This window comes from Arachis hypogaea, chromosome 11 (genome assembly GCF_003086295.3).
Source record: "Arachis hypogaea cultivar Tifrunner chromosome 11, arahy.Tifrunner.gnm2.J5K5, whole genome shotgun sequence".
Lineage (NCBI taxonomy): Eukaryota > Viridiplantae > Streptophyta > Magnoliopsida > Fabales > Fabaceae > Arachis > Arachis hypogaea.
Genome location: NC_092046.1, coordinates 64,458,997 through 64,531,085, shown reverse-complemented (window position 1 = coordinate 64,531,085; position 72,089 = coordinate 64,458,997). Strand labels below are relative to the sequence as shown.

The following is a 72,089-nucleotide window of genomic DNA, read 5'->3' as shown; positions in this document are numbered from 1 at the left end:
TCTGGAGTATTTGCCTACAGAAGGATGCCTTTTGGTCTGTGCAATGCACCTGCAACCTTTCAGAGGTGCATGCTTTCTATTTTCTCTGATATGGTGAAAAAATTTCTGGAAGTCTTCATGGATGACTTCTCAGTATTTGGAGACTCATTCAGCTCCTATCTTGACCATTTAACACTTGTTCTGAAAAGATGCCAAGAGACCAACCTAGTTTTAAACTAGGAAAAATGTCACTTTATGGTGACTGAAGAAATTGTCCTGGGCATAAAATTTCAAACAAGGGAATAGAGGTGGATCAAGCTAAGGTAGAGGTAATTGAAAAATTACCACCACCTGCCAATGTAAAAGCAATCAGAAGCTTTTTGGGACATGCAGGATTCTACAGGAGGTTTATAAAGGATTTTTCGAAAATAGCAAAACCTCTGAGCAATCTGCTAGCTACTGACACACCATTTGTGTTTGACACAGAGTGTCTGCAGGCGTTTGAGACCCTGAAAGCTAAGCTGGTCACAGCACCAGTCATCTCTGCACCAAACTGGACATTACCATTTGAACTAATGTGTGATGCCAGTGACCATGCCATTGGTGCAGTGTTGGGACAGAGGCATAACAAGCTTCTGCACGTCATTTACTATGCTAGCTGTATTTTAAATGATGCACAGAAGAATTACACAACCACAGAAAAAGAGTTACTTGCAGTGGTTTATGCCATTTATAAGTTTAGTTCCTATTTAGTAGGTTCCAAAGTGATTGTGTATACTGACCATGCATCTCTTAAATACCTACTCACAAAGCAGGATTAAAAACCCAGGCTCATAAGATGGGTATTGCTTCTGCAAGAGTTTGATATAGAAATAAGAGACAGAAAAGGGACAGAGAACCAGGTAGCTGATCACCTGTCCCGGATAGAACCAGTAGCAGGGGCGTCCCTCCTCCTATTGAGATCTTTGAAACCTTTCCAGATGAGCAACTCTTCACCATTCAGGAAGCATCATGGTTTGCAGACATTGCGAATTATAAAGATGTGAGGTTCATACCCAAAGAGTACAGCAGGGTGCAAACAAAAAAACTAATTTCAGATGCAAAGTACTACTTATAGGATGAACCATATCTTCTTAAGAGATGTGCAGACGAGATGATCCGTAGGTGCGTACCCAGAGAAGAGGCACAGAAGATCCTATGGCACTGCCATGGATCACAGTATGGAGGACATTTCGGAGGTGAGCGAACAGCCACTAAGGTCCTCCAATGTGGCTTCTACTGGCCTACTCTCTATAGAGATGCCCGAGAATTTGTGCGTAACTGTGACAGTTGCCAAAGAGCTGGCAACTTGCCTCATGGTTATGCCATGCCTCAACAAGGGATCTTAGAGATTGAGTTGTTTGATGTATGGGGTATTGACTTCATGGGTCCCTTCCCACCATCATACTCAAATAATTACATTCTGGTGGCAGTAGACTATGTATCTAAATGGGTAGAAGCAATTGCCACACCCACTAATGATACTAAGACCGTACTGAAATTCCTCCAGAAACATATCTTCAACAGATTTGGCGTCCCCAGAGTACTAATCAGTGACGAGGGCACTCATTTCTGCAATAAACAGCTATACTCTGCTATGGTATGATATGGAATTAGCCACAAAGTAGCAACTCCATATCATCCACAGACAAATGGGCAGACTGAAGTCTCTAATAGAGAACTAAAAAGAATCCTGGAACGGACTGTAATTGCCCGTAGAAAGGATTGGGCAAAAAGCTTGGATGATGCTCTGTGGGCATACAGAACAACATTCAAGACTCCTATAGGAATCTCTCCATACCAGCTTGTGTATGGCAAGGCCTGTCATTTGCCCGTGGAACTGGAACATAAGGCCTACTGGGCAACCAGATTCCTAAATCTGGATGCTAAGTTAGCTGGAGAGAAAAGATTGCTCCAACTGAATGAGCTAGAGGAATTCAGACTCAATGCTTTTGAAAATGCAAAAATTTATAAGGAAAAAGCAAAAAGGTGGCATGACAAGAAACTGTCATCTAGAGTTTTTGAGCCAGGACAGAAGGTTCTGCTGTTTAACTCTAGACTTAGATTATTCCCTGGGAAATTGAAATCCCGGTGGAGAGGACCATATATGATTACAAGTGTGTCACCATATGGATATGTTGAGCTTCAGGATATTGATTCTGACAAAAAGTTTATTGTTAATGGACAGAGAATCAAACACTATCTTGAAAGCAAATTTGAGCAAGAATGCTCAAAACTGAGACTAGAATAAAACTCAGTCAAGGTCCAGCTAAAGACAATAAAGAAGCGCTTGTTGGGAGGCAACCCAATTTTATATCTATTTATTTTCTATTGTTATTTTATATTTTCTGTAGGTTGATGATCATGTGAAGTCACAAAAACAACTGAAAAAGCAAAAACAGAATGAAAAATAATATTAAAAACAGCACACCCTGGAGGAGAAGCTTACTGGTGTTTAAACGCCAGTAAGGGTAGCAGAATGGGCGTTAAACGCCCAGTCTGGCACCATTCTGCGCATTTAACGCCAGAAATGGGCACCAGACTGGCGTTTAACGCCAGAAAAGGGCAAGAAGCTGGTGTTAAACGCCAGAAATGGACAGCAACCTGGTGTTTAACACCAGGATTGGCAGCAAAGGGCGTTTTGCAAGCCTAATTGGTGCAGGGATGAGAAATCCTTGACACTCAGGATCTGTGGACCCCACAGGATCCCCACCAACCTCAACTTACTCTCTCTCTTCTTCACACCTTCCCATAACACCCTTCTCCATCACCTCTTAACCACTCACACATCTCCATCTCCTCCATTTTCTTCTTCTCCTCCTCCCTTCTTTCTTCTTTTGCTCGAGGATGAGAAAATCTTCTAAGTTTGGTGTGGAAAAAGCATTGCTTTTTGTATTTTCATAACCATTTATGGCACTTAAGGCCGGAGAAACCTCTAGAAAGAGGAAAGGGAAGGCAAAAGCTTCCACCTCCGAGACATGGAAGATGGAGAGATTCATCTCAAAAGTCCATCACTAAGAAAAAGATGGAGCAAACAAGAGAGCCCACTCATGGACCTCAACAAGAGCATTCCACTATCCTCCATGAAATCAGAGAGGAGCAACAAAAGCAAAGAAGAGACATTGAGGAGCTCAAGCACTCCATAAGATCTTCAAGAGGAAGAACAAGCCGCCATCACTAAGGTGGACCCGTTCTTTAATTTTCTTGTTCTTTATTTTCTGTTTTTTGAATTTTTATGCTTTATGTTTATTTATGTTTGTGTCTTATTACATGATCACTAGTGTCTAAGTGTCTATGCCTTAAAGCTATGAAAATGAATCCATCACCTTTCTTAAATGAAAAATGTTTTTAATTGAAAAAGAAAAAGAAGTACATGAATTTTGAATTTTAAAACAGTTTAATTATTTTGATGTGGTGGCAATACTTTTGTTTTTCTGAATGAATGCTTGAACAGTGCATATTTTTGAAATTGTTGTTTATGAATGTTAAAATTGTTGGCTCTTGAAAGAATGATGGAAAAGGAGAAATGTTATTGATGATCTGAAAAATCATAAAAAGGATTCTTAAAGCAAGAAAAAGCAGTGAAAAGCTTGCAGAAAAAAATATAGAGGTGAAAAAAAAAGAAAGAGAAAAAAAAGAGAAAAAAAAGCAAGCAGAAAAAGCCAATAGCCCTTTAAACCAAAAGGCAAGGGTAAAATAAAAAAGGATCCAAGGCTTTGAGCATCAGTGGATAGGAGGGCCCACAGGAATAAAATCCTGGCCTAAGCGGCTAAACCAAGCTGTCCCTAACCATGTGCTTGTGGCGTGAAGGTGTCAAGTGAAAACTTGAGACTGAGCGGTTAAAGTCGTGGTCCAAAGAAAAAAAAGAGTGTGCTTAAGAGCTCTGGATACCTCTAATTGGGGACTCTAGCAAAGCTGAGTCACAATCTGAAAAGGTTCATCCAGTTATGTGTCTGTGACATTTATGTATCCGGTGGTAATACTGGAAAACAAAGTGCTTAGGGTCACGGCCAAGACTCATAAAGTAGCTGTGTTCAAGAAAATCAACATACTGAACTAGGAGAATCAATAACACTATCTGAATTCTGAGTTCCTATAGATGCCAATCATTCTGAACCTCAAGGGATAAAGTGAGATGCCAAAACTGTTCGGAGGCAAAAAGCTAAAAGCCCCGCTCATCTAATTAAGACTGATCTTCATAGATGTTTTTGGAATTCATTGTATATTCTCTTCTTTTTATCCTATTTGATTTTCAGTTGCTTGGGGACAAGCAACAATTTAAGTTTGGTGTTGTGATGAGCGGATAATTTATACGCTTTTTGGCACTGTTTTTAGTATATTTTTAGTATATTTTAGTTAGTTTTTATTATATTCTTATTAGTTTTTATTTAAAATTCACTTTTCTGGACTTTACTATGAGTTTGTGTGTTTTTTTGTGATTGTTTGTGATTGTGCAGATCATGGAGGGAAACTTAAAGAATTCCAGTAATTATGGGAGTAGTGTCCTCACTTTAGATGACAATACAACCCATAATTTGAAGCACCCGCTCATCACCATGAACGATGTTGCTCAATGGTTTGAAGCTTTCCCACAAGGAAGCATCATCGGATGGGAAGATCTAATGAGTGAACTCCTGGCCAAGTTGAAACCACCTCAGGAAATCGGTAAGCTAGAGGCAGAAGTGCAACCATCCACACAAGAGAAGGGAATGGTGGAAATTGAAGGTGTCAGTGCAGTCATGAACCAAAACAAGCAGATGCATCAGCAGACTCTGCAACAACTAGAGATAATGGTCAGAAAAATCAATGAGCTGCGAACTGCTATAGTAAATGCATACAACCTAACTCAAAACTCACATGGTTGGAATCAACCTGAAAAAGGTTTTGGAACAATTGACCATGGGCAACAAATTCATGAGCAATCACACTCTCCAAGTAGTACCTCAAGCATGTTCCAACACAAGTTCCAAGGTGATGTGTACAACCCACCCTGGAGGACTCATTACAACTGGAGGAGGAGTGAGCACCAAAATCAAAGACCAAGGGACTTCAACCACAACAACCCCAATTTTCCAAACCAGCAAAGACACCACCATACCAATATTAACCACTACACATCACCACCACAACACTCACCCTTTCAACCTCAGACACCCCACGACCACCCAATCTCACAAGACTCTCAGAGGATCACCAACTTAGAGATCTTAATAGAGAGAATGATGAAACACCAAGAGGAAGTAAGTAAAGAGCAAGAAGCCTTAATCAGAGGACTTGAGAGGCAAATGGCACAACTGGCTAAGCACCTTGCAGAAATGACTAAGGAGAAGGCAATTACGTCCCCCAGAGCCACTGAAGACAACCTGAAAGACAATGAGAAAGTTGCCAGGTGTGAGAAATGGAAAGCGATCATAGAGGCAAGTGAGAAGAGGGCTATGGGAAAAGAAACAATCATCAAGGAAAAGCCCACAGTAAGAGGAGGAAACCAAAGGCAACAGAAGCCTCAGCTTCCATGATCAAAGAATATGATGTCAAGCTAGTGACAATAAAAGAGCGCTTGTTGGGAGGCAACCCAACCTGAGGTAGTTCCCTTTTCATAGCTATTTTAATAAAAAGGTTAATTAGCTTTATCTATATTGCAAGAAGTTAAGTTTGGTGTTGCACACCAAAATAATATAAGGGAGAATGAAGGATTCTAAGTTTGGTGTTCCACCAAAATCTCATCATAAAACACATTCTCACCTTTTGCATAATGCTAGCTTCAAGCATTTAGATAAACTAGTTAACTAATTTGTTGTTTCCTAGTTTTCAGTTCTATTACTTTTGGCAAAGAAAAAGAATTTCACATATGGTTAACTTGATGCATGAGAACCACTGGCAAGGTACTAAGTTTGGTGTTCCCACACCAAAGTAAGTTCAAAAGCCCACAAATAATTAATGCATGCTAACCATTTTTCAAGTGCTTGGGGAACAAGCAACTTTCAATATCACTGCAGAGCATCATACAAGCTTTTGGAAAGATTAAGCATCATCAATCAAAGAAATGAAAATGTGAAGACCAGCAATAATGATGATGAGGAGGAGGAAAGCAAGTAAACTCCAAAAGGTTGTATTGTTAATTTTGCATCAAACACTGCTATGGTTGAAAGTGATATAATACCCCTGCCTGTCTGCATAGTATAGTTTTTCTGTAATTCAATAATTAAGATGCTTGATTATTCACAACACTACACTTTTCAAACTTGCGTGCACTCAAGATTTCAAAAAAAAAGGCACCACATGATAGTTCTTTGAAAAGAAGGATTGAGGAATTAAACAATTTTGGGGCAAGCAAAAGATTAGGAGAAGTGGTGGTTCTGGTTGTGTGATTATGCACTGAGGTTGCATGCTTATGAAAACTTGCAAGGGAGCTCATAGGCAAGACATAGAGTTCAAAGAAGTATTGTGGAGATTTTCGAACATTTATTGATCCAAGAATCAGCAAACAAAAGAAAATAAATAAGATATAAAAACAAAGAGAACATGGCCCAAGGCTCTGAGCATCAATTACTAGGCAGAAAAGAAGAAAGAAACAAGAACTCAAAGAGTTATTATCCTAGTAAATGCTTGTGGTCGAATTGTGTCAAAGAGAGAGGCTTGAGCAAGTAAATCCTAAGGGGTGCTTTAACACCTAATACCTTAAAACCAACTGGTTTAGGAGTATTGATTGAAAGCTTATCTAAAGAGCTGCTTTGAGACATGACACTTAGAGTCAAGGCCAAAGCACAGAAACTATAAGCTGCTTCAAGGTGATTACCTATAGAGAGATCTCCATGATATCATTTGGATGAAAGTTCTAAGACCTAAGACTTCCAAGATGTAGGGACTAGTAAGCACTGAAGCCCTTGCATGAGCATATAATTTAGAGTTTACCCCACTGTCACTTAATCACTTCACTCACAGGATAGCACATGTTGTTCTTTAAATCCATTCTAATTGAAAGAACCTTTGAGCATAATTCTTTTCTTGCTTGGGGACAAGCAAGTTTTAAGTTTGGTGTTATGATGACAAGTCATCTTAGCCTAGTTTTACTAGTCTTTTTCTTTATTTTTATTTGGTTTTATGCACTTTCTTACATTCTAAGTAAGTAATTTGGAATGTAAATGTATGACTTCTTTGAATCAAACAACCACCATTTAATTGATGCTAAATCATGAGGTTTAGGCTAAATTTCATTGATTTTTTATGATTTATAAACCTTGTGAATTTGGTGATACTTTGATTGGTTGTTTTGATTAATTGTAGGTGAAGAAAAGAAGAAAAGAAGAAAGCGTGGCCTAAGAAGCGTGGCCCAAGGAAGAAAAAGTGTGGCCAAGGAAGGAAGAAGTGTGGCGCAACAATGAAGGAAAACCATGAAGCTCACTCCAAGAGCACCATGCTCACCAAGGGAGCGCTACATTTTCTCTCAAGGAACCAAGGCACAATGCTCTGCTCACTTTGTGAGCTGAGCACAATATGAGGCCAAGAAACAAGGAAAGAAAAGACCAAGCTCAGCTCACCAAGTGAGCATTATCGGGCATGCATCCAAATAAATTCAAGAAAAATGTTTGACAAGTGCATTCTCCAAGATTTGAACCCATGACCAAAGGGGGTTGGGGGAGCGCTAATCACAAGAGAAAATAAGCCAAAAATGGCCAAATGCATCATCCAGGATTCGAACTCAGCACCTAGAGGAAGCAAGGAGCAAGGCACCACAAGAAAACCAAGGAAAAGCTCCAGCGCATGCACTCATCAAGTTTCGAACCAAGGACCCCTCCTTGTGAGCACCAAGGCTCAGCTCACTTGGAGAGCTGAGCGCTACCCTTGGTGCATCTCACAAGCACTTTGACACGGACCAGGGGGAGTGGAGTGCGCATCTTGACACGGTCCAGGGAGGGCAGCGTGCAATAATTTTTCACCAAGGCACCAATGCTCAGCTCACTTTGTGAGCTGAGCATTCCCCTGATGCTTCCCCCAACAATTGCACGCTACAAAGGGTCCTCACACTAAGCATCAATGCTCAGCTCCCCACTTGAGCTGAGCATCCCCCTGGAAGCAAATTCTTCATGGGCTGAAAAATCAATCAAAAATCCAATTAAATTCAAATCTTCACCAAATTAAAAGCCCATCCAAATTCCAATATCCAAGAATAGAAAGTGTATAAATAGGAGTTAGTTTGATGTAATTAAAAACCTCTAGACTTTACTTTGAATTTTTCCTTTTAATTTTCATTTTCATTTGGAGCTTTTACTTTTGAATTTAGATCTTAGAGAATTCGGAAGGAGAATTGATATCTCTTCTTCCTTGTTCTTGCTTGAGCACTCTTTACTTTTCTTGCTTTGGATCTTGGGTGAAGAATTGAAGAACTTCTGTTTCAATCTCACCTTGAGAGCTCTTGTTTACTTTTTCTGCATAATTGAAATTCAAATTCTGTTTACTATTTCATTCTTCTACTCTTTCTGCAATTTACTTTTCTTTACTTCCGTTGCAATTGTTCTTGTTGGATCAAGGAAGGATTTGAGATCTAGACTTGTTATCTAGTCTCTTCCACCCCTGAGATCTTCAACCATCTTTTACATTACTGCAAATTAAGCACAAGTCATTCTCTATTTTTTTTACACTCTTCAAGCATTTTCACTTTTCTGTTGAGATCTACTTCAATTCAATTCATCCTCTACTCTTCTGTTTATTACAATTTACTTTTGCTTGTTTAAATTCTGCAATCCCATTTCCCAATTCCTTTTAAAATTCAAGCAATTTACATTTCTTGCACTTTAAGTTTCAGCCATTTATATTTCTTGCAATCTAAGTTTCTGCAATTTACATTACTTGCACTTTAAGATTCTGCTTCTTTACTTTCCTGCTCTTTAATTTACTGCACTTTACCCCCTCTCCCTTTACATTTCAAGCAATTTAGTTTCTGCCAATTGCAACCAACTCAACCAATACTTGATTCGCTTGACTAAATCAATCACTAAACTAAAATTGCTTAATCCTTCAATCCCTGTGGGATCGACCTCACTCATGTGAGTTATTATTACTTGATGCGACCCGGTACACTTGCCAGTGAGTTTTGTGTTGGATCGTTTTCCACACATCAGAACACACAGCCTGTGAGTTTTGAGCTTAATTGTATGGTTACATTCAAACCATAATTTTTATTCCTGTGTGTTCCGCCCTTCTTTTTTTTATTCTGGTGTTCTTTACTTTGTTTTAATCTATATGTCCGATTATAGAATATAGATACATACCAAGAAAGTGATTGAGGCCATTGTTTGATTCTAGCTCACTTATCCCAAATTAGCCTACCTTTTACATCACCCTTGTTAGCCCCCTTGAGCCTTTAAATCCCCTCTTATTCTATAAACCACAATACTAGCCTTAAGCAGAAAAACAAAATAAAAATCCCAAGTTGAATCCTTGGTTAGCTTAAGATAGAAAGTGTGTATTGTTTAAGTGTGGGAAACCTATTGGGAACATGGATGATAAAAACAAAGGGTAGAAAGTTAAAAAGAATAAAATAATTCAAAATAAAAATTTTGGGAAGCATGCTCATGTGAAATCAAAATAATTGAATTACCATGTGCATTTAAAAAAATTATTTTTCAGTATTTGAATAAAGGGGATACAAAAGAATTTCCCAAATGCAAAATAAAGCAATGCACATGGGATAAAATTAAAACTAATGCATGAGCATGTAACATCAAAAGTGGAAAAAATTTGGGTGAATAGGTAAAGAAATTATTGCTTTACAAAGTATGTATGTTAGGTGAAATCTTAGACTAATCAAGGATTCACTTGTTAGCTCACTTAACCTTATACATATACCCTTACCTTTACCTTGGTCCCATTACAACCTTAATTAAAGACCTCATAATTTTTGTATGCCTATATTCTATAATTGTTGATTAGTTAGATGAAGAACAAAGTTATAGAAAGTAAGGATAAAAAGAAGAATAGAGTGATTAACCCAATAAACATTGAGTGACTAGAGAGTAAACACAAAAATCCAGTGAGGGTTCAATAGCTCATCAACATATATCTCTGCTTAAATTGTTAGTTGTCTTGCAAGTTTGTAAAATATTTTTCTTTCCCATCTCAATTGTAAAAGTGCTTTATCATTATCTAAGGTTTGGCTATGCATATATGATTCCTTCAGAATGTGAATTAATTTAACTACATGTAAGTTTTATATACAAGTGAATAAAAATTAGAATTGCATGATTCATTTAGGTAGTTGCATTTAGAATAGATTGCATTGCATGAAATTCCACCACTTTAACCTTACCTTACTCTTTATCTTGGATTTAGCATGAGGACATGCTATTGTTTAAGTGTGGGGAGGTTGATAAACCCATATTTTATGATGTATTTTGTGCTCAAATTAAGTGATTTATTCAATCCTTCACTCACTTATTCATGAAAATTGCATGGTTTTACTTTTCCTTCCTTATTATGTGATGTATGTAAAAATAATTATTTTAATTACCCTTTATTTCCATTCGATACCGTGATTCGTGTGTTGAGTAATTTCAGATCCTCTAAGGCAGGAATGACTTAAAGGATGGAAAGGAAACATACAAAAATGGAAGGAAAGCACAAAACGAAGTTTTTGGAGAAACTGGCAGTGACGCGATCGCATGGACAACACGGCCGCATGCCAGCGCGAAATGGCAGTGACGCGACCGCGTGATTGACGCGATCGCGCGCCTTAAGCGAAACGCATATGACGCGGACGCATGACTGAAGCGACCGCGTGATAAGGAAAACTTCAGATGACGCGACCGCGTGACTCACACGGACACGTGACAGAGTCCACGCACCAGAAATTATAGAAAACGCTCCTAGCGATTTCTGAAGCCCTTTTTGGCCCAAATCCAAGTCCAGAAGGCACAAATCAGAGGTTATCAAGTGGGGAATGCATCCATTCAAAGAGAGAGTCTCCAATTAGTTACTTTTCATGATTTAGATGTAGTTTTGAGGGAGAGGTTCTCTCCTCTCTCTTTTAGGATTTAGAATTAGGATTTCTTTTGCTTTCAGGATTATCTCTTTTTATCAGGTTCAATATTTCTTTTTAATCACTTATTTTCTCAATTTAATTTATGAATTCTTCTATGTTACAGATTATTCTTTGAATTAATATTATTTAAGGTATTTCAGTTTATGATTGCTTTCTTTTATTTATGTTACTATTGCTTCCAATCTGAAGACATTTTTATTCAAGTAGATTTACTTTTCCCCTTTTGGTCTTGGTTAAGAAATCAGTATCTCAGGAGTTATCAAAGTCAACATGATTGATAATTGTTATCTTTGCTAATTGAATTGAACTTCAATAATCCCAATCTTTCCTTAGGGATTAACTAGGATTTGAAGATCAAACTAATTAGTCACTTGACCTTTCTTGGCTTTAAGTAAAGGCTAACTAAGTGGAATTAATATTCAATCTTCATCATCATTGATAAGGATAAATAGGATAGGACTTCCAATTTCTCATACCTTGCCAAAAGTTTATTTTACAGTTATTTATTTATTTTACTTGCCATTTAAATTACTTATTCCTCATCTTCAAAACCCCAATTTACAATCTTCACAACCAATAATAAGAACATACTTCCCTGCAGTTCCTTGAGAAGATGACCCGAGGTTTAAATACTTCAGTTATCAATTTTTAAGGGGTTTGTTACTTGTGACAACCAAAACGTTTGTAAGAAAGGTTGATTGCTTGGTTTAGTAACTATACTTGCAACGAGAGTTTACTATAACTTCTAAACCATCAATCTTCAGTTCTTCAATCTTACATCTTGCCATGGAAGGAAGTAACGCATGGTTGGAAGAAGGCAATAGGAAAGCAGAGGTTCAGAAGCAACAAAGCATCTCCAGACACTTATCTGAAATTCCCACCAATGAATTACATAAGTAACTCTATCTTATTTTCTGTTTTATTTATATTTTAATTATCAAAACCTCATAACCATTTGAATCCGCCTGACTGAGATTTACAAGATGACCATAGCTTGCTTCAAGCCGACAATCTCCGTGGGATCGACCCTTACTCACATAAGGTATTACTTGGACGACCCAGTGCACTTGCTGGTTAGTTGCGCAGAATTGTGAGAAAAGTGTGAGATCACGATTCCGTGTACCAAGTTTTTGGTGCCGTTGCCGGGGATTGTTCGAGTTTGGACAGCTGACAGTTCATCTTGTTGCTTAGATTAGGTAATTTTATTTTATGTTTAATCTTTTTAGTTTTAATTTCGAAAAAAATTAAAAAAAATTTAATTATGTTCTTTAGAATTTTTAAGAATGAATTCTAGAGTTTCATAAGATATGTTGAATCCTGGCTGGCTGTTAAGCCATGTCTAATCTTTTGGACCGAGGTTTCCACTTATCTTTGCAAGAGCCTTTTGGTTCCCATCAATTTGGCTATTTTATGTAATGCTTTGCTAAAGCTTGGCTGGCTATGTGGCCATGTCTAAATCTTTTGGACCGAAGCTTTCACCTAAAGCTTGACTGGCCGTTGGCCATGTCTAATTCTTTGGGACCGAAGCTTTAGACTAACATTGCATGATTCTTGGAATTCTTATTAAAAATTTTGTATCTCTCTATTTTCCTTTTTTCAAAATAATTTTCGAAAAATACACAAAAAAAATTAATAAAACCATAAAAATAAAAAATTTTGTGTTTTTTTGTTTGAGTCTAGTGTCAAACTTTAAGTTTGGTGTCTTGCATGTTTTAACTTTTCTTAAAATTTTCAAAAATTCATCATGTGTTCTTCCTTGATCTTCAAATTGTTCTTGATAATTTTCCTTGTTTGATCTTTGAATTTTCTTGTTTTGTGTCTTTTCTTGTTTTTCTTGTGCTTTTTCGAATTATTAGTATCTAAACATTAAAAATTTTTAAGTTTGGTGTCTTGCATGTTTTTCTTTTCTTAAAAATTTTCAAAAATATGTTCTTGATGTTCATCATGATCTTCAAAGTGTTCTTGGTGTTCATCTTGACATTCAAAGTGTTTTTGCATGCATTAGTTGTTTTGATTTCAATTTCTGATGTCTTGTGTCATTTTATTGTTTTTCTCTCTCTTCATTAATTCAAAAAAATCAAAAAAATAATATATTTCCCTTATTTGGCTCATAAATTTCGAAAGTTTGGGTTGACTTAGTAAAAAAATTTTAAAATTTAGTTGTTTCTTGTTGGTCAAGTCATAATTTTAATTTAAAAAAAATTTTCTATCTTTTCAAATCTTTTTCAAAAATTAATTCCCCTTCATTTTTTCTTTCCTGTTTTTCGAAAATTTTAAAATTGATTTTCAAAATCTTTTTCTTACTTTTTATTTCATATTTTCGAATTTATTACTAACATTTAATATTTTGATTCAAAAATTTTAAGTTGTTACTTGCCTATTAAGAAAGGTTCAATCTTTAAATTCTAGAATCATATCTTTTAGTTTCTTGTTAGTCAAGTAATTAAATTTAATTTCAAAAATCGAATCTTTTTAATTTTCTTTTCAAATCTTTTTCAAAATGATTTTCAATCATATCTTTTTCAAAATTTAATTTCAAAATCTTTTTCTAACTTCTTATTTTTTCAAAATTGATTTTCAAATCTTTTTCAATTAACTACTTGACTTTTTGTTTGATTTTAAAAATTTTCTATTTTAATCATATCTTTTTCAAAACCACCTAACTACTTTTCTCTCTCCAATTTTCAAAATTTTTTTAATTAACTAATTGTTTTAAATTCTAATTTTATTTTATTTTCCTTCTTAAATTCGAATTCTAACTAATAATTAAATAAAAACAAAAATATTTTTCTTTTCTTTTGAATTAATTTTTGAATACTCTCTCTCTCTCATCTCTTTCTATTTATTTATTTATTTACTAACACTTCTCTTCTTCTTATAATTCGAACCATCTCCCTCTCTCTGTGTTCGAATTCTTCTTCTCCCTTCTTCATTCTATTTCTTTTATTCTTCTACTCACATAAAGGAATCTCTATACTGTGACATAGAGGATTCCTATTATTTTCTGTTCTCTTCTTTTTCATATAAGCATGAACAAGGATAAGAACATTCTTGTTAAAGCTGATCCTAAACCTGAAAGGACTCTAAAGAAGAAACTAAGAGAAGCTAAAGCACAAAACTCTGGAGAGGACCTGACAGAAATTTTTGAAAAAGAAGTAGTTATGGCAGCCAAAAATAACAACAATGGTGGAGATGCAAGGAAGATGCTTGGTGACTTTACTGCACCCACTTCTAACTTCTATGGAAGAAGCATCTCAATTCCTGCAATTGGAGCAAACAACTTTGAGCTTAAGCCTCAATTAGTTTCTCTAATGCAGCAGAATTGCAAGTTTCATGGACTTCTATTGGAAGATCCTCATCAGTTTTTAGCTAAATTCTTGCAAATATGTGACACTGTTAAGACCAATGGGGTTAATCCCAAGGTCTACAGGCTTATGCTTTTCCCCTTTGCTGTAAGAAATAGAGCTAGGACATGGTTGGACTCACAACCTAAAGAAAGCCTAAACTCTTGGGAAAAGTTGGTCAATGCTTTCTTGGCCAAATTCTTTCCACCTCAAAAATTGAGCAAGCTTAGAGTCGAAGTCCAAACCTTCAGACAGAAGGAAGGTGAATCCTTCTATGAAGCTTAGGAAAGATACAAGCAATTGATCAGAAGGTGTCCTTCTGACATGCTTTCAGAATGGAGCATCTTTTGTATATTCTAGGATGGTTTGTCTGAATTGTCCAATATGTCATTGGACCACTCTGCTGGTGGATCTCTTCATCTGAAGAAGACGCCTGCAGAAGCCCAGGAACTCATTGAAATGGTTGCAAATAACCAGTTCATGTACACTTCTGAAAGAAATCCTGTGAATAATGGGACAACTCAAAAGAAAGGAGTTCTTGAGATTGATACTCTGAATGCCATATTGGCTCAGAACAAAATATTGACAATCACCTAATCTTCGTTACTCGCTTAGCCAAGATCGCGTGCCTGACAACCACAAAGCGGTCTACATGATGTTCAACGTAGTCATTGGACGATAGCTGGAGTATATTCTCTTCGATATCTAATACACGGACCAAGTCCGTGAGATTAGTATCTTTGTGGTATAGGCTAGAACCAAATGGGCAGCCATTCCTGGGATCCGAAAAGTCTAAACCTTTTCTGTGGTATTTCGAGTAAGATCCGGGAAGGAATGACTGTGACGAGCTTTAAACCTGCGAATGTTGGGTGCAAGTAACAGTTCACAAAAGGATCAATGGATTCTATTCCGACGCTAGCGGAAACCGACAGATGATTAGCCATGCAGTAGCTGTACCTGGTATTTTTCATCCGAGATGAGAAATCTGACAGTTGATTAGCCGTGCAGAAACCATAGAGGACCATTTTCACTGAGAGGATCTTACAGCTTGCCATGGAAGGAAGTAACGCATGGTTGGAAGAAGGCAATAGAAAAGCAGAGGTTCAGAAGCAACAAAGCATCTCCAGACGCTTATCTGAAATTCCTACCAATGAATTACATAAGTAACTATATCTTATTTTCTGTTTTATTTATATTTTAATTATCAAAACCTCATAACCATTTGAATCCGCCTGACTAAGATTTACAAGATGACCATAGCTTGCTTCAAGTCGACAATCTCAGTGGGATCGACCCTTACTCACGTAAGGTATTACTTGGACGACCCAGTGCACTTGCTGGTTAGTTGCGCGGAATTGTGAGAAAAGTGTGAGATCACGATTCCGTGTACCAATCATCAAGGAAGCTTCACCCTCAATCAGAATGGATCCGTACTAAACCTGGGGTTCAGATCTGGAGGAGTATTGGCAGCTACTCAAACTAGTGTCAATCACATACAGTCTGTCATTGAAGAAATCACTCACAAGCAAAGGAAGCAGTAATACCAGAGTTAATTCAGAAAGACAAAGCAACTCCAATCCTCAATTATATTCCTATCGCTCTTTTCACAGTTTACACAACTTCTGAGTTCTAATTACTCTTTTTTTATTCCATTTAATTCCTTATTCCTGCTTAACATCCAAATATTTGATATAAAAAGTAATTTATACAAAGTTAAACCAACTCCTTCTGATATGCCTAACTAAAACCTGCAGGATAACCATAGATTGCTTCAACCCACAATCCTCGTGGGATCGACCCTAACTCGCTCAGGTATTACTTGGATGACCCAGTGCACTTGCTGGTACACTAGTACGAAGGTGTGGGGATTCGTGCTACCAAGTTTTTGGCGCCGTTGTCAAAGATTATTGAGTTTGGATAAACTGAAGGATTGTCTTGCTCCTTAGATCAGGTACTTTATTTTTTTATCATTTTTAATTGAGTTTTTATTTTATTTGAATCCTTTATTTTTATTTTCTTCTTCTCTAATTTTTGAAAAATTTAAAAAAAAATTTCAAAAATATTTTTCTTTTCTTTGTTCAATATTTGTTCGTGGTATTGAGTCTTGCATGTTCTTGTTTTCTGTTTTTCAATTATAAAAATTTTAAAACCTTTTTCATGCAGTTTATTTTCAAGCATCCTTAGCTTTCTATTTGAGATACTTTGTTTATGTTCTTGTTGAGTCTTTGATTTTTGCAAGAGTATAACTTTGATTTGAGTCCTTTAATTTTATTTTCTTCTTCTTTAAATTTTCGAAAACATTAAAAGCTTTTCAAAAATAATTTTTATTTTATTTGTTTAATCCTTGTTCTTTGTTTGAGTCTTTTATATTTGTTCTTGCTTGAATTTTTGTTTTCTCCAAGTCTTTCTTTCTAAAAATTTTTCAAAAATAATTTTTCTTTGTTTAAATCTTGTTTCAATTTTTATGTTTGGTGTTTTCTTGTTAATTTTCTTGTGTTTTTCGAAAATTTTGTCTTGGTTTTCTAAAAATTTTAAGTTTGGTGTTCTTTTTATGTTCTTGAGTTCTTTGAGTCTTTAAATTTTGTTCTTTGTGTTCGTGTGAGTCTTCAAAGTGTTCTTGAGTCTTATATGTGTTTTGATCTTAAAATTTTTAAGTTTGGTATCCCCTTGTGTTTTCCTCCAAATTTTCAAAAATTTGGGTGCAGTAGATCTAAAAATTTTAAGTCTTGTGTCTTTTTTTGTTTTTCTCTTTCATCATAAAATTCAAAAATTAAAAAAAATATCTTTTTTTATTTTTATTTTAAGTAATTTTCAAAATTTTAAGTTAAAAATTCAGATTTTAATTTTAAAACTTTTTTATCTTATCTTATCTTAATTTTAATATTCAAAAATCAAATCTTTTCAAAATCAAAAATCATATCTTTTTCAAAATCTTATATTATCTTATTTCAAAATTTAAAATTTTAATTTTTAAAATTTCAAAATTTAAATTTCAAATTTCTATTCTCAAAATTTAAAATTCAAAATTCAATTTTTAATTTTTAAATTTCAATTTTCAAAATTTGACTTTTTCAAAAATCAAAACTTTTCCAAATATCTATCTTATCTTACTGACTTTTTCAAAATTTTAATTTTAATTTTCAAATTTCAAATCTTAAATTCAAATCTCTTTTTAATTAGCTACTTATCTTCTCTTTTCTCTTTTTTAAAACTTCCTAACTAACTCTTCTATCTCTCAATTTTTGTAAACTTCTCTTCTACATCTCTTTATTCTTTTTCGAATATTTTTCCTTTTAGTTAATTAATTTTAATTTCGGTAAAAAAAATTTAAATTATTGTTTATCTTATCTCTTCTTCTACTCCTTCTATCTTCTTCATTCTTCACCCTCTACCTTTCTTAATCATGAACCCAAGTGGAAATGAAGAGTTCAGAAGAACTCTAGGATCTTATACAAATCCCAATGCTGACTTCTATGGAAGAAGCATCAACATATCTCAAATCAGAGCTAGTAGTTTTGAATTAAACCCTCAACTTATTGCTCTGGTGCAGTAGAACTGCCAGTATTCTGGACTTCTTCAGGAAGAATCTACAGAATTCCTTGTAGATTTCTTAAGGATTGCTGACACAGTACACAGTGATGGAGTGGACCAAGGGGTCTACAGGTTATTGCTCTTTCCTTTTGCTTTAAAGGATCAAGCAAAAAGGTGCTTGGATAACCAGCAAAAAGGTGGTTGGATAATCAGCCTAAAACTAGTTTAAAAACTTGAAAACAATTAGTGAACAAGTTTTTAAACCAATACTTTCCCCCAAGAAAGGTGACCCAACTGAGGCTGGACATCCAAGGCTTCAAACAAGGAGATGGTGAATCTCTTTATGATGCCTGAGAGAGGTATAAGAGGATGCTAAGAAAATGTCCCACTAAAATGTTTCCAGAATGGGTACAGTTAGACATCTTCTACTATGGACTTTCAGACATGGCTAGAATGTCTTTGGACCACTCTGCTGGTGGCTCCATACACATGAGAAAGACCATTCAAGAAGCCTAAGAGCTTATTGAGACAGTTGCCATTAATCAGCATCTGTACTCATCTCCTGAGGCCTCTATAAAAAGAGAGGTTAAGGCAGTAGTTGCTGAACCTAACCCTCCATAGCAGGATGGCCCATTGACTCAGCAACTGCAAGCTCTTGCCCAGCAAATAATGGAACCGCAAGAGGCTCTGCGAGAAACTCAGGCTTCTAACAGAAATGTAGAAGCCCAGTTGAGCCAAACAAGGCAGCAGTTATCTAAGCAGATAACAGATGAATGCCAGACCATTCAACTGAGGAGTGGGAAAACCTTAAGCTCCCAACCTCAGCCCAATAAAAATGAAAATCCCATAGAGGATAACCAGATCTCTGCACAAGAGGGTTCTGGGAGTTCAAACGCCCAGAGAAGTACCACCCCTGGCATTGAACGCCAGGAAAGGGCAGAGACTGGGCATTCAAACGCTCAGAGAGGTATCCCTCTTGGCATTGAATGCCAGGAAAGGGCAGAGACTGGGTGTTCAAATGCCCAGAGAGGTATCCCTCTTGGCATTGAATACCAGGAATGGGAAGAGACTGGGCGTTCAAATGCCCCGGGTGGTAGCAGCATGGGCGTTGAATGCCCAAGCAAGGGAGGTCATTAATTCAGTGATAACAACCCACCTAAGCAAGCTAATAACCCCTATTCTAGCATACAAGGCATTCGGCCTCCTTTAACCAAGGTTGATGATTATAAGGCTAAGATGCCATATCATTAGAAACTCTGTCAAGAGGAAAGGGATAAACAGTTTGCCCGCTTTGCGGAGTATCTCAGAACATTTGAGATAAAGATCCCTTTTTCAGAAGCTCTTGAACAGATACCTTCTTATGCAAAGTTCATGAAGGACATTTTAAGTCATAAGAAGGATTAGAGAGAGACACAAACAGTCCTCCTCACTGAAAAATGTAATGGAATCATTCAGAACAGCTTACCAGAAAAGCTTAAAAACCCTGGAAGCTTTATGATACCATGCACTCTAGGTGATGCTTGTACAAGGATAGCTCTATGTGACCTTGGAGCAAGCATCAACCTAATACCTGCTTCACTAATAAAGAAGCTTAGTTTGACTAATGAAGTCAAACTAACCCGAATGTGCCTTTAACTTGCTGATGGTTCTATTAAGATACCATCAGGAGTAGTTGAAGACATGATTGTCAGGGTTGGACCCTTTGCCTTTCCCACTGACTTTCTGATATTGGACATGGAGGGGCACAAAAGTGCATCCCTTTTCCTAGAAAGACCTTTTCTAGTTACAGGATAGAGCCTCATTGGTGTTGAAAAAGGAGAAGTAACCCTAAGAGTCAATGAGAAAAAGTTTGTCCTGAATACTGTCAAAGCTATGCAGCACCCAGACATTCATGAGGAATGTATGAACATTGACCTCATTGATTCTCTGGTGGAAGAGGTCAACATGGCCAAAAGCCTCAAGGAAGGGCTAGAAGATATCCTTGATGATACTCAGCCTAAGTCAGAGGAACCTCTAGAAACGAGGAAAAGGAGAAGCCTTCTAAGCTTGAGCTTAAGCCACTATCCTCCTCCCTAAAATATGTATTTCTAGGAAAGGGAGAGACCTATCCTGTGATCATAAGCTCTACACTAGAGCCACAGGAAGAAGAAGCACTAATTCAGGTGCTTAAAACACATAGGACCACCCTTGGATGGACTATAAGTGACCTTAAGGACATTAGCCCAGCCTGATGCATGCATAAAATCCTGCTGGAGGATAATGCCAAACCAGTGATGCAACCACAGAGGCGATTGAATCCAGCTATGAAGGAAGTAGTGCAGAAGGAAGTCACTAAGCTCTATGAGGCTGGGATTATTTATCCCATTTCTGACAGCCCATGGGTGAGTCCTATCCAGGTTGTTCCTAAGAAGGGAGGAATGACATTGGTTCACAGTGAAAAGAATGAGCTGATCCCAAAAAGGACAGTTACAGGGTGGCGTATGTGCATTGACTATAGAAGACTCAATGACGCCACCAGGAAATATCACTTTCCTTTACCCTTCATTGACCAAATGCTAGAAAGACTAGCATGTCATACTTTTTATTGCTTCTTGGATGGATACTCCGAGTACAATCAAATAACAGTAGATCCACAGGATCAAGAGAAGATGGCATTCACATGTCCATCAGGCGTATTCGCCTACAGACAAATGCCATTTGGCCTGTGCACTGCACCTGCCACTTTTCAGAGATGCATGTTATCCATTTTCTCTGACATGGTAGAGAAGTTCCTTGAAGTATTCATGGATGAGTTTTCTGTCTATGGAAACTCGTTTGACTCCTATCTTGATCATCTGACCTGTCCTGAAGAGATGCCAAGAAACAAACCTAGTTCTAAACTGGGAGAAATGTCACTTCATGGTAACTGAAGGCATTATTCTTGGGCATCGGATCTCAAATAAGGGGATAGAAGTGGATCAAGCAAAGGTGGAGGTGATCGAACGCTTGCCTCCACCTACTAGTGTCAAGGCAATCAGGAGTTTCCTATGACATGCAGGATTCTACAGGCGGTTCATAAAAGATTTTTCTAAAATCACCAAACCCCTGTGTAATCTCTTGGCCACTGATGTTCCATTCGTCTTTGACCAAGAATGCCTGCATGCCTATGAAACTCTGAAAGCCAAGCTTGTCACTGCTTCTATCATCTCTACACCCAACTGGGACTTGCCATTTGAGCTAATGTGTGATGCAAGTGATCATGCAATTGGCGCAGTCCTAGGTCAGAGACATGACAAGCTTCTGCATGTCATTTACTATGCTAGTCACGTATTAAATGATGCGAAGAAAAACTACACTACTAAAGAAAAGGAGCTACTTGTAGTGGTTTATGCCATTAACAAGTTCAGATCCTACCTAGTAGAGTCTAAGGTCATTATTTATACTGACCATGCTGCTCTAAAGTATCTACTCACTAATCATGATTCTAAACCCAGACTTATAAGATGGTCTTACTCCTGCAAGAGTTTGATATAGAAATTAGAGATAAAAAATGGACAGAAAATCAGGTGGCTGATCACTTGTCCCGAATTGAGCCAGTAGCAGGGAGTTCTTCTCCCTCCACTGACATATCCGAATCATTTTCATATGAGCAATTCTATGCTATCCAGATAGTACCTTGGTTTGTAGACATTTCAAACTACAAGGCTATATGGTTCATTCCCAAGGAGTTTACCAGGCAGCAAGCCCGAAAATTCATGCATGATGCAAAATATTACGTATGGGATGAGCCATATCTCTTTAAGAGATGCTCGGATGGAATAATCCGACACTGTGTGTCTGAAGAAGAGACACAGAGAATTCTATGGCATTGCCATGGCTCTGACTATGAAGGACAATTTAGAGGTGAGCGGACAGCCACTAAGGTACTCCAAAGTGGCTTTTACTGGCCTACTCTCTTTAAGGATTTTAGAGAGTTCGCCCATAACTGTGATAGTTGCCAGAGGACTGGCAACCTTCCTCATGATCACAGCATGCCTCAGCAAGAAATCTTAGAGATTAAGTTGTTTGACGTATGGGACATAGATTTTATGGGACCATTCCCGCCTTCATACTCAAACACCTACATCCTTGTGGCAGTAGATTATGTGTCTAAATGGGTTGAAGCAATAGCAACACCCACTAATCACACAAGAGTAGTAATGAAGTTCCTTCAGAAGAATATCTTCAGCAAATTTGGTGTCCCTAGGACACTAATCAGTGATGGAGGAACTCATTTCTGCAACAGACAGCTAGATTCTGTCCTAAGCCGTTATGGAGTCTGCCATAAAGTAGCAATACCGTATCATTCCCAAACTAATGGACAAGCCGAAGTCTCAAATAGAGAAATAAATCAAATCCTAGAGAGGACAGTAAGTGCCTCTAGAAAGGATTGGGCTAGAAATCTTGATGATGCTCTGTGGGCATACAGAACAGCTTTCAAAACCCCCATTGGAACTTTACCATATCAGTTAGTATGTGAAAAGTCCTGTCATTTGCCAGTGGAACTAGAACACAAGGCCTATTGGCCACTAGATTCCTCAACCTCGATGCTAAAGCAGCAGGAGAAAAATGGTTGCTCCAGCTAAATGAGTTGGATGAATTCCGCTTAGATGCATTTGAAAATGCAAAGATCTATAAGGAAAAGGCAAAGAGGTGGCATGACAGGAAGATAAGCTTCCAGAGTCTTTGAACCAGGGCAGAAAGTTCTGCTCTTCAACTCAAGGCTCAGACTATTCTCTTGGAAACTCAAATTCCGCTGGAAGGGACTGTATGTGATTACAAGAGTATCACCTTACGGATACATAGAACTTCAAGGAAAAAATCCTGAAAACAGGTTCACTGTCAATGGACAGAGAGTCAAACATTACCTTGAAGGAGATATAGAGCCAGAAGGCTCAACACTGTTACTAAATTAAGTACAGTGAAGTCCAGCTAAAGACACTAAAGAAGCGCTTGTTGGGAGGCAACCCAACCTTACTCAACTATATTTATTTTCTTTCATGTTGTTTTTCCTTTCAGTTGTCAGAGTCATGATCATGTGCATCAGTCAAGAGACAGAATTTCACAGCAGTGAAAACAGAGCACTCTAGAGGGAGTGTCAAAGTTGAACGCCAGTAAGGAAGCCCTCACTAGGCGTTCAATGCCCATCATGGGCAGCATTGCTGGCATTGAACACCAGCCAAGGAACATCCCCTGGGCGTCCAAACGCCAGTGAAAGAGAGCAGAAAATCTGGAATTCCTAACCTCTCAAGACCAGTAGGTCCCACAGAAGCTCCACCTACCCCACCTTCTTCTACCCTACTTTGCTCGAGGACGAGCAAAACTCTTAAGTTTGGTGTTGCAAAAGCTTTGCTTTTTGACTTCTAATCCTAAGTATGGAAGAAGAGGATGAAGCAAACTAGAAAGCATGCACATGAGCCTGTGCAGCCGCCTCAACAAAGACAAAAGAGTGACATTGAAGAGATCAAGCACTACATTGGATCCTCAAGGAGGAGCACTAGCCACCATCATTCAGGTGGATTCGTTCTCTTTACACCCCTTTCCTGTTATTTTTCTATTTTCTATCTGTTTATTTATCTGTACTCTAGTTCTAGTTGCATGATCATTTGCATTGATGTCTTAAAGTTGTAAAATGTTCCATATATCTCTCACCTTGCTTAAATAAAAAAATTATTGAAAAGAATTGAGAGATGCATGAATTTCAAGTTTAAAATAAGATTAGTTTAATTAGTTTGATGTGGTGTCATTTGCTTTTGTTTTCTGAATGTATGAAATAAACAGTGTATATTTAAAGTTGAAATTTCAAGAAGGTTGGCTCTTGAAAGAACAAGGAAAAAGGAAAAATATTATTGATAATCTAAAAAATATGAAAATTGATTCTTGAAGCAAGAAAAAGCAGCAAAAATCAAAAGAAAAAGCATGTTGCAAAAGAAAAAAATTTATATGCATGCAAATAAGAAAGAAAAATGGCGAAAAGAAAAAAATAAAAATAAAAAACAGAAAAAACCATTACTGCCCAAAAATGCAGGAAAATGAGGGCAGATTGAAAAAGCCAGTAACCCTTGAAACCAAAAGGTAAGGGTAAAAAAACCCAAGGCTTTGAGCATTAATTAATAGGAGGGCCCAAAGGAATAAAATCCTGGCCTAAGCGGCTAAACCAAGCTGTCCCTAACCATGTGCTTGTGGCGTGAAGGTGTCAAGTGAAAAGCTTGAGACTGATTGGTTAAAGTTGTGGTCCAAAGCAAAAGAGTGTTCTTAAAAACTCTGGACACCTCTATCTGGGGACTCTAGCAAAGCTGAGTCACAATCTGAAAAGGTTCACCCAGTTAAAGTGTTTGTGGCATTATTGTATCCGGTGGAAATACTGGAAAACAAGGTACTTAGGGTCACGGCCAAACTCTAAAAGTTGTGTTCAAGAATCAAAATAAGCTTAACTAAGAGAGTCAATAATATCATCTGGATTCTAAGTTCCTAAGGATGCCAACATCTCTGGGTTTCAATGGATAGTGAGATGCCAAAACTATTCAGAATAAAAAAGCTACTAAGTCCCGCTCGTCTGATTGTAACTAAGCTTCATTTGAAACTTAGAAATTTATTGTATCTTAATTTTCTTTTTTATCCTACTGTGTTTTTAGTTGCTTGGGGACAAGCAACGGTTTAAGTTTGGGGTTGTGATGAGCGGATATTTTATACGCTTTTTGGCATCACTTTCATATAGTTTTTAGTAGTTTTTATTAAGTTTTTATAGGTTTTAGTGTTAAATTCACATTTTTGGATTCTACTATGAGTTTTTATGTTTTTGTACAATTTCAGGTATTTTCTGGCTAAAATTGAGGAGTTGGAGCAGAAGTCTGATTCAGACACAGAGAAAGCACTGCAGATGCTGTCCAAATCTGACCTGCCTGCATTCGGAAGAGTTTTTCTGGAGCTACAAAAGTCCAAATAGAACGCTCTTAACAACTATGGAAAGATGACTTCCAAAGATTTCTAGAAATATATAATAGTCCATACTTTGCTTTGAATTAGAAGGCCCAAAACTGGCATTCAACGTAGCCATCTGACCAGTTCTAACGTCTAGCGCCAGAAAGGGGTTCCAAGCTGGAGTCCAACGTCCAAAAAGGTGCCAGGACTGGAGTTCAACGCCCAAGGAAGCCTAAGCACGTGGATTTCATCAAAGCTCAACCCAAACACTCATAAAGTGGGCCCCAGAAGTAGATTTTAGCACTAGACAGACTGTTTTACCCTTACTAGTCACTAGTTTAGTATTTAAAGTAGAAGATTACTCTTTGTTAAGGATATTCAGCCCTATTTTCATTTTCACCAATGTATTTTACTTTCAGTATGAGTTTCTAAACCTCCTAGGTTGAGGGGAGGAGCCCTGCTGAGTCCTATGAATTAATAAAAGTACTATTATTTCTCTTCGATCCGTGTTTGATTAATTCTAAGATGTATATTTTTTCTTCATCACTATGAATGCGTTGAATTGGCATAAGGTTATCACATTCTACATGGGTTCAGAGTGCATCTTTCATCGGACAATGATGAACCGCCAGCTTGAATATACGTCTCTCAGACAGCTAATCCACAACTTCGTTGGAGACTTCTTGAAACATCACTTCAGCCAATTTCCAGGGAGATTAGGGTCTCTGTAGTAGAGGCTAGAACCAAAGGCATAGCATTCCTCCGATTCGAAAGATTTGACCTTGTCTGTGGCATTTTGAGTAGGATCATCAAGGAGAATGAACTGCAGAAGCTTCACCCTCAATCAGAATGGATCCACACTAAACCTGGGGTTTAGAGGGAGGAGTATTGGCAGCTGCTCAAACCAGTGTCAATCACATATAGCTTTCCATTGAAGAAATAACTCACAAGCAAAGGAAGCAGTAATACCAGAGTTAATTCAGAAAGACAAAGCAACTCCAATCCTCAACTATATTCCTATCGCTCTTTTCACAGTTTACACAACTTATGAGTTCTAATTACTCTTTTTTTTATTCCATCTAATTTCTTATTCCTACTTAACATCCAAATATTTGATATAAAAAGTAATTTATAAAAAGTTAAACCAACTCCTTCTGATCTTCCTGACTAAGATCTGCAGGATAACCATAGATTGATTCAAGCCATAATCCTCGTGGGATCGACCCTGACTCGCTCAGGTATTCTTGGACGACCTAGTACACTTGCTGGTACACTAGTACGAAGGTGTGGGGATTCGTGCTACCAAGACCGTATGGTGTAGTTGAAGTGGCTCACCCTCTTAATTGAGCAACTTTCAAGATCAATGGTCATAGGGTGAAGCCTTACCACACACAAGCAAAGCATACCAAGGAGTTGGAGATTTTCCTCCTTGGGGATGCCCCAAGAGGGGATCATTAAAATCATGCATGTCCAACTTAAGGACTTTGAGCCAAAGTGCTAGGTAGGAGACACCCACCATAGTAACATCTTTCTAACTTCTCTTTGTTTGTAGCTTTGGTTCATTGAATTTTGCTTCTCTTAGCTAGCTTAGGTTTAGTTGATTTTAAGCTTAGTTTGATTGAATTTTAGTTTTGATCATGTGTTTTTTAGTTACTATATGTTTTAGGGTTAAAAAACTATGTTGGATGTCTTGTTTGGTGGCATTAGAGCCTTTAAACGTGCGTATGCATACATACCCCCATTCCATTGATTTTCGCATACACGTACATAGTTGCGTACGCGACCCCCTCTACGGCCTCCCTACCACGTGCACGTCCGTGCGCATGCACGCATGACCTTTTTCCCAAAAAAAAATAAAAAATAAAATTCTTTAGTGTGCATACACACACAGCTCTGCATATGCAACACCATTTTCAACCTCCCTGCCGGGTGCGTGGGCACACGCTTTTACGTGCCACCCTGCATTTTTCCCCTATTATGCGTACGCACGGGTTAGTGTGCGTATACACACACATCGAATTAGGCATGAATTCGAAAAGAAACTCTCCTGCGCCATATACCCCCTTACCCTTCTTCTTTCTTCTTCAACCCTTATCACCTAATTTGCACCACCATTCACCACCTCCTTCCACCATCTCTGTCTGACGACCCCACTATCGCCGGCAACCACTGTTGCTTTCTCCCTCCTTTTCTTTCTTCTTCTCTTTCTTCCTCCACCTTCATTCACCTTCGAGCTCTGATTCCAGCCTCAGCAACTGGATTTGCATGGCTCTTTTCTGGCAAAGCCCAGCCCGCCGTGACTCTAGCAGTCACAGTATCCAAGTGCCACTGCAATATCTCCCCCCATTCTTCATCTCTTAATTATTCAGGTTTTTATTCTTGTTCGTTTTGTTTCTTTTGCTTAGTTTAAGTTGCATCTTAGTATTTTATTTTAGTAAGTATATTAGGTTTAGACTGGTTGATTGTTTGTTACTTGATTTGCGAGTGTTGTTTGTTGATTGTTGGGTTCTATGTTACATGAATTTGGTTCAAATTTGTTGATTATGCACACTACACGCCAAGTGTTTGTCATATTGCCTGAGTGAAATTTATGTTTGATTCATATGTCGTGGCCACCATAAGTCTTAAACTTTATTCTTATTTGGCAAATTTTTAGTGAATTGTGTAATTTTGAGGTGATGTTGATGTTTGAAATTGAATTTGGCAATGCATTTATTCAATGGTTTGACTTGCAAACACCCAAATGGTTGAACATTCATACTTTGTTGCATAATGGATGAATTTTTAATAAGTGTATTGAACTTAATGAATTGAATTGACTTCTTTGTTTATCATGATTTTCAAATCATTACAATCACATAACAAAGTTCTTGTTCTTGATGTTTTGAAATTGTTGAATCAGCTTGACACAGTTTTAACCAAAATTAACTTGCTTCAAATCAAGTACTTTACTCATGTAATTATTTTATTATTTGGGATGAATAAATGGTCTCTTCCTTGATTAAAGTGGTTATTGTTTGTTGTGCTACCTTATATAACCTTGCACATTCATTTGCACAACTTCAATATCAATTTTCTTAAAGAATTCAATTCCCTTTTTGTTGTGTTTGCTTAAGCTTGCTTATGCTTCAATCTTTGTTTATCATGCGATTTGCAACTTAAGTCACTTAATTGAGAAGCTTGGGCTTTAATTTCTGATTATGTGATCGCCGTTTTAACCGGACAATGTGTGTATTCTAATCACGCGCACATTTAGAATACACACATTGTCTTTTACTAAACCACACCTTTATGAACTTTTCCTCAATTAAGTGTCTGTTATTTGTTGATATTGTATTTGCTTCCTCGTTTGTCTTTTTATACCACTTATCTTGTGATCTTAAGGGCCCGTTTGGATAGGTTCATAAGTGACTTTTTTTAACTTTTAACTTATGAAAAGGTATAGTATTAATGTCTAGTACAATTTTCAAAGCAAAATTGCAACTTTCTAAAAAACTATTTTGGTGCTTAAAGAGAAGTTAAAAAAATGACTTCTCTCATAATAAAAAGTTTTTTTATTACTTTTCTCTTAAAATAAGTACTTTTAGAACTAAAAAAATCAAACACAAAATAACTTATTTATAAGCTACTTTTAATATAAACATTTATTGTTTAAGCTATTTCTTCAAAAGTAACTTAATTAAGTTGTTTATCCAAACTGGGCCTAAATGCTATTCTTTTTATCTTTTTCAGGATGTGCCGAAAAGGCAAAAAGTCGACTACATCATCCTCGACCCCTCGAGGAATTCTTCCTTGTCCTTCGGGTCGCCGGAGCGATAAGCCAGATACTTTCGCCAATGAGAAGGCCCTACTTCAATATATAGAGTTTGGTATCCAATTTTCTCTTTTTTATTTTGACCTTACCAACATAATTTAAAATCACGCATAACCTCTTCTTCAATTCTTTACTCCAAAGATTGGTTTTTCAAGCCATGTATGAAAGGAGGAAAGAATAATTAGGATGTAAGAAAGTATTTAATGCGCGATAAAAAATAGTTTTTGCTCAATCTTATTATGTTCTCATGTATTTATTCAAATTATGTTTTATTTAGTTTTATATTAATCTTAGTTTGTATTTGTTCTCACTCTAATTATTCTATTCTTGTTATTTCTTAGTTTTTTTTTGTCATGATAAAAAGTTTATTGTTTTTCCTTTTTTTTATAATTTCTTCTATTCTTGCTATCTCTCCTCTCACCACTAGATGCATTTTTTTTATATTTTTATTGTTGTCGCGCTTCTCCGTCCTTCAACATCCTAATTGTATCGCCTCTATCTTTCTCTCGCCTCCATTCATTGCAGTTACAAATTTCATTTAGTTATAGCACAATTATTAATTTCACCCATAACTTTTTACTTTTATTTTTCTTTCTCTTTAATTTACTTACCTAATTAATATTTTATATTTTTTTCACATATGGAGATGGTGCACTATCTTTCTCTCTTATCAATTTAATTTAAAAAAATTATTATTTTTTTATTTTTTGATATGTCCGTACTTATCAATAATAGACCAAAGAAGCTTCATAAATATTTTGTTAATTTATTTTTATTTTTAAATTATTTTGCATGAAATAATATTATTTTTTAATTTTTAAATATTGATTATATAAAATATTTTATTTAAAATTTGAGTATATGAATTTTTACTTTTAAATTTAGTCTATTTTTTTAATTGCTTTGTATGGGATAATATTATTTTTTTAATATTTAAATTATTGATTTTATAGAGTATTGTATTTAAAATTTAATTACATGAATATTATTTTTAAAAAATTTATTAATTTTATATTCTATAATATCACTTGTTTAACATATGATCTAGTTATTTGATTAGAATATAAAAGAAAAAAAAGTTTGTAGCTACTAATGGTTTGATGATGTAACACCTTAACTTTTAGTACCTTATGATCGCACTAAAAGTAAGGCGTTATTAACCTAATACATTTTATTATCTATGTAATATTGAGCTTTTACGCTTAAATCTGTCGATGGTTGTTACTAAAACTTATAACTTTCTAACAAGAACAAACAACACATTTTCACATACTTAATATTCATAATACATTTTAGTGATACATATAAAAGCAATTACAGAACCTACCCCTCTAAATAAAACTCTAACTAACGAGGTGGGGGAAAAACAAATTCTAACAACTCAACTCGTAAACATATTCCTCTGTGCTCTCGCTACTTCGCAATAAGCCTTCGCACCTGTAGCTGAAAGGGGTGAAGATAGGGGGTAAGAACTGGGAGTTCTTAGTAGGGTTGGGGTGTGATAAACCACTATTTTATGATTTATCTTGTGCTCAATTGAGTGGTTTATATCAACTCTTTACTCACTTATTCATATGATTTGCATGATTTTACGTTTTCCTTCCTGATTTTGTGCTATGATTGAAAACATACTTCTTTGGCCTTAAATTTGCTATGTTTAAATTCTTTCTTATTACCATTCGATGCCTTGATATGTGTGTTAAGTGTTTTCAGAGATTACAGGGCAGGAATGGCTTAGAAGATGGAAAGGAAGCATGCAAAAGTGGAAGGAATACAAAAAACTGAAGGAACTGCTAAAGTTGTCTAGCCTGACCTCTTCTCACTAAAACGGTCATAACTTGAGCTACAGAGGTCCAAATGATGCGGTTCTAGTTGCGTTGGAAAGCTAACATCCGGGGCTTCGAAATGATATATAATATGCCATAGTTGCTCTGACGATAAGTGACGCGAACGCGTGATTCACGCAGACATATCGTAGTGACGAAAAACCAGCGTGGCAGATTTCGCAATCAGCGATTTCTAGGCTGTTTCCGACGCAGTTTTTGGCCCAGAAAACACAGATTAGAGACTATAAAGTAGGAGAATCTATTCATTCATAAAAAACAACATAGACAACATATACAACATTCATTATTGACAATTTTAGGTTTTAGATGTAGTTTTAGAGAGAGAGAGAGGCTCTCTCCTCTCTCTTAGGTTTTAGGATTAGGATTTTTCTTAGTTTTAGGATTACTTCTTCTCAAGTTCCAAGTTCAATGTTCCTTTACTTTATGTTTTTCTTCTACTTTTAGATACTCTAATACTTTTATTTGTTAATTACTTATGTTGCCAATTTAGCTTTTGAACATTTTCATGTTAATATTTGAATATTCTATTTAATATAACTCGAGGTATTTCAGATTAATGATTGTTTTATTCTATTTATGATGCTTTCAATTTAAGTTAGGTTTATTTTCCCTTTTGATTTTGGTTAAGTAATTGGTAACGTTTGAGTTATCAAACTCAGTAGTTGATTGGAAATTAGGATTGCGGATTGATTTGGATCCCTCTAAAGCTAGTCTTTCCATAGGAGTTGACTAGGACCGAGGAGTCAAGTTAATTAATCCACTTGACTTACCTTTATTTAGTAAGGGTTAACTAAGTGGGAGCAACAACAATTCTCATCACACCTGATAAGGATAACTAGGATAAGATTTCCAGTTCTCATACCTTGCCAAGAGTTTTCTTTATAATTATTAATTTATTTTTCTTGCCATTTAAATTACTTGTTCATTATTTCAAAAACCCAAAAATATACCTTTTTCCATAACCAATAATAAATCATACTTCCCTGCAATTCCTTGAGAAGACGACCCGATGTTTGAATACTTCGGTTATAAATTTTATTGGGTTTCGTTACTTGTGACAACCAAACTTTTGTACAAAAGGATTCTCTGTTGGTTAAGAAACTATACTTGCAACGCGATTATATTTTTATAAAAATTCTTTACTAGCAAGAACCTAATCGTTCAGGGTGTATAACTATATTCATTTTATACATACTTGGTCAGCAACAACAGTCAACAAAGTACGAGCCAATTCATCAATTATAAAATACAGAATCCAATCACAAGTACACACAATCATAGAAAACACACTCACGAACAAATATGTGCAAACATTCGGCTTGCTTTCTTTCCTTCTTTAATACGTATATATATAATGAATATATATAATGGTATATATGTATAATAATGACCTTCGGCCACTTTCTTTTTTTTTTAATTAAAAATATCAATTATTTAAAGTAAAAAATATATATAATTTTTATTATTTATAAATTATTAAAATTATAGTTTTAATTATGTAAAATATTTTATAATAACAAAAATATATAAGAATATGAATTTAATTCAATTCAAATAGTTATAAATTAATTTAATTATTTTTAATAAAATAATTTTTAAAAATAAAAAATTTTAATTTATAAAATAAATTATAACTTATTTATATTTATATTTTTTAAAATTGAGGATTGTTACAGATAAAACATTAATATATTAATTTTTTAAATCATTAATTATGTAAAGTACTAAATTTGACATTTAAGTATATGTAAATTTATTTATAATTAAATTAAAATAAATATATTATATTGTAAAAAATAATTAATTTAATATTATTCATTTAGCATATGTTACTGATTATTTAATAAATAATCGACATATAAAGAACGCCAAAAAATTTGCACCTACCAACACTAGAATGAAAAAGTCTCTTTTATATTTTGTTAATTCTTTTTTGAATTTTTAATCTATTTTATATTGAATAATATTATTTTTTACTTATTATTAAATTGTTTTTTTTAAATAACTTGACAACTCAATAAATATTTAAACTTTGTGTTATATATTTTTTATTGTTGTAATCTTCATGATTACTTCCTTCTGTTTTTTCTTCTATCTCATGGGCAATGTAAATTTTAATTTATTATTTTCTCATATACCTCCTATTTTTTAAACTATTTTATTTTATTAAGTTTTTAAGTTTTTTTTTTTTTTGTATTTTTTCCTTACTTTGAAAATTTTAAGATCATTATCTCCCGATTAAACCATTCTAATCATATAATCAAGAAGTGGTTTAAAAAAATAGGTTTGTCTTTAAACAATTTATTGAGTGTAATTGAAATAAATGTATTAAAATACAATAAACAAAATTATTAACATTTATTAATGGACAACTATCAAAAGAGAAAAAATATTACATAAATAATAAAAAATAAATTAACAATATATAAGTTAATTTAGACAATCAAAATAAAGTAAAATAAATAACAAAAAAATATATAGAATTCTACTTTTTATTCTATGGTATAAAGAAATATATAATATAATGAACTACAATATTCTCGTACATAAGAATATGAAGCTTAATATTATCCTTTTTCGGGAGTCCTTTATCTTTTTTATTTTAATTTTCTTAAAAAAGTAACTTATATCATTTAAAATTAAAGATAATTTAATAAATTGAATATATAAAATTAAAAAAATAAAATATTTTTTGTTTATTAAAATTATGTATGAAGATAAAGAATGTTTTGAATATAAATTTTTATCTTTGTTTTAAATTAAATATTGTTAAAAGAATAAATAAATAAATTTATATATTATTTATAAATAGTTATTTGTAAATAATATTTATAAATATGAATAAGCTACCAAAATGCTACCCAAAAATTTATATTACTATCAAAACGAATCCCAACCGATACTAACGACAAATAAGTTCTTGAAAAATTTAAAAACGCGACAAAAAGAATTAGATATTAAATATATATTCTAAAAAAATTAGAAATCAAATTTTGATACAAATTTTTTGCATCATTATTAGAAAAATAAGATCTTTTTATTCTTAAAATTTGGTAATTTTTTGTCAAGTAAATTAAAAAAAAAATATTGTGAATGACCATATTTTTTTAAAAAGTAAAAAGAAAAATTTTAAGATCAAATTTTACTCCAATTTTTTTTAGCACTTTCTAAATATTTATTCAAATATAAATTTAGATCTAATGGATAAGTTGTTCGTTAAATGTGAAACTTTTTTTATTACTTACAAAAAAATATAATATATATTATTTCTTTTTGTCGTATTTTCACATTATTCAGAGACTGTTTTGTCGATAACATTTTTTAGGGATCTGTAAATATTTATCTTTGTTACATATACTAACAACATAATTAATTTTTATATTTGTTTTTAAATATTTTTTATTCTTAATTTTTAAATTATTTTAATTTTAAAACTAAAAATTAAATATCTTTATTACATATACTAACAACATAATTAATTTTTATATTTGTTTTTAAATATTTTTTATTCTTAATTTTTAAATTATTTTAATTTTATTTTTAAATATTTTTTATTTTAATTTTATTTTTAAATATTTTTTATTTTTATATTTATTTTTAAATATTTTTTATTCTTAATTTTTAAATTATTTTAATTTTAAAACTAAAAATTAAATTTATATTTGTTTTTTATTCTTAATTTTTAAATTATTTTAATTTTAAAACTAAAAATTAAATATCTTTGTTACATATACTAACAACATAATTAATTTTTATATTTGTTTTTAAATATTTTTTATTCTTAATTTTTAAATTATTTTAATTTTATTTTTAAATATTTTTTATTTTATATTTGTTTTTAAATATTTTTTATTCTTAATTTTTAAATTATTTTAATTTTAAAACTAAAAAATAAATTTTATATTTATTTTTAAATATTTTTTAAATTATTTTAATTTTAAAACTAAAAAATAAATTTTATATTTATTTTTAAATATTTTTTAAATTATTTTAATTTTAATAAATTTTATATTTATTTTTAAATATTTTTTATTCTTAACTAAAAATTAAATATCTTTATTACATATACTAACAACATAAAAAATAAATTTTTTTTATTCTTAATTTTTAAATTATTTTAATTTTAAAACTAAAATTTGAAAAACTGCCCCCATGCAGGATCGAACTACAGACCTTCAGTTTACAAGACTGACGCTCTACCACTGAGCTATAGGGGCCACTTTTTAATATATTTTTAAAACTAATGTATTTGATATATATCGGTAAATTCGGTATTTTATTTTTAATTATATTATCCCTCCAAACTCTGCAACAATGCGAGTGAATCTGATTACTGTAATCACATTGCGATGGGGGAAGCAGCCTTTGAGTGTGTAAAAACTCGAAAATCCTTCGTTTCCCGTTTAATATCTGTTTCTCTTCGCTTTCAATTTTTGGGAGGGGGGGGGGGGGGGGCGAAATTTCAATTGTACTTCAAAGACCTAACTTTCTAGTTTCTACTTGCATTTTTTTGTTGCAGCCTTTGATTCATGCCATTCTGAAGCGCGTTTGGACCGCGCGAACCCTTGGTCTCTCTCTTCTTCTTTCATTTCATTCTTTGGTTTATCGGAATTATTAACTTCAATATTCATGGTTTCCGTTTTGCAGAGCGTGAAAGAATCGAAGCCAACGAAGCGTTGGATTCTGAGGTTAGCAACTCTATTATCTCCAGTTTCTTACTTTATTGTCAATTTCTGAGTTCTCCTTTTGTTGACTTGTGTTTGTGGTTAGACTAAACAAAATTAACAGTTTAATTGTTACTGGCACAAATTTCGTGTTTGATCTTGTGTATTCTCTTCGAAACTAAATTGAAAATGTTAAGCTAATCTTTTTCTCTATGTTTTCCATGATAATGTGAAACTATGGGCTTTGACATTTCTATGGTTTGCAATGAAGTTTGTGTTAGTTTTCCTTATAGATCAGAGATCCGTTTAGTAAACACAAAATATAAGGTTTCAGAAAGTCCATAGTTAGATTAGGTAATATTACACACAATACCTTATCTTTTGTACGAGTATACTATACTATATTTTATAAAATGTGACACTGAATTCCCATATAAACATGTATGGGGTGGTAAGTTTAGGCATGACAAAAAAAATTAGTTTTGTGTTCATGTGTTATATCGCCTAAATTCAGGAGAGATCTATGTAATGCTTCTTTCTTAATATACTTAGGAATAGACCATATTTGCTTCAAGTGTTTCCATGTCCTTTTGTTTTTTCCCTCTATATTACTTAGGTTCTATCACATTTGTGATAGTAGGATTATGTAGAACTATTCACCTATAACTTCATTTTCAAAGTAACTTCTTCAATCTATAACATGTTAGCTATTTACTATTGGAAATGTGTCAATAATCTGCGCGTCTTTTATTGCTACAGGCAGGAGCTGGAACTTCCAAGAAGAGTCGGCCAACTTCTGGTACTGATACCCATTTGCAATATATATCATTCTTAGTTGGTAGAAGTTCTGTTATCATGTCATGCTATAGTTACATTACTATGGCAAACTGGACATTTTGAAAGATACACATGCGTCCGTGTTTTCTGATACAGTCAATGGCAATGCACTAAAGCTTTCTTGTGAACTCGTTCGGGTTTTCGTCACAGGTCCGTACTTAAAGAGAAACAATCATGCTTGTTATGACTGTATATAGTGTGTATCATGTTGACAAAAGCCATTTTTTTATGCAGAGGCTGTTCAGCGGGCTGCTGCAGTTGCGGAGGCAGAGGGAAGTACTCAAATAGAACCTTCTCATTTGGAGTTTATTCTGCCTCAGTTACTTCTAGATTTCTAAAGCATTTTAAGATACTTGTTTGTAACTTCTGGTGCCCCCTATCATTATCTATTAGAAAACCAATTATGCTTTGTTGATGGAAGATGTATTTGATACCATCTAATTCCCCACATGTAAGAGTGAAAAAACGTGGGTTGAGAATTTTCAACTTTTTTCACAGGGGGGGCTAAACTTCTGCTGCTTGATTAACGAATGTATAGTTAGCAATGGAGATGGGACGATTTTCTTGTGCTCATCTTTGACAATAATGACTTAGTAGCTCATGAGTTGACTTGATAAATATTAAAATGTAATACTATACATCTATATATGAATGCGATGCATAAATTATATCGAAAATAAGTTGGGTCCTTAAAATAATTGAAACAGCTTAAATCAATATATCTCGATAAAGTTAGCTTGTGAGTCAAGCCTTAGGTGTCAAGGATTAGACTCTCTAAAAAGTAACCTAAATTTGTCCAAATAAGTGATCAACTAAGCTCAAATGTATTTAAAATGGATACAGGGAATAAGTGTTCTTTAAAGATTTAAAAATAAATTAATACATTTAGAAGTTAAACTTTATTGAACATCTGTCTATAAATTAAACTCTGACTGCTCTGTTAATCAAATGACGCAGAAATTACACGAAGTCTGCAAGTTACATTTTCCTCTTAGGTGGTGCTATGCATGGTGTGGCACATACGCCCCGTATTATCCTTATTAAATGTTAACACAGTTGAATTAACATGCGAATTAAAAAAAAAAAAAAAGGAGTGCAATGTTCCTAATGATGTATTTAACAGAATTATTATTTTTTAAAGAGTATTTTGGTCTCCCAAATCATATTTTTTTTTCTGGTACATTTAGATGTATCTTCTTTCGCTGTTTAATAATTGATGATGGCTATGGTGGTTAAAAAGTAGTGTTTAATTTATTAAAAAAATTAAAAATTAATATTTAATTTAAAAATAAATAAATAAATTATTTTTAAATATTTAAAATTTATTATAAAAATAAGTTAAAAAATTAAATATCAAATTATAAACATTATAATTTTTTTTTTGTCTAATTCTAGCCTAACTTAAGATATGGATAAAAGATCTTTATTTTTTTTTTCTTATATTTTTTAGTACTGTGAACAAATTGGATCTAAGGAATGGGCTCACATGTTAGGAGCATAGGAGTGAGTGTGTGAAGGAAAATTTGGGAAGAGTTAAAACTTATTTTGCCCCTTAAAATTTATATTTGGCCTCAATTTCGACTCCAAATTTCAATTTATCGAATTAAGACTCTGAAATATTGAATTGTGACTCATGTTTGTTCTTGGAGTTATCTCTGGTAACACCATTAATGAAAATTCTATTAACGAGGATATGATGTGGCACGTTGACTTACCAAAGTGTGTATCTACGTGGGACTCAATTTACCATGATAAAAGTGTAATGGTTAAATGATGTAGCAAAAATTAATGTTACTCAATTTAATCCATCCAAAGATGTTAAAACTCTAAGTTGTAGTCCTATTTTCCCAAAGCATTTGAAATTTTGTTAGAAATATGATGAGTTCAGGAAGCCAAGTTTCAGGGAGCTTTACAAGATCACGTTTCTATGGCACTTCTGTGAGGAACTGTAAATGTCGAAGATTGGAAAAGATTTTTGATTGGTGTGACTACGAAATACATCAAGTGTTTTGGTGGTCTAGGACGGATGTTAATGTTAAGAAACTCTTTTGTAGATGTCCAAATTATAATATAAGTTTAATATCTTCTTCTTCAATGTGTTACTACTGGTACTTTTATTTATCAGTATTTTAAAAAAATTTTCTTTTTCTTGATTGTTGAGGGATTGACAAAGTTCTAGGAGGATGTGGTGTGGCCTTTTTTAATGTGGTCAGATGACGAAGAAGAAAAATAATGATGATAATTGAAAAATAAATTTAGTATGAAAATTAATACAATAAAAACTGAAATGAGGTGTTTGAAACTATAAATTAATATTTTAACTTTGGCTATTTGTTTGTGTGTTTGTGAGTATTGTGTTTAGTGTAAATGTGACTAAATGTGGTTAGAAGTGTGTAATTAATAGTGTATATGAGTACTATAAACCAAAACATTGTAAAAGCAAATATTAAAAAGAAGCATGCTTTAGCTACTCTCGTACATATATATTAATGCAACTGTCAAGAAGTAAAACTAAATATCAAACCTATCAGGCTATTAGTACTATTCGTAAACTTTAATTCAAGTATCTACATTTAGATCCAAAAAAAGATATGCATAACCAATATTCAAAGGTATTGTTTGTTATAAATTGGCCAAAATAAACATAATAGAGTAGCAACAAAATATAATCCAAAAAAAACATGAAAAGACAAGTAACAAACAACATAACTATATTCCAATGATACAAGATAATTAAAATACACAACTATCCTAATTAGAATAATCCATCACTTCTAGACATAAATCACTTCTTTTTAGGAAGTTTAAATCCTAGACTCATTGTAAAGACAAACTTCATGAAATTAGTTATTCCTAAAAATATTCTAGAATTTACTCTTTGTATTAGGTCATAACTTGCTGAATTTGAAATTGGAAATACTTTTCTTTTATATTGCAGTTTATTGGGCTTTCTTTTCGGAATTATCTATAATTTAATGAGTGAAATACAAGTCCAAATCAGGTTGAGACATAATTAAAGTAAATAAATAATTAAAATAAACTTTAATTCCACAAATGTAAAAGCAACTTGGGTGGATTACTTGTTTTTCATCTTCTAGTTGTGAAAAAAGTAGCTAGAATAGCACAATCTTTGAATAAGTAGCAATATTTGTTAGAACCTCAGAAGTAGTAACATCAGTAGTTGGAGTAGGGTCATCGTCTCTCGTGCAAACTCATTCTCTGTGGTTTGATTTGCATTAAAAGCCCTTTTTTTTAGAAATTACAACTACTGCAGTAGCAAGAGCGGCTGCAATATCATCAGCCTTTTTGTAGGAGTAGTTTCTCTTGGTGTGACCTTTTATCTCACAATAACTATAAGTAAACTCCTTGTACTTTCTATTCAATTTGGTTGCTCCAGTCTTACTCATCTTACTTTCTAAAGGCTCTTCATCTACATCCTTTTGTCTTTTCTCTTTCAAAGGACTCAGCTTCCTCCAAATTTTTGGAGCTTGAGACCTATTATATTGAGACTTCTCCCACAATATTTGTCCATAAATAAAATTCAGAGAATGAATATATGTTTCTCTATAAGAAACTATGGTCAACCAAGTGTGACAGTAATCTTTAATATTCTCATTCAATTTAGCAATTATAGCACCTGCATAGACACATGGTATGTCTAAAACAGTTTACAATCGAATTAGAATTTGTCCAAATTATTTGAAGCAAATGATTATAAGAACAAAAAAATTTAGACAAAAACTTAGACATTATATTCTCATATCAGCCGTCACAAATAGTAATAAAAAAGTAGATAAAATTGAGCTAAACATTAAATTTTACCTTTTGCATGTTCGACACAAAGCACCAGCCATTTTGCTTATAGTCACCTAGATCATCTAATAGAAGCTCCAAAAACCATCACCAATTCTCTTTGTTCTCTACGTCTATAATGGCGCAGGCAATGACATATATGGGGTTGTTGGCATCTTGTTCAACTGCGGAAGAATTTATCCTTCAAATTGAGTCCTTAAAAAGGCTCCAGCTAATTCTATCAGTGGACAACATTTAATCTTGTAGTCTTTCTTGCATCCATCAAAGCATATATACATTTTTTCAAAAACTAGATCCTTCACGTTGGGGTATTACTCCTATTTTTACAGTTGAGTCAGAATTACTTTCAAAAGAGTATCTGCAGTCTCTGACGAGTGTGTATTGTGCTGTCAAATTTTCATAAACAAAATTAAATTCAAAAGAGGACTTCAAAATTAAAATAGAAAAGAGAAGAATAATTGGGCACAAGGGCGACACGGCGACGTGGCGAGAACATAGAACAAAAACGGCACGACAGACCATCAACGAGTACAAAAAATAAAACGAAATAACTAAAAGACATTACCGTGTTGCATAGTCACTAGCGAGAAAAAGCAGAACTTCAGCAAAGATAATGGAGGCAGAAGAGCTAGATAATGACAACAAAAAAAAGTATAATACGATAATTTATAAAAAAAAAGGAAAAGATAGAAATTAAAAAAAAAAACTGGTAAAATTTTTTATTCTTTTTAAAATAATTAAGGATATTTTAATAATTTTATTTATTTAAATTTTTATTTTTATTTTAAATCAAATAAAATATTAAAATATAATTCAATCATTTATATTTGATATCTTGTATAATACAAAAATTTAAGAGAAAAAGACAAATCAATTCCTGATTTTTTGGTTTGTAAATATTTAAGCTTTTGAGAATTTAAAAATGTATTTAAATTTCTATTTTTGAACTCTTCAAAATCTGAACATATTCATAGTGAGTCTAAATTTAAAAACTCTCTCATATATGCATCCATATCAACTAGATCACTTAAATATATTTTCAAATTCTCGATAACACTCTTCATAAAAAATCCAAGACCTATTTCTCATCCTCTCAAAAGAAGGCCGAAACGCTAAACGCTAAACGCTAAAGACAGTTATTCTGATTTGATCCCTGTAGGAAGCTGCGATTGCGATATTCCCGTGTGTCAGTCGGCTAGCTAGCTACTCAGCTCGATCACTCTCTTTCTCTCTGTTGTGTGTTGTAAGTAGAAACCCTAATTTCGCGACGGGAAACACTCTCTCCCATAGGATGGAGGTAATGTAACCTCTTAATCTATCCCCCTGTCTTTCTCAATGTTTCTGTTGATCGTAATCGTTCTTTAATTTTATTTTATTTTTTGGAGTTGTCACGGAATCCTTAACATTGCTTTCAATATTTACTCTTTAACTAAACGTCTAAATAGAAAACTCGTTACTAATTTGATTTCAATCATCATTCCACTCCTGGATCCTCGAACTGAGCTTATGCATGTTTTGTATTTTGATTTAGCTTAGCTTTGTTATTCCCTTTTTCCTTTTTGTTTTTTTGGGGAGGGGGGGGGGGTTCTTTTTTCTTTTCTGTTTTTAGTTTCCTTGCCAGAGAGACACCTAAAAAGAAAAAAACATCATTTCACTGCTTTGCTTTTCCCTATTTTCTGAGGTATGTTATGGTGCTTTACTGTTAATTTGATTTCCCTTGAAATTAGGGGTGCACAGACCCGGCCCGGCCCGAAGGCCCGGCCCGGTCCCGAACACTTTAGGGGCTAATTTGGTGTGATTTCATCGGGTTTAGGGCCGGGTAAGGGTCTCAAAAATAGACCCGGTCATTATTTCGGGTCGGGTCCGGGCCATAGCTCGGGTCACCTGAAGTCGGCCCGGTGGCCAGGTCATCATACACAATTAATATTTTGTGTTATTAGTGATGGATCATAACTATTCTTATATGGAATTTAAGTATTGTAAACTTTAATATTTTGTTTTATTAGTCATTATAAAACTATAAGTTAATGTTTTATGTTTAGAATGCATAAGACTTTAGACTAATGCATAATATTGTGTTATTTGTATTGATTTAAATATTTGGTATTATTAGACAATATTAGTATTGATTGTGATTTTGCTTTAGTATTAATTGTGGTTATGCTTTAATTTTAAAGAAGGGTTGGTTCTTGTTATATTTTTTTAAGTGAATTTTACCATGTTAAATAATAGTTGGAGTCTTGAAAATTTAGATATTTTTACATGCTAGCTTACAAAAAGGTATCAACGTAATGTAATGTTAACGGCCCGGTTTTCACCCGGTATAATTGTGGCCCGAAAGTGTATTGGTTTCATCGGGTCTAGGGTTGGGTTCGAGTCTAATAAATAAACCCGATGTATATTTCGGATCGGGTCTGGGTCACATCAAACCCGGCTTCACCCGGCCCATGTGCACCCCTACTTGAAATAGGGCAGAAAATCTTTCACTCAGTTATTCATAGTGAGTGAACTTGATTTATTTTGAATATGTTTTATAAACGGAATATTTTTGGGTGATCTTCAACGGGTTTGAGTTTGACCATTTTCCTCAAGTAGTAAGTAATCAACATTATTCATTTCCGAGAACTTCCCATAGAGGCTTAACCACTACACCAACTCTTCAGTCTGGATTTATAACGTTTATGTGGCGGTTGCTTTTGAGTTTTGATGAATACTTTATTACTTTGTATGTTTTCCCCTTTTTTAGACCATGAATTAAGCCCTTGATTCTCTTTTCCCTTTTCTCAAGGAAATGGTGAGTTAAGACAAAAGGAAGAACACAACAGCAATGTTACTTGCTTATGTTTCTTATTCACTTTGTATGTTCGATAAAATAAATAGATAAATACACAAGGATGAATCCAAAGTCCAAACTAAACTTGATATTGCACAAAGTACAGCAATATTGGTCTGGGAATGCCGTAAATCAAAACAAAGGGATGGTGGAGAATTTGCAGCGTTATGGAATAATCCAATCAAGAAAGGTAGCTGAAGTAATGGAAACTATTGATAGAGGTTTGTTCGTACCCAATGGAACCCCACCTTATGTTGACAGCCCAATCCCAATAGGCTATAATGCCACTATATCTGCGCCGCACATGCATGCCACCTGCCTTCAATTGCTTGAGGAGAATTTACAACCCGGGATGCATGCGCTGGATGTTGGCTCTGGTATAGTCCATGAACTATAATTATTATTTAAACATAATGTTTTAAGTATTCAACAGCAATAGAAAGTGCTTATTAGACCGGGTCCTAAATTTCTTTTATATTTTTATTCCATTGCTATTGCCATTCCTGGACTTTTTTGATAAGTCATGGACTGCATGGGATGAAAAGTTGAAGTTACAGTCCCAGTTTGATGAGATTGATTACTAATGGATTTATGATAATTGTCATTGATAGCTACCATAATTGTAAGGTTGAGCAGAAAACAGTTTATTTAGTTACCATAATTGTAAGATGTAAAATCATTGACTTTCTTTACTGACAAGGAAAAGGTATCTCAAATGGATTTCATTAGTCCCAATTCTAGGTGGGTATAGATATTGTATCCGTCAAGATGTTCTATGCAGAATTAAATGTTTATTTTGATATTGAATTCACTGCTTCTTTGCTGTGTACTCTATCTACATTTATGCTCATATTTCCATACTTTGGGCCTCTTTATAGGAACTGGGTACTTGACGGCATGCTTTGCAATGATGGTTGGACCACAAGGCCGTGCTGTTGGTGTGGAGCATATTCCTGAATTGGTTTCCTCCTCAACCGAGAATATTCAGAAGAGTGCTGCTGCGTCACTACTGAAAGATGGTTCCCTTTCTGTGCATTCTGGTGGTATGCTTTCTAAACTTGTTCAATTTTCGGACAGCAAAAGTACAGTTTCATTTTATGCATTTGAAGATATAGCCTGCATTTACTTTTTATGATTTGGTGGGTGAAGACGCAATTTTAGGTCATCGGTTGAATAGTTTTATTTTAACTAGTCCTGGAGTCAGTAGATGTGTATGTTTCAAGCGGTTGAGCTAACTAAAGTAGAATGTACAGATGAGCGCAAGCAATTATTTCTTGTTATTTGATGTATCTGTGTGTTGAGCATTTTCGTTGTCCATGGTGATAAATTTACATTAGTTTTGCTTCAATTGCATCCGTAATTTTGAATGTTTGAGGAATCGTTTCGTTGACAGATGGGAGGCAAGGTTGGCCAGAGTTTGCTCCTTACGATGCCATTCACGTTGGGGCAGCGGCCAAGGAGATTCCACAACCACTTATTGACCAGTTGAAGCCAGGAGGTAGAATGGTGATTCCTGTTGGCGTCCTATTTCAGGATTTGCAGGTTGTGGATAAGAACTCTGATGGTTCCATCAGTATCCGGACGGAGACTTCTGTTCGTTATGTGCCTCTAACCAGTAAAGAAGCTCAACTGCAAGGTTAATGGAGTGAAATAGATGGAACAAATTAATTGTGGAGATAAGTGGTTGGCTGTACCGTATATTGTCCAGAATTTATATAGCTAGAGTTTGTTGTCTTGAAAAAAGAATGAGTTCATGCTGATGATGAGGTGTCATAAATTCATGAATATCTATTTTCTGATCTATCCATCTATCTCTCTATATATATATGAAATTAACAAAATTGTATTTTCTATATGTAAATAGTCTCAAGTGTCCAAAACGTATGTTATATATTCAATCTGTTGATATAGATTTTCCAAATTTTATTTTACATCATTAGTCAATTGTTAATGGTTTCCTTTCGGTTCATTAGTAGTTAAATATACTATTCGAAATAAGTTATAGTTAATTATTTATACCGGTTTTGTAGCTGTTATTATTTGTGAAATGTTAGTTCATGTAATAATGTAAGCAAACTGACAATCTATAGCTCGCTTCCATGGTTCGTGGTGCTACCTCTTAATTGGATCTACAAAGTTCAAAGCTTTTGCTTGCTTGATAAAGCTTTCAACTTTCCAAATTATTTCTATCTAACTACTTGTTGCTGACAAGGTGTGTCAAGCTACAACCAACTTGTAATTCAACTATTCACAAAAAATTCGCAGCATTTATGCTAAATGCTAAAACTACCAAATGCAACGAGAACCAAACTCATGGATTTATCTGTAACAGATACGAATGGATAAGTTGATAAAGGATCAGCTTAACACTAAATCCCGGTACTTAAATCGTTGACATCCTCTTGAAATTAAGCACTTGTAAGATTTTGTGCAAGAGTAATGTCAGAACGATATGCTGATAACGTAAGAACTCATTCGCAACTCATTGATTACATTCACCATTGATTATGATGAAAAATAAAAGACAACAAAGAGTTTCTACAAAATCTCCAGAGATGGAATTATAATCATCTTGATCATCATCATTATCTGGATTCTGGACGTTTAATTAACAATGACATTAAAAAACAAGATTGACACTTTGTAAATCACTAAATCTAACCTTAAACCAGCCGCCAAAGAAGAAAAATAAAAACAAGATTGACATGTCCTCAGCCATAAACAAGCAGCACATACACACACAGGATAATTACTCGGATAATGACTCAGAAGCTGCGTCTGGGCCTATCCTCAGCAACACTCACTCTGAGTGACCGCCCATCCAAGCTCTGCAATATCAGAACCAACCATAAGCAACAAGTAGTCCTCACAATGCTTAGTTTTATTTGTTAAACCTTTATTTCAGAAAGGTTAGCGTTATATCTCCAACGGTCTTCAGTATTATCATTTACTAACAAAATACAAAGATATCACCTTCATTATTATTTAAATGACAAGGGAAGATTAAATTACTCTGTTAGTTCTTATAATTTCATTTTCTAAATTTGTAATCGAGTCCCTACACTTTAAAAGTTTTTTAATTTGGTCTCTACACCAGTTTTAAATTTATAATCACATATTTGTCGTTTCAAAAATGTTTAATTTAATAGAATAGGTTGAGGTATATTCGCTATTGGTGTGAGATGAATGAAAACATTCTAACATTTACTATTAAAAAGCATCTAATTACAAATTTAAAACTAATATAGAGAACTAATTAAAATCTTTTAAAATGTAGTGACCTAATTACAAATTTGGAGAAACTATAAAAGGTAACAGAGTAATTTAACCCTTTTATGAATAAATGGAAGTTCCAAAATCTTCACCTATAATCACAGAAAGTGAGGGTAATTTGTTGAAAAAACAAAGGAGGAAACTTTAGAAGTTGTGCTACCAATATAGAGGAACATTAGTGTGTAACGGTTTTAAATTGATGTTGTGATCACAGATGCAATTACTGCCGTGATGCATAATTGCAACTGCAAAGCACACTGCATTAGCAAATAGGAATTGTAGTTGCAGACCAAAACATAAAAGTTCCGTTTAATTATGAAGGCACGATGACATTGTTAAAGTAAGAATGTAATTTTTTGTGATACCTGGCCATCAAGAGCAGCAATGGCATCATTCATATCAGTCTCACTGGACATTGTGACAAAGCCAAAACCACGTGATCTACCAGTCTCTCTGTCATACACTATCCGAGCTTGCTCAACCTTACCATGTTCACTGAAAATTTGCTCTAGTCGAATATTATCAACATCCCAAGGCAAGTTACCAACATATACTCTTAACGAGGAATCAAAGGTGCGCGGTGACCGCTCCGGCTGCGATCCTCTTGGAGCAGCCTTATTAACAGTCAACGTTCTTCCATCTAACTCCTGACATAGAAGAAGGATCTCATGTCTCAACGAGCCGCAACAAGCAGCATTAGGGAAGAAGACATTAATAAGACATGTCATGCTTCCAGTAAAGGACTAAAGGGCATTTGGGCATTTCACATGTAAGACACACATTTGAACTCAGAAAAATGAGAAATTTCAAAAGACCTTTCTACAGGCACAAATGCTGCCTTACACACACATAATCATTACTTTAATTGTAAAGTTTCAGTTTTATTTTGTTCAGTAAATGTAAGGAGTACGGCAAAATCTGTCAACTAGTTTTATTCTGAAATTCCTCCCAATTCATGGTGATCATAAATTCCAAGAAAGTACAGACTAGAGCATCATTAGAGAACAACCAAAATGAAAGATAAAGCATGTACACCAACAAGCAAGATTAGCAAGATTAGCAAGACTAGGGTTAACTACTTTGAAGATAATCAAAATAAGTGAGAATACTTCCCCCATCTCATTGATACAGTAAATTGTACAATTGTCCAATATTCTTCAGAAATTGGCAAAATGCTTTGAGTAAAAGGAGTGTTGGAGGTTCAAAAGGAGCTAATAACATACTACTAAGAAAAGGTTGGCAGGTATAAAATCGAAGTTGGTTACCTAATATATACTACATTGGAGAAAAAAACAAAACAGATCAAACGAGATTTCATGCTACACTTGATCTCCCATGTTCTGCAGTTATTGATGCACACCTAGAAGCAACCTGTGAGGAATTTGCTGAGATCTATGCGGGGGCATATGCCCCCAAGAGTTCACGTAAACTCAAATAGCTTATGTAAACTTCAAATTGTAAAGCTCAACTTGTAAATTTGATTTGGGGGCCTAAACTAGTAAACTCATCAGAGTTTGATAACCATGCATGCACCAAGTAAATTTTGAGACTTTTCTCATTATAATATACAACATAGATGCATGCTTTGCAACAATTATCTTATAAGCTTTACTAAACATCAAGATAAAAAAATTATGTGAAACTCTTTACTATTGTCCTTGACCCTAGTATCTAAAATTTTCAAAACCAATCCATGAATTAGTACTCAATAATTGACAGTGCTTCTTACTTACAATGAGTAAACTCCCATTTCTAACCATAAAACTTTACAACGCTTACAAATTTACATGAATGAACGAAACTAGTTTTGGACCCACAAAAGATGATTTCTATGTGACAAAAGTACTCCAACAATTTTATTCATACGTAGATTTATCAATGTTATGAACTTTCATGGATAGAAATAGTAGTTTACTCTACTTACAACTCTACTATCTGCAACAATACTTTCTGTAATTCTATGGTACTAGCAATCCTCCTCAAAACACGTACACATGTAAATAATAACTTACATAGCCACTGAACTTCTCCACAGCTCTGTCAGCTTCCTCAACTGTACTCATTGTTACAAATCCAAACCCGCGACTCCGATCGGTTGCCCTATTGTAAATTACCTAACATCACAATGCAAGATCCACAATTCAGAACCAAACAGCAGTCACAATTTGAAAGTTGAAACTATGAAATTAAAACAAAAAACACAAGCATAAACACAAAAATAACACCATCAAACAAAAATCAGAAAAGGGAATTCATCAAAAGGAGTCTCACCTCGGCTATCTCCACCGTTCCGGCCTGCTCGAAGAGCATGGCAAGTCTCTGGCTATCAACATCAAAAGGCAAGTTACCAACAAAGAGTTTTGCATCCTCAGAAGTTTCATCAAACCCACCTTCCCCTTCTCCCTCACTACCATCAATCACAGCCTCAGTTTCATCATCTTGGTTTACCCATTTGGGTTCGCCTTCGTTCTCCCACGTTGCTTCTTCTTCTTCACCATCAACTTCTTGTTGCTGAGGCCAATCTGATGCTTGTGCGACAAAGGTGAGCATAGGAGAATGATGAATGGTCCTCGTGGTGAGGCATAGAGAGCGTGAAAGTGAAAGGAACGAAGAAGAATTGAAGGATGCAACTTGAAATCTGAGTGGTCTAGAAGAATGACGAAGTGAGTGAAAAGGGCAGTGTTTGGGTTTGGTGTAAAAGAGTGACGGGGGAGAGAGTAGCCATGATTGTGATGCCAATGTAAAGGACTTGAAGAGAGGCATGGTTGCCATGGAGAGGAGCTAGAAGAAGAAGAAGAACCTCAACTCCTCAACGATTGAGGATAAGGTGAATAATCAATTGAAATGAAAGGTTTAAAGACAGAGACAAATAGAGATGCGTCACTGTGTCAGCGGCAACCAAAATCATAAATATTTTTTCAAAAAAAGAAAATTCTCCGACAGATTAAATAATAACGGATAATATTGTTATTTCTTCTTTTATTAATTTAATTATAACATGCAATTTTTTAAACAGATTTATTTAATTTTTTTTGTGACTACAGATTTATTTAATTGTTGTGTATATTAATGTATTTAAATAATTTGATTCTTGTTATAATTATTTTTAAGAGTAAATAGCTATTTTTAACTATGAAAAATACAAAACTATTTATAAATAATTTAAGGGGATGTTTTTGGTAGAAAAAATATAATGTGGTCTTTAAAGCACTATGCAAAAAAATTTTTAATGTATGGCATAGATTGCTGTAGAATATAAGATGTTAGTATTGTTAGATTTGACCCAACATTAAACGTAATTACAAACCGGTACATGAGATGATCGGTTGGATCATGATTTCAGAACTTTTTTTTTTGTTGGAAGGAAGTATTGATGCGTGATTAATGTTTTTTTTTTTTTAGAGTTAGCCACATGGCCTGTGCTCACAGTCCACCCAAAAATTACTCTAATACAAATTCATATCTCCAAAAACCAGCTTGAATTACTATCCACAACCCACCCAAGCACTACTCCATATTTTAATGACGTTACCCAATTTTTTCTGCACAAGTTCATCTTCTACATTGACATATGAATTATTTTTAGAAAAGTTTGAAGGAAACCAAAAAAATTTAATAATAAACCTCAAGTGATTTCAAGAATTATTTTAATTTGGGGCTTGGTATATGTAAAATATTTGTAGTTTTTTTTAAATTTGAATTTATACCAAAGTTAATAATTTATTGAATAAAGACATGACATTACAGAAGATTAATAATGAAAAATATTATTGAACTAAAGAAGTGTTAATTAGTGTAATCAAAGAAAAAGGTTGAAGATGGACGTGAATATGAGTATGAAAGTTGTAACGCGATTTAGGCTGTAGTAGCAGCCATAAAAATTGTTAGTAAATAAAGCACCTGCATAGGTGAAATAATAGTAACAGTGTAGCAAAAAACAAAATGTATTGTTTTGGCAGGAATAAGTAGGTTAAATAATAGAATTCTTAAAAAGTTAAATACCAACATAAACTACATAATGCATGTGTAATTAATAACAAAAGGATAGATATTCATCAGCTTGCAAATTCCTAGTGGCATCGGACCTGAAGGATTGTGACCGATTTAACTAAGATGACCTTGAAGGCCCTAACACCTCCAGGTTTGAAGTTGCACAAAATTGCAAAGTTTTTTCAACCTCCAGAAATTACTCCAAAGCTAACGTTTCATGTGCCATTAAATCCAGTGTAGGTTGCTTCAACATCAATGTAGCCGTGTGCAAGGAAAACTGGGTGCCTCTGACCAGTGAAATGATTTAGATGAGGAACATTCGACTAATTGTAATATAGCAAAAGATCATTAAGAGATAGATACTATTGATGAAGCCACATACAAGAAAACTAATTAGTGCAAGTAAACAATGTTGGGAGAATAGTATTAAAAGAATAGATTGCAATTAGTTTGGCTTACCAACAAGTGGGAAGACAAGATGGGGCCAGTAAGATCCATCACGAAGAAGGGGCATTAGGTGGAGAATTTTTCAGCTATGGCTTTAGCTTTGTCGAAAGAAGGATTATTGATACATCTGACATGCTGGTAAGTGCCTTGCTTTTGATACCGTGGTTGTTGGTATGGCGGGGATAGTAGGTGTTTTCGCGGCCACAAAAGTCGAAGATACGCACTTGGAAATTAGAGTTGCCTATGTGTTGGAAATACAGCATGGAGTCCAGATTGATTTGATACCTTCGATAGAACTGTGGCCAACCTCGCGTCAATGCGATGCTGACATTTTGTCGTTCTTTCCAAAAGCACTGAATATGGACATCCCTTCCATCAGGGACCACCAGGTTTTGATCACTCGTTGTCGGTCGCTTACCCTTGCCCCTGGAGGAGGACATGTGTGCCTAATACAGAACAGAAAATAAGGTTCAGGGTGGAACTATTGGTCAACTGAAATAGTAAAAAAAATATAATAGTTGAGCTCCGGTATCTTATTTCAAACAGTACAATTTTTGGGTTCAGAGTAACAAGAACCAAGAAACCCTAAACATTAGTTCAGTTAGGGTTTCATCAGATAGGAGAAAAAAATGGAAGCAAAGGGTAGAAACATGCAAAAAAAGTATGAAATGTAGAATAGTGGATCTTAACTGAGTCAATTTACAGTCAGTGCAACTTTCAAGTTTAGAACAAAAAGAACAAAGGAAAGCAAACAGTCAGTGCAATTAGGTTTTTATGAAATGGTAAAATACCGTAAACCAATTAGTTAGAACAAACATGTAGAGAAGGTAGTAAACGCAAGATAGTGGATGTCCAGTAAATATTCTACAAACAGTGTAGTTTTTGGGTTTATGACAAGATGAACACTGGAATAGGAACAATCAGACCAATTAGAATTTTTTCTATCCATGGAAAAAAATTCGAAGGAACAAGAACAAAGATGCAACAGAAAATTGTGTTTTTATGATGTACAAAACAAGTGATATGTACTGAGGAAGGTAGTCGTTGGATATATTTGTTTCTATTTTTTATGAGACGGACATGGACACGAAATCCAAACAACGATTAATTAGTATTCGGCCAAGGGAAGCAATGGGGATTACCTCGTTAGTCTTCATGGCTGGAGTAACGAAATTGAATCAGGAATTCTTCTAACAGACGTCTTGGTAGTTGGAGCCAAAACGACAAAGTGAACTTGGTAATATGATGATGGAGAATGGAGTCCACAACTAATGCCATTTAGTGTGTGTGAATGATATCTCACTAAACCTTTTTTTTGTTTGCTCATGGGCCAAGGCGGTACAATGAAAACCTGACCCGACCATAAGTCTTGGGCTTAGGGCGGGTAATATTCTTTGGTAGGTGTGTTTTTTTGTTTTGCTTAGATGAGCAACTTTTTATACTAAAGGGCCTAAGTAGGAAGCATGCAGAATAAACTATTAATGGTTCATGAAAAAGATATAAAAGGAAAACAACAATAATAGTAGTAACATGGTAACAATAATAATAATAACAATAATAATAATAATAATAATAATAATAATAATAGGAGTATTGATAATTATAATATATTTATCAACTATAAGGACAACAAAAAAAATATTAACAAAAGTATTTATGATCATCACATGTTCGATATGTATTTTCTAGGTCTATGTCTCCTTCTGTTTCTATGTCTGTCTTTGTCTTCCTGCTCGTGTCTCTACCTGTATATGGTAGAATAATAATAATAATAATAATAATAATAATAATAATAATAATAATAATAATAGTAACAACAACAAGATGAACATTGCCTTTCTCTGTAACCCTAAACTCTAAACCCTAAATCATGAACCATAAATCGTAAACCCTAAATCCTCAACCCTAAACCATAAATCCTAAATTCTAATCCATAAACCCTAAATTGTAATTGCATAAACCCTATTACCTAAACCCTAAACCCTAAACCTTCGGACCTGAAGTTAAACCCTAAACTCTAAAGTATAAAACATAAATCCTAAACCCTAAACACTAAACACTAAAGGGTAAACCGTAAGCCATAAACACTGAAGTTAAACCATAAACCCTAACTCCTAAACCATGAACCCTAATCCATAACCCTTGAACCATAAATCCCAAACCTTGAACCCTAAAACCTTAAATCCTAAATTCTAAATCCTAAATCCTAAACCATGAACCGTAAACACTAAATCGTAAACCCAAAATCATCAACCCTAAACCATAAACTCTAAATACTAACCACGTAAAGTCGTAAACCTTATGACCTAAACTATAAACCGTAAACCCTCGAACCTGAAGTTGAACCCTAAACCTTAAAGCATAAACCATAATCCCTAATCCCTAAACCTTGAATCCTAAACCACAAACCCTAAACCTATAAACCCTAGACCTTAAACCCTATACCCTAGAAAAAAAACTCTAAATTGTAAACCCTAAATCATAAACCGTATATCCTAAATCCTAGAACACAAAAACCCTAAACAGTGAACCCTAAACCCTAAGATCGCATAATGCCCTCTGAATAGTGATATCATCAATGGTGAAAGGAATAAAAAAGCTTCTCGGATCTTGAATCTTCTCAGGGAGATCCTTCTGAATAATAGCACTACATTCCTTTGTGAGCACCACGGTCTCACTCTCCTTTCAATTCCTCTTGTTGGTCAATAATTCCTTCATAAACATAGTATAGAGAGGCATTTGCTCAAGAGCCTCTGCAAAAGAAATGTTAATTTGAAGCTTTCTGAAGACCTCTAAAAATCTTAAAAATTGCTTGTCTTTGGATGCCTTCTAAAGCCTCTGAGGATATGGCATTTTTGGCTTGTACTCAGGTGCTGGAGACTTCACTGGATATTGCTCAAGATCAACCAGGAATGGGTTATCCAGGTGCCTTGGAGGGGCGTGTTCCTCTTGGCCCTTGGCCTCCTCTAGAGCTTCTTTTTCAACCGGCTCCTCACTAACTTTTGCTTCTGAACTTGCTATCTTACCACTTTTCAAATGTATGGCCTTGGACTCTTCCCATGGGTTAGGCACTGTATCACTGAAAAAGGTATTAGGAGGCCTCTCAGGTGCTTGCTTGCTCAACTGACCCACTTGAATCTCCAAGTTTCTGAGTGAAGCTCTGGTTTCCTACATAAAACTGTGAGTACTCTTGGAGAGCTCTGCAATTATAGATTCTAAGTCAGATAATTTCTGAGAATGAGAAGGTTCTTGATATTATTGAGAGGGCTAAAACTGATGGTTGTTATTGAAGTTATTCTGATTAAAGTTGCCCTGAGAAGAAGAGTTGTTGTTGAAGTTCGGTTGCCTTTGTGGTTGATTTTTTCACCCAAAATTTGGATGATTCCTCCACCCCAGATTATAAGACTTGGAAAAAAGATCATTATTGGGGGGGGGGAGGTCTAGAGGAATTGCCCATGTAATTGACTTGTTCAGGAAAAAATTGACCATAATCATAGTTCTCACATTGAGAAAAGTCACCACTCATGTCATAAGAAGCATCTTGGGTATTAATAGCTGAGACTTGCAATCCACCCAAGTGTTGAGTAATAGCATTTATTTGTTGAGACATGGATTTATTCTGAGCAAGAAGTGTGTCTAAAATATCTAGTTCCATGACTCTTTTCCTCCCGACGGTCCTCTTAGAAGAATAAAAATATTAGTTGTTAGCAACAATCTCAATCAAGTCTAGAGCCTCTTCAATGGTCTTCTTTATATGAAGAGAACCTCCTGCAGAATTATCCAAAGACATCCTGGCGTCCTCTGTAACTCCATCATAGAATATTTGTAACTGTATCCAATTCAAAATATTTCAGGAGGACACTTTCTGAGCATTACCTTGTACCTCTCCCAAGATTCATAGAGAGACTCACCATCTCTCTATCTAAAAGTCTGAACATCATGAGCTTGGTCAGCCTCTGAGGTAAAAATAATTTAGTCAGGAACTTGCTGACCATATTATCCAATGTATTTAGGCTCTCCTAAGGCTGTGTGTCAAGCCACTATTTGGCTCTATCCCATATAGCAAACGGAAAGAGCAGCAACCTATAGACATCAGGATGGACTTTATTGGTCTTCATCATATCACAAATTTGTAGGAAATTAGAGATGAATAAGTTTGGGTCTTCCTGCAGGAGTCCATGAAACTGACAGTTTTGTTATACCAAAGTAATGAGTTGAGGCTTTAACTTAAAATTATTGGCATTCACAGGTGGCACAATAATGCTACTGCCATAGAAGGTGGGATTAGGAGCAGTGTAAGGACCAAGTGTCCTTTTAGGTTGCTCAGGAGCATTGGGAGCATTAGGGATAGTAACATTATTGTTGTTGTTTGCCTCTATAATGATTTCTTTAGCTTTTGTCTCAAAGTTATCCTTGAGATTCTCAATAGCTCTATAAGCTCTCGCCTGTTGTAGGCGTCTTCTTAGAGTAAGAAAATGTCTAATCTAAGTAATCAAACAACGGGTAGTTGTCAATCACAGTCAATCCCTGGCAACGGCGCCAAAAACTTGGTGCGAATTTTGAAAACCACAAACTGACCGGCAGATGCATTAGGTTGTACCAAGTAATACCTCAGGTGAGTGAGGGTCGATCCCAGGAGAATTAATGGACCAAGCAACAATAGTTAAGTGATTTACTCAGTTAGACAAACAAAAAGGAGTGTTGAGTTCAATTGCATTAAAAAGTAATTCAAGAAATTAAGAAAGCAAACAGTAAATTGGTTGTAAGAATTATATGAGAGAATAGTTAAGGCTTTAGAGATATTTACTTTCCAGATTAACAATTCTTACCAACTACTTTAATCATGCAAGATTCAATTCATGGCAAACTTTAATTGATTAAACCCAAATTCCTTAGTAATTTAATCTCCTCTAACCTAATCAACTGCCAATTCCTTCGTCACTTAATTTAGATTAAATGTTTAAGTCCAATTCTAGTTTATTAATCACACAAACCCTAAATACCCAAAGATAAGATGATTATATGTCACATATCATGTTAAGTCCAAGTAATTAGAGAATGATGAGGATTTACTTTCAAGCTGTTATTCAAGTAAGTTAACTTTTCCAAGATTCAACAAGAATTCAAGTAGAAAAAGAGTTATCTTCCAATATACTCTAATTCCTAGGATGAAGAACGAAAGCAATCCTTGAATTTAAACCAATGCATTAATTAAAAGTAGAATGACAATGGTGTTAATCCATCAAAATAAATAGAGCTCCTAACCTTAACAGAGGAGGTTTAGTTGCTCATGGCTTAGAGAAAACTTGGATTCTCAAATTGTGTAAAGTGAGGAATGAGGAAGAAGAAGAGAAGAGAGCCCAAAGGGCTGAATCTTTTCTCCTTTTATATCTAACCTAATTGATTTGAAAATAAAATAAAATCATAAATTCTAAAACCTAAAAGATTGTGTTTTGTTTTAATCATAATGAAAAGAAAAATAAATAATAAAAAGAAACTAAAAATAAACTAAAGCCACAAATCCTTCCTTGAACTCCAAAAATGCGCTACTGGCGCTAAACGCTAGTCTCGGCGTTTAGTGCCGCTGAGACAGAGAATGTTGTGTGAGTTACTGTCTTCCTAGCGCTAAACACTAAGGTTGGGGTTTAGCACCATTAGCGTGTGGTTTGGGGAACTATTTACGAGACAACTGCACTAAACGCCGAGTCGTGGCATTTGGCGGCAACTTGACAACAAGCTTACACGAAGGAGGAGGTGCCTGGCGCCAAATGCCAAGTAGCGGCGTTTAGCGCCAGCTTGATAGCATCCAATTTTCTCCTTTTTCTTCTACACGAACTCTGTCAAACTTGCCCGAATCTTTCCTAAAATTAATGAAACCACAATACGCATCAAAGTAGCATTCAAACAGGCCTCAAACACTAAAATCTCATAAAAACTTAACAAATCTATATCTAAAATACGAAGAAAATATAGAAAAGATGCTCACGCATCAGTAAAAATACACAGCAATTTCAATACAAATTTTAATAACTTCCAATTCCAATTCCTCTATGTACCTTTCTAAATGGCAGCATCCAACATGAAAAACTTATAACTATTGTCAACAGAGGCAGAAAAACTACACACATCATCTTGTGTAGAGAAGGATTACAAATGGGTCTAAATCTACTCTTCCAATATTTCATCACTACATTCATATCAAATAAAGGTTTCAAAGCTGAACACTTTTCATTAAAGGAGACAATTTTCCGTAAAATTTTTATTTTTCCATTTTAATTTTAATCTCCACAACTTAAAAACAGCAATTGCCCACATTAAATGCATAACAAAATCAAAAATTTAACTTTTGTATATTCATACCCACATCGCACACCATAAACATTGCAACATCAAACTGTCGTCAGTTCGGAGCCACGCCGAAGGCACGATCCCCCAGTTGAAACCAATTTCGGGAGCATACCTCCACCAACCTCCATCAACATTATCGAACCGTAAATAACTCAACGTGATCGACACAATGTATCTAAATCGCTGGTTACCCTATGTGGTCCATTGCCTCTCTTATGGTGAACCTCAACGCGAACGGATCCCGATCTATGCTTCAGTGCTGTTCAATTACTCAATCTCCTCTACCGTGAAGCACTATCTGCTTCTAGGTGGTCCAAACGAAGCTTCCTAGTGACCCTAGCCTAATTTAACCCTATCTATTAATGGACTTTAGTGATTTGTTGTAATCAGAAGTTCTCATTTCGTAAATAAGTTAGTCTATTTCCCCTAAATTTGCCCCAACTGTTGTTGTTCTTTATTTGTGAACCGATTGATGAGTCCATTTTTTTCGATATATTTTAGCTTGATTTGAATGGATTTCATCACATAAACTCACACTTAAGCACCAAAATAGCATACTTTTGTGTTTTGTCCCTAAATTGATCTTAAATGTGAAAACATGCGTTTTTGTGCCTAAATTAGTGATTTTAATTCCACTTTTCATGCTATTCGATGCCGTGATATGTTTTGTGAGTGATTTGAGCTCATTTTGGCAAGATTGGCTAGGAAAAAGTGGAAGAAGGCATGTACAAGGGAGAACACATGAAGAAAACAAGGAAAAGCACACACAGACAAGTGTGCATGCGCACAAGTAAGCATGCGTACACACAAAAAGGATTTAGCATGTGTACGTACGCACAACCTTCTGTGCGTACGCACAAGTGACGAAACAGCAAAGTGTGCGTACGCACAGGACCCTGCACATGGTTTCATTAATGAAACATGTGCTGCATGATTTCTGAGGGCTTTTGGCCCAATTTTGGAAGCTCCAATGCTGAATTGAAGTGCTATATGAAGGGGATATCAACACATATGAAGGCATTAGGAGAATTAGGACTTAGAACTTTATTTTTTTACATTTTCAATAGTAGTAGGAGTAGGAGTAGTGTAGATTAGGGAGAGTTCTCTTAGGGTTTTAATTAGGGTTCATGAGCATTTTATAGCAAGCTTTGATTTTGAATTTTGCTTCTTTAATTGTAAGTACTCTCAATTTCTTCTTTAATTACATTGTCTTTACTTTTATTTTCCTATTGTTCAAGTTACTTTGTTCATATTTGAAATTTTGAGTTTCTTGAAGTTTTGATTAATGAATTTCATATCTTATGCTTTCTTTATACTTGATTGCTTGTCTCTTGTTGATATTGTTGATAGTTGGTTATAGTTTTCTATTTTTCCTTGTAATTTTCTATATTTTACTTTTATGCACACAAGGTGTTTGTGAGAATGTCAATTATGAGTTTTGAGTAGATTTTCACACCTTGGCTTGGGAATTGAGTTCCTAGGATACTAGAGTCATAATGTTCGACATTTAGTGGTAATTCTTGGGTAGTTAGTTGACTCTTGTTTCCATTGATGCTAGCTTTTTATCAACTAGTTTGGTAAGTTAGCTAGGACTTATGGATTAAGGTCAATTATGCTTGCTTGACTTACTCCTCGATGTTAGGGGTTAACAAGGCGAGATTGACTCGTCATAATTATCATAGTTGTAGTTATGACGATTATAGGATTCCTTAGATCCTCTTTTTCCCAAGTCAAGGCTCTTTTATGCATTTATAGCATTTTCACTAGTTTTGACCTCATTTTCTCTTTACTTGCATTGATGCCAATTTTGATCATTCCTTAGTTCTTTTATTTCTTAAGTTCTTTTAATCTTTCGTTCTTTGATTACAAAACCCTTTTTGCTTCGACAACCGAAAGAGTGACACTTCCAATTGCATTCTAGGGAGAACGACCCGAGGTTTAATTACTCTCGGTTTATATGTTTTGGATTTGAAAATTAAACTTTGATTGAGAGAATTGTTTGTTGGTCTAGGCTATACTTGCAATGAACATATTCTATTTTGAGAAATTCTAGATCGACAATAGTCTTCACACAAAGTTTTTGGCACCGTTGCCGGAGAATACAATTGAGTGCTATCTTTTGGTTGTTGTAAATATGTTGATAGTGTAAATATCTTACTTTTTGGTTGTTTGTTTGTTTTTGTTAATATCTATGTGTTTGTTTTTCTTGTTTATTAATGTCGTTTGCTTTTATTTTCTACTTTCTCTATGAGCTATCACCCTTGTTGCTTGGAGCTTGGTTGTGAGTATTTTGTAGGGTATGATGAATTCAAGTTGGGATTGCTTCATGGAGTGGGAGAATCAATTCAGGGAGGAACCAATTGTGTATGAGCAACACTCATGGCAAACACCTCTCTCATACTACAACGAGACAAATTCTCCCCTATGTGAATACCAAATCCAAAGATATGAAAGATACCCCCTACATGACCTCCAACCACCAAACCTTCAAGTACCACACCCTCCACCTCCATGAAATCAAAATGTCTATGCACCTTGCCACCAACCATATGAACCACCACACCCTTATAAACCACCTCAATACCCTCACCCACATAACACACCTCCCAACTCTACAACCTTTCTCCCTACCTTTGAACCTTCTTTTCCACCCAAAGATGAAGTTTGCCAACCCTTGCCCCATGAACAACAAGACCTTCAAGCATTCTTCCAAGAGCAAGAAGAGTTCCAAAAGAAGCAAGGAGAGTTCATTGCTACCATAGCCAAAGTGGTGAACTGCTTGGCCTCACTACGCTCAACCACTCAAGACATCCCCCTTGAAGAAGGTGGATGATCAAGTAAGGAGTGTAGAGAGGAAGAGAACATGGAGTCTCAAGAAAAGGAGGAGGAGCTAAGGCTTGAATCACAAGAGGAGGAAGGTAGAACTAGTGAACCAGAAGGGGTAAATGGAGAATTGTGGGAGTTTGATCAAGAAGTGGATTGCATCATCAATGATTTTTTGTCCACCTTGGTCAACCCCCTCAATGATCTTGAGGAAGCTTTCCCCTTGGAGTTTGAGAGAGAAAGGGAAGAGCTAGAAAGGAGTAGTGAGAAAGAGGTGATCATCCAAGAAGTGAAGGCCTTCATGCAAGAGTCCAAGAGGGTGACTCCAATCCAAGGGCAATTTGAGTGGGTAAAAATTTCTTCCATGAGATTCATAGGCCCATACCAATAAGCTCTCTTGGAGACGAATCACCAACTTAAGGTGCTTCTTGGAGTGTTGAATGGTAAAGGAATGGGTATTGGTTACCAAAGGAATTCAAAGTATAAACGGTGCAAGGTCCACTTGGGAGGATTACAAGATTCAAGTGGGTGCTTCGAAGGTGCTTGGAGAGGTTGTTCATCCAAGGGTACAAGTGAAAGTCAACAAGAGGATGATAGAGAAACCAAAGTGTGGGATCTGAGCATACAACTCTACAACCAACAATTTTGGATCCCAAATTCCTCCTTGAGGTTGCTTGAGAGCTTAATGTACTTCGTATGGGATCCCGGAGGATTTTTGAAGAGCAAGCATGGTTGGCAACTCAAGGATGGATGGAAGCACAAGCCTCCTTGATGTGAGCTCCAACCAAAATTCTAACTTGAGGACTTAAAACTAAAGTGCTAGGTGGGAGACACCCCACCATAGTAATATCCTTTCAACCCTTCTTTCTTTTAGTTTTGTTTATTGAATTTTGTCTCTTTGATTAGCATACTTTGATTGTATTCTAGGTTTAAATTAGTTGCATTTTATGTTTGATCATGTGTTTTTGATGAATGATGTGTTTTGGGCTTGAAATCCCTTGATTAATATCATGGTTGGTGCCTTAGAGGCGTTAAAAATGTTGCAGAAACAGAGTTCTGTGCATGCGCACAGCCTTGTGCATACGCACACTTCCCCTGTTTTTCCCCATGTGTACATGCGCACAGCAGTGTACGTACGCACACCCGTTGTAACACGCTCTGTTCACAGCGCGCGCTTGCACCCTCTATGCACGCGCACCCCACCACATTTTCATTCTGTGCGTTCGCACGCCCCCTTGTGTGTACGCACACATGGTCATTTTGCCCTATTTCAAAAAAAAAAGTGTTCTGTACATGCGCACATACCTGTGCACACGTACACATCTTGAGACCCTCTCTGCCAGCAGCGCTCGCACGCCCTGTGCGTATGAACGCCCCCAAATTTTTGCTAGTGTGCATACGCACACTTTATGGGCGTTAATGATAAAGGATGCCCTGTTCAGCCAGCAGTCTTCCTCTCTCTTCTCCTTGCTGCTGCTGTTCGTCCACCCCAGCCCCTTCAGGTGACCACCACCATCGCCGTCTGACCGCAGCCGCCGGAGCCACTACCACCACCACCACATTTCTCTCTTTTTCTGTTTCTTCTTTTTTCTTCCTCTTCTTTTCCTTCTTCTTTCTTTTATTTCTCCTTTATTCTTTCTTTTTCTTCTCGCTTTCTTCTCTTCTCCGGGGAAGTTCCGTCGCCGTGATCTTGCAGTGGCTAACACAAGTGACACTGTTGCCTATCCCTTTCTTTTCTATTCTTCATCTTTTCAATTTTCTTGTTTTACTCTTCTTTGTTTTGTTTATTTACTTGCTTAATTTTTATCTTCTTTTTTTAGTTTTGATAATCTAGCTTGAGTTTTGCTTAATTGTTTATTTGTTGCATTGCAAGTGTTCAATTTCTGATTTGTGGGTTGTTCATGCTTGAATTTTGGCTTGAAATTGATGAACATGTACACTGTACTCCATGTGTTTGTTTAAATGTCTAAATGAACTTTTTTGTTTAATGCATGTGTTGTAGCTACCATATGTGTTAGACTATATCCTTGTTTGGCATTCTAATTCAGAATTGTGCACCTTTGAATGGTTACATTTTCAATAATGTACTTGTTGTTTATTGCTTTAAGTTGGTAGCACCAAATGGATATGCAAGAGTGACATTTGACTTCTTTTTGGTGAAATTTTTAACAAGTGAATATTGAATTTAGTGAATTGAATTGAATTGCTTGTTCATCATGGTTTTTGAGTCAATATAATCACATCACAAGGTCCTTGTTTCTTGTTAATACTTTGCATTTGTTTGAGTTGACTTAACTTGATTCTATCAAGTTTGTCACCTTTTGTAACAAACACCTTAACCATGTGATTATTTGATTTTTCCTAAGGATGAATAAGTAATTTTCTTTTTATCATTGAATAGGTTATTGCTTGTTATGCTATTTTATTAATTTTGCGCTTTCACTTGCACAACCTCAATATCCAATAATTCCTACATTCAATTCACTCTTGTAGTTGCCTAAGTTTGCATATGCTTAATTGATGCTCATTCATTGCTTGCATCTTAGGCCATTTAGTTGAGGAACTCATGCTTACTTTTTTATTGTGTGGATGCCATTTTAACCATCCGTTGTGTGCATTCTAACCGCGCGTATAATTGGAATACACACACGGCTCAATTTTTTTATCATACCACACCACTATGCAACTTCCTCAATTAGATGCTTATTTGCTCTCTCCTTTACCTTTTGGTGCTACTTGCCCTATGAGTTCTAATTATACTTTATTCATTCTTTTTAAGGATGAGACATAAAGGAGATGAGCCGGGAGAGGAGGAGGACACCGTGGATGGAGATGCCGAGCATACATTGGACTTGGCGATTTCTACACAATCCAAGCCCCCGCATCCGCCAAATGAAGGTGGATCTCTTGAGAGACATTCCCCCCGAATCATGTTCGTGCATGGAGGACCGTGCAATCGCTTAAGTGTGGGGGAGGCTTCGTCATTTTGGGGTGTAAACTTTCTTTTCCAAACACTTTGCACTTTATTTTTGTTTTTTTTATTATGTTTCTTTTAGATATTTGGAGTGTTTGACTGTTGCATTGCATTTTTTTTAGTATATATATCATAGTTTATATCTAGCTATTGCATGTTGCATTTTTGCATCTTTTTCTTGGTATATATTTTATAGAAAGAAGTTGTAATTGGATGATGTGAATAGTATAGTACCTAGTTTAATTTTGTCCTAATTGTTCATGTTAATTTTTTTCAATATTGAAAATTAGGAAAAAGAACTAGGAAATTTTGAAATTTGCATCCATCACATCATACATACATACATATAGGAAATAATTTTGGTGAAAAACAACAAAGAGTTCCAAGAATTTTGTTTTTAAGGCATTCTATTGAATTGATTTGGAAAATTATTTTTAAACTTGCTTGAATGATTTTTATGGAACATAGAAGAGGAAAGAACAAAATGCCTTGTGAGTTTTTGGGCTTATAATGAGTGGTTACATATTCTAACCACTAATTTTGTTCATTGTGTGCTATATCTCTTCTATGATTGTGATCTTGATTTTGCTTGATTCTTTATTTCTGATGATTGATGTTTGAATGCATTGAGCATGATTGAGGCCATCTTTGATTAAAGTTTACTTAACCCATATGGCCTACCTTGTGCATCTACCTTTGTTAACCCCCATTTGAGCCTTATTCACCCCATTGTTTGTAATATCACCACATCACAACCTTAAGCGAAAACCCATGATCTACCTTGAATTGCATCCTTGATTAGCTTAGGTTGAGGTGTGTGTTTCAATTAAGTGTGGGGGAATGTTGGGAAACATTGGTAGTGATTCAAAAATTTGTTTTGGGTACTTATTGAAAATTTGAAAAAAATGGGTGCACATTCATGTGTCAATTTGCTTTTACCATATGCATTTGTCATAGAAAAAGAAAAAAATAAATAGAAAAGAAAAAAAATGGAATGAAAAAATAATAAGAGAGGACAAAGGTTTTCCCAAAGAAAAGAAAAAAAATGAATAAGAAATGCATATGTGTTTTGAATAGAAACTAAGGCATGAATGTGTATGAAAAGAAGTAATGGGTGATTATAATGTATTTTTGTGATTTGGTTGATATAGGTTGAGTGAGATACTTGAGCTAATCAAAGATCCAATTCTTTAGTCCACTTAGCCATATCTATCCCACCTTAACCCTAGCCCCATTACAATACTAACAAGTCCTCATGATAATTGCATTCATTCATCACATGTTGTTGATTGTTAGATGAAAAGCAATCCCTTGAAAGTATGATTAGAGGAGACTTAAGTGATTTGACCCTAGACACCGAGTGATCAGAGTGTAGACACACCTAGTGAGGGTTCAATTACTCAATTCTATGTTTCCACACCTCTCTTATCATGCATTCTTGCAAGTTGCTTCATTTTGAAACTTGAATCAATTCTTTGGATTTTGCTTGCATTGAATTATTTCTTTGCTTGGCCCTATTTGTCTATACTCTTACTTGGAAATTTGGTTGTTTGTTTTCACCAATTTCATAGGATATTATATTATAGATAGATATATAGTATATACATACTTGCATGCATATAGATAGTTGCATTCAATAAGTTGATTACCCCTTTGATTATTCTCCTTGTTTGGTTTAGCATGAGGACATGCTATTGTTTAAGCGTGGGAAAATTGATGAGTCCATATTTTTTTATATATTTTAGTTTAATTTGAATGGATTTTATCACATAAACTCACACTTAAGCACCAAAATAGCATACTTTGTGTTTTGTCCCTAAATTGATCTTAAATGTGAAAACATGCGTTTTTGTGCCTAAATTAGTGATTTTAACTCCACTTTTCATGCCATTCGATGCCGTGATATGTTTTGTGAATGATTTCAGGTTATTTTGACAAGATTGGCTAGGCAAAAGTGGAAGAAAGCATGTACAAGGGAGAACACATGAAGAAAACAAGGAAAAGCACACACAGACAAGTGTGCGTGCGCACAAGTAAGCGTGCGTACGCACAAAAAGGATTTAGCATGTGTGCGTACGCACACATCTGTGCGTACGCACAGGACCTTGCACGTGGTTTCATTAATGAAACACGTGCTGCGCGATTTCTGAGGGCTTTTAGCCCAATTTTAGAAGCTCCAATGCTGAATTGAAGTGCTATATGAAGGGGATATCAACACATATGAAGGCATTAGGAGAATTAGGACTTAGAACTTTATTTTTTTACATTTTCAATAGTAGTAGGAGTAGGAGTAGTGTAGATTAGGGAGAGCTCTCTTAGGGTTTTAATTAGGGTTCATGTAGCATTTTATAGCAAGCTTTGATTATGGATTTTGCTTCTTTAATTGTAAGCACTCTCAATTTCTTCTTTAATTACATTGTCTTTACTTTTATTTTCCTATGGTTCAAGTTACTTTGTTCATATTTGCAATTTTGAGTTTTTTGAAGTTTTGATTAATGAATTTCATATCTTATGCTTTCTTTATACTTGATTGCTTGTCTCTTGTTAATATTGTTGATAGTTGGTTATAGTTTTCTATTTTTCCTTGCAATTTTTCATGTTTTACTTTTATGCACACAAGGTGTTTGTGAGAATGCCAATTATGAGTTTTGAGTAGATTTTTATACCTTGGCTTGGGAATTGAGTTCCTAGGATACTAGAGTCATAATGTCCGATATTTAGTGGTAATTCTTGGGTAGTTAGTTGACCCTTTTTTCATTGACGCTAGCTTTTTATCAACTAGTTTGGTAAGTTAGCTAGGACTTATGGATTAAGGTCAATTATGCTTGCTTGACTTACTCCTCGATGTTAGGGGTTAACTAGGTGAGATTGACTCATCATAATTATCATAGTTGTGGTTATGCCGATGATAGGATTCCTTAGATCCTCTTATTCCCAAGTCAAGGCTCTTTTATGCATTTATAGCATTTTCACTAGTTTTGACCTAATTTTCTCTTTACTTGCATTGATGCCAATTTTGATCATTCCTTAGTTCTTTTATTTCTTAAGTTATTTTAATCTTTCGTTCTTTGATTACAAAACCCTTTTTGCTTCCACAACCGAAAGAGTGACACTTCTAATTGCATCCTAGGGAGAACGACCCGAGGTTTAATTACTCTTGGTTTATATGTTTTGGATTTGAGAACATATTCTATTTTGAGAAATTCTAGATCGACAATAGTCTTCACACCAACGTCTGTGATAAAATCTCTAAAATTTAAGTTGGAAATTTTGGGCGACGCGTACGCGTGGAAGTGTAATTCACGTATATGCATGAGCTACGTGCACGCGTGGGTCACGCGTACGCGTGACCAAGCGAACGTTGGAGGCAACGTTGGCAATCCAACGTTGGGACCAACGTTCTTGACGAGAAGCCCAAAATTGGAGTTGGAAAACTTGCATCGACGCGTACGCGTGGGCGACGCGTACGCGTGGATGCAGATTTTGGCCAGACTCGCAAATGCGTGAGCGACGCACACGCGCAAAATGCTGTTTTGACGCGTACGCGTGGGCGACGCGCACGCGTGGATAGAAAAACGTTGGTGCACCAACGTTGAGTCAAATCTTGGCGGCAACGCACACTCTTTTCAAAAGCAACGTTTGACTCAACGTTTTTGCACAAACGTTGCTCACCAACGTTAAGGCCAACTTCAATACGAATTGGCACCCATGCAAGTATGAACATTAGCTAGCCAACGTCCTTGTCAACGTTACTAACAGCCACTCCAAGCTTGCTTCAACCAAGGCCAAGGCCCACATCCAAGTACTTGAAGACCCATTTTGGGATGAGAAGAGGAGTATAAATAGAGGAACTTTGAAGATTGAAAGGAGCTCTCTGGGAGGCCCTGATGGGGCTCTGGGAATTCAATTCTCTGATTTCATTTCCTACACTTTTCTTTTAGTTTCTTTCGTACTTTCTTTATTTCTTTCTGCACTTTTCCCTTTTAGTCTTATGTACTTTCTTTTCTTTTACTGGGGGCTGACATACTGAGTACTGAAACTCTGCCCAAGTTTACTTTCTCGGCAATTTTTTAATTCTGCAATGTACTTTTTATTTTCATTTTCCATTTTTAGAGCTATGAACAACTAACCCCTTTCATTGGGTTAGGGAGCTTTGTGTAATTCAATGGATCAATATTAGTTTTCATAATTCTTCTTTCTTTTCTCTTGATCTTGCTAGAAAGCTTTCGTTCTTCATCCCAGTGGATAGTTGTCTTGGAAAAGAAGCTATCCATAATTGGATCTCCTTTGAATCTTGGAAGAGGAATGAGGAGATCATGCTAGAAATGCTTTCTCACATTGGATTAGATTGGGGTTTGGATGGATATCGTGACATGTAATCCTACCAACACTTTGATCTATGAATATGTGTGGTATAATCAGTGACCATACCTCATCTCTTCCCATGAGCACTTAAATCAAGGAATTGGACAATTGTTCATGCTTAGAGAGGTTGGATTGCCAAGGAATTGGGATCCAATCACCTAAGATTGCCAAGGAGATTAATGAATGCATTGATTGAGGAAGAGATGAAAATGAATTTGATCCGGAGAATTATAACATCTCCTGACCCCAATAAGCTTTCCCATCTCTGATCTACCCATTCTTTTACATTCTGTCTTTAATTAGATGCTCAATTTTCCCATTTCCATTTAATTTCTTGCAATTTAAGTTTTTGCTCTTACATTCTGTAATTTAATTTCTGTTCATTTAATTTCTTGCAATTTAAGCTTCCCGCCAATTTACATTCTGCGATCCCAATTTCAAATCGGATTTAGTTCAACTAGAACAATTCTCCAATTAACATTGATCAACCAACCAATCCCTGTGGGATTCGACTTCACTCTACAGTGACTTTTTACTTGACGACAATTCGGTGCACTTACCGATAGAAAATTGTTGAAAGACAGTTTTCATGACATCAGTTACTATTCTTATTTAAATTATTTGCAGTTAGTTTTGTGAATGCCTCAATCTTTTATGATTAGAAAATGACTATTTACTCTTATTTTTAGGAAACCACTTAAAAGAATTTATCTATATTATTTTTTACTAAGTTATTAGCTGGCCACACTTTAAATCATTGGCTGAAAAACCGATAAAATCATCAAGTAAACTTAAAAGATAATGAAAGAAAAAAATTTAAAATTATCTAAACTAATAAGCCAAAAACTAATAACTTTTACGAATATTAGTTCCAATGACACAAAGTTTCTTAAATTAATACAAAAAAATTTTGCTCAAAATTTTAATTTTGCAATAAACTCTTTCAGGAAGCTAAAATTTTTGAAAAAAATCTTATATTTTCCATGAAACTTCAAAAAATTACTATTATAATGGTAGAGATTTTTTTGCTTTTCTATCGTACTCTTGACCAATAATTAAATTTTACAACAGACATTTTTGAAAAGATATTAATTTTTAAAAAAATAAAAAAAGTAGAAGACAACTTTATCATTGAAAGTAATTTGATATCTATGGTAGATTGATTATTTAAAAATATTGTTTAAAAGTTTCTGAAAAAAAAAAACCAACACCATATAATGTCAAATTCAAAGGTTAAACCATCATTAAAGTTATGAATATTGATAAAAAATAATTAAAAAATAACTGTATTGTTTAATCAACTAACAATGATTCATTAGGACAAGAATAAAAAGTTTAAACATAATTTTTAAATAGTGATACTTCTACTAAAAGTATTAAAAGTTTGAATATCAAAAAAGAAAAGTAATTCTAGATTACAATTCTATTAAAAAAGATCTATTAGCTATATGACTGTTCATTATAGTCGTTAGGAATCTTGATTAGTAAATATTTTCTAACTAAATCAGTTAGTTAGCTATTAGATATAAATAGCTAAACTCTCTGCCCATTCATCAAGTCAATAATAAGAAATCAATTCTGCAATTTGTTCCAATTCTTTACTTTTTCTATTTTTATTCTTTTTTCATTTCTCAATATCACTTATATGGTATTAGTGAGGCAAACAATTTATGAGCGATGTTATCAACGATCCTAAACCATCCAATTAAAGATAGAAAATAGGCCAAAATCCATCAAGTCGACTTAGATAACTCACCAAAAAAGACGGGTGGGATTAGAAATTTTAGACTACTATAATAAAAAAAATCCGTCTAACCTGCACAGCCTAGCCTATAGATTTTGGTCGGTTTCGATGGAATAGGCGAGCTTGCCTAAAGGGCCCGCCATTTTATTTTTTCAAGGTCTAATTAAAAAAACTACCCAGACCTATATCAATATTATAAACCTGACCTAGCATAAAAGAAACTACCTGCCATTGTTGTAAAAATCGGACCGACCTAGGCAGTCGGACTAAAAAATTGGTGAATCGACTTTGGAACCGGTCTGGCCTAAACATAGGATCGGCGAAGAAAAAGAACTGGTAGAAACAGATTTGATCTAGCTAGTTTTGATGAAAATCAGTGAACTGACGAATTTGTAAAATTTGGACTGGTTCGAATTTTTCTTTAACTCCCCTAAAACGGCGTCGTTTTGATCTTTTTTGTTTTTTAAAGAAATTCCTAATTCTTCAAGGAGCCCCTCCCTAACCTACTCACTCACTCTCAAATGGCGGAGGCCAGAGGTAGAGTTCAACATCAATATTGTACGGTTGGTGTCTCATTGTCGTTCTTCTCGCCGGCTCCTCTGTATCATCGTGCCTCTGCTAATCTATGGCTCTGCGCTCTTTGTCGTCCATATTCACCGTGGCTCACTTTTTTGTCTCCATCTTCTCTGTGTAGTGCGTGCGGTAAAAGTGTCAATTCCAATGGAACGGTGGAGGTGAGTTTTTTTTAGTTATTCTATATTAATTTTTAATGAATTGGGTGATTATTGCTGTTTGTCTTCTGATGCAAGTTTAATGACCGAATTTTGTTATTTTTTCTCTAATTGTTGCTGTATTTTTTTTATTGTTACTGTTAAATTGATTGATGTTGTCCTATGTTATTGCTATTTAGGGTTGATTTTTTATTATTGATTGATGTTTTTTTAATATATATATATATATATATATATATATATATATATTGATTTATACCATGGTTGATTGAGATATGCAGCAGTTGGATAAGCTCTGTGAATTAATTAGATTATAAGTTATGTGAATTGTTGAATTTTTTAGATAATTAATTAATAGGTTATGTGATAGTGTGATACTATGTGAATCTGCCGATTGACTAATTTTATGTTTATTTTTATATTAGTTATTTTAGAAAATGAGACTTTATTGTTGTTTAAGTATATTTTATTTGGTGATATTGATGCTGATTTATATCAAAGTGGTAGTGATAATAGTGATTTTTATATTGCATCTTTAAATTCTTCTGTTCAAGAGGGTAGAAATGAAAGTGAAGATGAGCCCAACGTAGCAAATCTGCAGCAAATTTTTGTGAATTTTGATCGTTGATGACAAATTTTTATGTTGATATTTTATATTTGGATATTTTTTTTTGTTATTTTACTTTTGAGTTTGTACATTGATAAGATCATAAGACTTTGGTTGATGATATTTTATATAGTGCTTTAAATTTGAAAGATATTTTAAGATTTGTATTATACTATAGTTATGTTTTAGAGTATTTATTTATTATTTTATTATAAAAATTTTTTTCGATTAAATCACAATTGAATTAGTTAAACCAATAAATTAGTGACTAGAAAGTTTGATGATCGGTCTAATTTTTAAAATTACTGATAAATTTTTAAAACCTTATATATAATTTAAATTTAATTTTAAAATTTTAATATTTTATATTTTTATTTAAATAATTAAATGAGATCAAGTCAGTCAACTCAACTAAATTTTTTCAAAAAAGCTCTACATCCATGTAAAAATTACATGGATGGTATCCAAGTACTTTCCACTCCACACATTTTCCCCCATACACACACTCGTTTGTTTTACACGCGCCTCATATAACGTATATAACGTAATCCTTCTTTTGCGTGATCAACCTTTCTCAACGTAAACCTTTCTCAATGTAAACCTTTTTATATAACGTAATCCAAGTACCTTCTTCTTCTTCTTCTTCTTCTTCTTCTTCTTCTTCTTCTTCTTCTTCTTCTTCTTCATAATTAAATTCGTTGTTCTCTTTTATTCACGTTTTTATTCTCTGCATTATGGATCTGGATTGATTTCAACGTAATTAGCTTCGTCGTTCATCTTCTTCTTTGTTTTCTTCTTCGATCTGCACTTCTGAATTGAAACAATGAATGAATCAACTTCAAATCAGTTGAATGAGTGCGATTTGGATAATTCTTTCAAAACGTATCAATTTGATGAGGTTTGACTTATTGAATTTTGAATCTAATTTAATGGAATGAAATTGTAATTTTATTTGAAGTGAATTGAATGTCTGAGGTGATCTATATCTGAATTGAATTGAATTGAATTGATAATATATAACTGTGAATAACTGTGTGTGAGTAACTGTGAGTAATTGTGAGTAACTTTTCGGTTCGATAAGTACTAAAGAGTTGATTCACCATGTGCATGTGTTCGGTTCGGTATGCAGAAAGGAGTAAAAAAAATTAGACGAATATATTCTGTTTTATTCTCTAAGCACTATATAATTCTTTCATCGTAATTAACATTTCGGTTCACCGTATTTAAGATTTCAGTTCATCGTGCAAACCAACTGTGTTGTGGATGAAAAATTTGTCCCAAAGGTGGGAATGATTTTCAAGACACTAGAAGAAGCTGGAAAGTTCTACAACCATTATTCCAAACTTGCCGGCTTTTCTACAAAAATAAGGAACACGACTCAGGACGGAGACAAGATTAAGAATCAACTAATTGTATGCACCAGAGAGGGGAGGTGGAAATCCAAGATATCTCCAACTTTGAAGACAAACCCTTCAACTGGGTTAAATTGTCCGGCCAGAATTTACGTACACATAATGAATGATGTTAGTCTTTGGACAATTTCCAAAGTTGTTTGAATCACTCACATCCTTGTTGTCCAGACCAGGCTAAGATAATCAAATAACACAGGGAGCTTAGCATGTTTGTGCGTCACACCATCGAAACCCATGAGGAAGCCAGAATCAGACCGAGCAAAACTTACCAATCATTTGTGACAGCAGCTGGCATCCACCGTGAACTAGATTTTATTGAAAAGGATGTGAGGAATTACATCATAAGGAAAGTACGGAATATTTCCGAAGAAGACGATGCCAAAAAATTTGGGATGTACCTAGTAAGAATGAAAGAGAAGAACCAAAATTTCTTCTTTGAGCTCAACCTTGAAGGTGATCACTGCATTAAACATGCATTCTGGGCTGATGCAAGAAGCAGGGCTGCATTTGATTATTTAGGAGACGTGATTTCATTTGACACCACCTATAACACAAACAGGTATTCGGTTCATTCATATATGTTTTTTATGTTCAGTTCATGTATATATTTTGGTTCACCATGGTCTGCTTGTTTTTTTATGCAGATACAATTTGGTTTAGGTTCTTTTATGGGCTTGAATCACCACGGTCAGTCGAC

The 72,089-nt window shown here is 34.7% G+C and overlaps 3 protein-coding genes, 2 long non-coding RNA genes and 2 other non-coding genes across 9 annotated transcripts; 2 read left to right on the top strand and 5 right to left on the bottom strand.

Moving 5' to 3' along the window:
• Positions 1 to 14,622: 14,622 nt before the first annotated feature.
• On the bottom strand, positions 14,623 to 14,730 carry LOC112725093 (small nucleolar RNA R71). The gene has a single exon (XR_003164222.1). It is a non-coding gene; the product is annotated as a small nucleolar RNA R71 (small nucleolar RNA).
• Positions 14,731 to 34,676: 19,946 nt separating this feature from the next.
• Positions 34,677 to 34,748, bottom strand: TRNAT-UGU (transfer RNA threonine (anticodon UGU)). The gene has a single exon. It is a non-coding gene; the product is annotated as a tRNA-Thr (tRNA).
• Positions 34,749 to 34,817: 69 nt separating this feature from the next.
• On the top strand, positions 34,818 to 36,650 carry LOC112722179 (protein MHF2 homolog). The gene is made up of 6 exons (XM_025773147.3): positions 34,818 to 34,904; positions 35,051 to 35,099; positions 35,179 to 35,219; positions 35,955 to 35,994; positions 36,129 to 36,182; positions 36,267 to 36,650. Exons 1-6 carry the CDS (start codon positions 34,881 to 34,883, stop codon positions 36,368 to 36,370), a joined length of 312 nt encoding a protein of 103 aa, XP_025628932.1. The 5' UTR covers positions 34,818 to 34,880; the 3' UTR covers positions 36,371 to 36,650.
• A 2,973-nt stretch (positions 36,651 to 39,623) lies between these two features.
• LOC140176361 (uncharacterized) lies at positions 39,624 to 40,485 on the bottom strand. The gene is made up of 2 exons (XR_011867587.1): positions 40,411 to 40,485; positions 39,624 to 40,231 (listed from the first exon to the last, which is right to left on the bottom strand). It is a non-coding gene; the product is annotated as an uncharacterized lncRNA (long non-coding RNA).
• Positions 40,486 to 40,771: 286 nt separating this feature from the next.
• On the top strand, positions 40,772 to 44,609 carry LOC112722178 (protein-L-isoaspartate O-methyltransferase 1). 3 transcript variants are annotated; one of them, XM_025773146.3, is made up of 4 exons: positions 40,772 to 41,142; positions 42,785 to 43,055; positions 43,557 to 43,721; positions 44,072 to 44,609. In XM_025773146.3, exons 1-4 carry the CDS (start codon positions 41,137 to 41,139, stop codon positions 44,317 to 44,319), a joined length of 690 nt encoding a protein of 229 aa, XP_025628931.1. In that variant the 5' UTR covers positions 40,772 to 41,136; the 3' UTR covers positions 44,320 to 44,609. The 3 variants fall into 3 exon arrangements, with proteins under 3 accessions (XP_025628931.1, XP_025628930.1, XP_025628929.1); XM_025773145.3 differs by having other exon boundaries at positions 40,877 to 41,142; positions 42,726 to 43,055; XM_025773144.3 differs by having other exon boundaries at positions 40,904 to 41,142; positions 42,634 to 43,055.
• Positions 44,610 to 45,213: 604 nt separating this feature from the next.
• On the bottom strand, positions 45,214 to 48,889 carry LOC112722177 (28 kDa ribonucleoprotein, chloroplastic). The gene is made up of 4 exons (XM_025773143.2): positions 48,223 to 48,889; positions 47,964 to 48,065; positions 46,317 to 46,598; positions 45,214 to 45,506 (listed from the first exon to the last, which is right to left on the bottom strand). Exons 1-4 carry the CDS (start codon positions 48,721 to 48,723, stop codon positions 45,444 to 45,446), a joined length of 948 nt encoding a protein of 315 aa, XP_025628928.1. The 5' UTR covers positions 48,724 to 48,889; the 3' UTR covers positions 45,214 to 45,443.
• A 916-nt stretch (positions 48,890 to 49,805) lies between these two features.
• LOC112722176 (uncharacterized) lies at positions 49,806 to 51,675 on the bottom strand. The gene is made up of 3 exons (XR_003162487.2): positions 51,531 to 51,675; positions 50,401 to 50,834; positions 49,806 to 50,228 (listed from the first exon to the last, which is right to left on the bottom strand). It is a non-coding gene; the product is annotated as an uncharacterized lncRNA (long non-coding RNA).
• Positions 51,676 to 72,089: the final 20,414 nt, after the last annotated feature.

Bases quoted from the DNA above. Each gene is read 5' to 3' on its own strand.
- LOC112722179 (XM_025773147.3), top strand. From the start codon at position 34,881: ATGGGGGAAGCAGCCTTTGAGTGT. The intron at 35,995-36,128 runs GTACTGATACCC...TTTCTGATACAG, and splicing joins GAAGAGTCGGCCAACTTCTG to TCAATGGCAATGCACTAAAG. The intron at 36,183-36,266 runs GTCCGTACTTAA...TTTTTTATGCAG, and splicing joins CGTTCGGGTTTTCGTCACAG to AGGCTGTTCAGCGGGCTGCT.
- LOC112722178 (XM_025773145.3), top strand. From the start codon at position 42,740: ATGAATCCAAAGTCCAAACTAAACTTGATATTGCACAAAGTACAGCAA. The intron at 43,056-43,556 runs GTATAGTCCATG...GCCTCTTTATAG, and splicing joins TGCGCTGGATGTTGGCTCTG to GAACTGGGTACTTGACGGCA. The intron at 43,722-44,071 runs GTATGCTTTCTA...TTTCGTTGACAG, and splicing joins CCTTTCTGTGCATTCTGGTG to ATGGGAGGCAAGGTTGGCCA.
- LOC112722177 (XM_025773143.2), bottom strand. From the start codon at position 48,723: ATGGCAACCATGCCTCTCTTCAAGTCCTTTACATTGGCATCACAATCA. The intron at 48,066-48,222 runs GTGAGACTCCTT...TTGTGATGTTAG, and splicing joins GAACGGTGGAGATAGCCGAG to GTAATTTACAATAGGGCAAC. The intron at 45,507-46,316 runs GTATCACAAAAA...CTGATATTGCAG, and splicing joins TTGCTGCTCTTGATGGCCAG to AGCTTGGATGGGCGGTCACT.